The sequence below is a fragment of the Populus alba genome, chromosome 8, assembly GCF_005239225.2.
Source record: "Populus alba chromosome 8, ASM523922v2, whole genome shotgun sequence".
Taxonomy (NCBI): Eukaryota; Viridiplantae; Streptophyta; class Magnoliopsida; order Malpighiales; family Salicaceae; genus Populus; species Populus alba.
Window position 1 is genome coordinate 8,290,299 of NC_133291.1, and position 51,311 is coordinate 8,341,609.

The 51,311-nt window shown below is 35.2% G+C and overlaps 6 protein-coding genes and 2 long non-coding RNA genes across 10 annotated transcripts; 5 read left to right on the plus strand and 3 right to left on the minus strand.

Annotated features, from left to right (window-relative positions):
* Positions 1-3,388: 3,388 nt before the first annotated feature.
* On the plus strand, positions 3,389-7,975 carry LOC118039896 (uncharacterized). Its single transcript, XM_035046722.2, has 6 exons — positions 3,389-4,035; positions 4,141-4,352; positions 5,602-5,890; positions 6,004-6,089; positions 6,168-6,259; positions 7,179-7,975. Exons 1-6 carry the CDS (start codon positions 3,769-3,771, stop codon positions 7,409-7,411), a joined length of 1,179 nt encoding a protein of 392 aa, XP_034902613.1. The 5' UTR covers positions 3,389-3,768; the 3' UTR covers positions 7,412-7,975.
* A 1,891-nt stretch (positions 7,976-9,866) lies between these two features.
* Positions 9,867-11,573, plus strand: LOC118039895 (uncharacterized). The gene is made up of 3 exons (XM_035046721.2): positions 9,867-10,031; positions 10,115-10,323; positions 10,930-11,573. Exons 1-3 carry the CDS (start codon positions 9,939-9,941, stop codon positions 11,225-11,227), a joined length of 600 nt encoding a protein of 199 aa, XP_034902612.1. The 5' UTR covers positions 9,867-9,938; the 3' UTR covers positions 11,228-11,573.
* Positions 11,574-14,219: 2,646 nt separating this feature from the next.
* On the plus strand, positions 14,220-15,515 carry LOC118040039 (reticulon-like protein B14). The gene is made up of 5 exons (XM_035046905.1): positions 14,220-14,259; positions 14,355-14,535; positions 14,975-15,107; positions 15,214-15,283; positions 15,361-15,515. Exons 1-5 carry the CDS (start codon positions 14,220-14,222, stop codon positions 15,513-15,515), a joined length of 579 nt encoding a protein of 192 aa, XP_034902796.1.
* Positions 15,516-17,161: 1,646 nt separating this feature from the next.
* On the plus strand, positions 17,162-19,999 carry LOC118039894 (receptor protein kinase-like protein ZAR1). The gene is made up of 2 exons (XM_035046720.2): positions 17,162-19,018; positions 19,165-19,999. Exons 1-2 carry the CDS (start codon positions 17,518-17,520, stop codon positions 19,836-19,838), a joined length of 2,175 nt encoding a protein of 724 aa, XP_034902611.1. The 5' UTR covers positions 17,162-17,517; the 3' UTR covers positions 19,839-19,999.
* Positions 20,000-23,061: 3,062 nt separating this feature from the next.
* Positions 23,062-26,370, minus strand: LOC118039893 (uncharacterized). Its single transcript, XR_004685988.2, has 2 exons — positions 24,403-26,370; positions 23,062-23,382 (listed from the first exon to the last, which is right to left on the minus strand). It is a non-coding gene; the product is annotated as an uncharacterized lncRNA (long non-coding RNA).
* A 1,146-nt stretch (positions 26,371-27,516) lies between these two features.
* LOC118039891 (uncharacterized) lies at positions 27,517-33,524 on the minus strand. Of its 3 annotated transcripts, XM_035046718.2 has the most exons (9): positions 32,917-33,508; positions 32,736-32,813; positions 31,598-32,281; positions 31,334-31,436; positions 29,700-29,800; positions 29,404-29,578; positions 28,084-28,254; positions 27,898-27,998; positions 27,517-27,806 (listed from the first exon to the last, which is right to left on the minus strand). In XM_035046718.2, exons 1-9 carry the CDS (start codon positions 33,241-33,243, stop codon positions 27,747-27,749), a joined length of 1,800 nt encoding a protein of 599 aa, XP_034902609.1. In that variant the 5' UTR covers positions 33,244-33,508; the 3' UTR covers positions 27,517-27,746. The 3 variants fall into 3 exon arrangements, 2 of the variants coding, with proteins under 2 accessions (XP_034902609.1, XP_073267175.1); XR_012170597.1 differs by lacking the exons at positions 27,517-27,806; positions 27,898-27,998 and adding an exon at positions 28,343-28,502 and having other exon boundaries at positions 28,113-28,254; positions 32,917-33,524; XM_073411074.1 differs by lacking the exons at positions 27,517-27,806; positions 27,898-27,998 and having other exon boundaries at positions 28,111-28,502; positions 32,917-33,524.
* Positions 33,525-39,167: 5,643 nt separating this feature from the next.
* On the plus strand, positions 39,168-41,216 carry LOC140955863 (uncharacterized). The gene is made up of 3 exons (XR_012170532.1): positions 39,168-39,709; positions 39,797-40,783; positions 40,964-41,216. It is a non-coding gene; the product is annotated as an uncharacterized lncRNA (long non-coding RNA).
* A 3,402-nt stretch (positions 41,217-44,618) lies between these two features.
* LOC118039890 (uncharacterized) lies at positions 44,619-47,347 on the minus strand. Its single transcript, XM_035046717.2, has 2 exons — positions 45,996-47,347; positions 44,619-45,849 (listed from the first exon to the last, which is right to left on the minus strand). Exons 1-2 carry the CDS (start codon positions 47,237-47,239, stop codon positions 44,928-44,930), a joined length of 2,166 nt encoding a protein of 721 aa, XP_034902608.1. The 5' UTR covers positions 47,240-47,347; the 3' UTR covers positions 44,619-44,927.
* Between the last annotated feature and the right edge of the window lie 3,964 nt (positions 47,348-51,311).

Sequence of the window (51,311 nt, forward strand, 5' to 3'; positions counted from 1 at the left end):
ATCTCCGTGTCTGGATGGGCATACCTTCTTCATCAAGAATACCAAAGCTAGGATGACCACAGAGGTCAGTTCCATTCCCACGGATATAAAAAAGGATATCTTATTAAAGATAGGTCTTGTAGATGGGTTTACTTGTGTTTCTAAAATCTTTTAAAAAATAATTGAACTTTTTTATTTAATTTTTTTATATTATTAAATTGTTTTAATACATGATATTACAAAAAATAATAAAATATTATTTTAATATATTTTTAAATAAAAAATATTTTAAAAAATAATCATTACAACATTTTATAAAAATACCAATAAAAAATCTGGTCCCAACAGCATAGTTTTAAGACCCGGCCCGACCCGACAGGATGACCCGGCCGACCCAGGCTTAGGGCCAGGTCGGGTTTATGTAAAGACCAACCAAGGATTTGACATGTGGGAACCCGGTCGACACGGTGGGTCGACTCGGAACCCGAGTAGACCCAGCTGAGACTCGATCTCATACACACACATGACAGGACGTCGTTTTGGCTTTTATAGTTAAAAAGCCAAAACGATTAATGATGAAGAATTGAAAAGATAGAAATAAGAATTGAGAAAACCTAATTAAGGAAATCTTCAAGCCATTTCAGTCGGGAAGAAGAGCAAATAGCTGAACAAGCCCATCTAAGAGCCTAGCAGTAGCGCCTTTTATTACGACAGAGAGAGCTTCCAACAAGGAAAGCGTGATCCCATCTCGTGCCCTGTAAGAAGGAACGTCATCAGTTCCAAAGCCTATTCGATGTCATCTTCCTTGTCCTCTTCTGATTCAACCTCCTATTCCTCCAATTATGGCAGCCAAGAACGCAGCTTATTCCTCTTCATGTTTAGATGCTTCTTGCAGAAGACTCTTGATTACTATTTCTCCCAAATGACCACAGCTCACCAAGGTCATCAAGGAAAGCTTATGCTGAGGATAGCAGTGACAGAACAACTTATCATGTCTATGAAGAGGTAATAAATAAACTTCAATAATCATTTTTAGTAACGCCTGATTCTCTTAATAATTATTTAAGAGAATGCTAATAGGAGCATTGTTCAGAAGATAGCTCAGCCATTAAACTAGCGGCATTGGATTTTTTTTTTGGGTCAACTCGGGTTAACTTGGATCAACTCATCTAACTTGTGATCCAATTATTATACCGGGTCGATCACCGGTTCAATTTTAAAAACTATGCCCAACAGGCAATAGTACTTCGAAATTGAAAAAGTCATGTTGCCCCCATATCATGGATGCAATAAAGAAGCAGAGCTAAAAGAACCGGAGATGCAAAGGAAATTGAAGGAAATTCGGCCTCTTGACCTAAAACATTATCATAGTACTCCGGATGTTTCATCACTTGGTAACGGCCTTGTTTGGTATGCATTAATTAATTTGCAAAGCAAGCACGTGACTAGCTGTCTCCCAGAGTAGGCCGCCGTATGTATAAAAAAACAAGCGTTCAGAATCAATGGTCAGATATCATGCTGTGACTCCTCGTTACGGAAACTAGGTTTGCTGTAATTGAAGTTTTCAATCTCGAGCTGTGAGCTTTAAGAATCTAGATGCATATATGCATGTGTATATTATGTGCGCGTGCGTGTACTTATGATCAAGAAATCTCCCCCGGTTCTGTACTTCACAGAGCGGACTCGTAGTCCCCGATGCTTTTTTTAACTAGTTCTGGACAAAGACTACAGCCTGGTTGGGAGAAATGGCGCCATTCGGTATCATGATTCTGTGGAGATGAGAGGATAAACCAGAGAATTTTTTTTTTTTAAATATATATATATATATATATTTTTAATAATTTAAATTAAAAATAAAAAAATTCAATCAAAACCTTGTCACATTTTTTTATCTTGATGAAAAAAATATTTTTTTTATAAAAAATATTGCTTGTTAGCTAAGAATTTATAACAATATTATAAGTTTTAATAAAAAAAATATAATTCAATAATTTGAACATGATTGTAGAAAAAAGTAAATTAATTAATATGGACAAATTATATAAATAAATTTACATTAAAAAATAATAAAATAAATATTTTATCTAACAATTGTTTTACTAAATATAGCACACTAGAATCGTATACACTTATTCACAAAAATGATTGTTGATATCATTATTATAATCTTTTTTGAAAACAATACTACAATTAAATAATTTTTAAATATTAATTTAATAAGTTTATTTGCAATACATTTTGTTTTAAAATAAAAAAAAATAATTAAAGAAAAACATTAAAGGGACATTTATAATCTGTTGCTTAAAAGTATGGTTGTAGTTGTTTTTTAAAGTATTTTTTATTAAAAAATTATTAAAATAATATATATTTTTTATTTTTTTAAAATTATTTTTGATATCAGTATATCAAAATGATATAAAAATATTAATTTAAAATTAAAAATTAAAAAATTATTTTTTAAAATACTTCTAAAACACTAAAACAACCCAAGTTTTTTAAACGGTGCAGTTACCATGCCCATACAAACAGTACAGTTACCATGCCCATACGCTTGGTCCAAACTAAAAAAGCAAAGACTCTCATAAATCTGCTAGCCCTCGAGCTTAGCTTTCTTGATAAAATGGACCAAATAGTTTTTTTTTATTTTAATATGATGGATGACAAGTTGTCTTGCAATCTATCCTCAACATTTTTTTTTTATTAAGAATACTAACAAAAAAAACAGTAAAACTAACTAAAACCATTTCCACTTGTCCAAACATATTTTTAAAACGAAACTCCAAAAGCAAAAACAATAACAATGCAATAATATTTTCACTTTTTTTAATTTATTATCGCTGATAACTTGTATGCATTTAAGTGACTGGTTGGCAATGGAAATAGTAATACCAAATTTTTTATAAAAGTTTTGAATGATTTGGTTGGACGAAAGGAAATTAAAAAAACATATTAATTTTCTCGAGACATTCGAGACAAGAAAAGGACAGCATTCCCTTTTCTCTCCGAAACCCACCATACACGTGCCCTGCAATCTCCAATTTACACGTGTTAACACCTCCTTCGTACAACCCCGTTTAGTCCAGTTTACAATTAATTAATATAGAAAAACAATTAAAAAAAAAAAAGATATAAAATAAATTTATTTTTAATATAGAAATTGAGTGATTTGTTTTTTAATGGTGATTTTCTCTCCTTATTATCTTCCTGAATTTCTTTGGAAAATTAATCTAGTTAATAACTTTCTAATTATACTAAATCTCTCCAATTTCTTGCCTAAAAACCTAATAAGATTCACCCATTAATTTTACTCACAGTCAGAGAACATTAGATAGGGACAGATCTGTCCTCTTACCTATAAAAGTGTTCCATCTTGTCAAACATGGATCCCCTCAAATTATTATTTCTTTTTAAAAAGAAGTATAAAATAACTTAAACATAGTAGCAGGTTCTCACCTTTTCCCTTTCAGGTTCTACTACACCTCACCTTTTCCTCTTCTCTATTTCGTTTCATTTTTTCCCCACGACTCACATTACCGTTCTACCCCTTCCACCTCCTTCAGATCCATCATCAAACACTCGCAGTCTCCATTTTTAGGGTTTTAACATTACCACACACACTCTCCCCCTCTCTTTCCTTTCTCACTGATATAATTTTGCATCAACTCACAAAAATCGCTCAATACCTGCATACTCTCAACTCATTTCAATCCAGTCCTTCACAGGATTATTCCGTACATAAGAGAGGTTAGTAATTAGATTTTGGGAGGAGTTGTTTGCTACTAGGTAGAAATGTTGGGGACGGGATTGCAGTCAATGCGGAGGCGAGGAGGTGAGGATCGGTTTAATAATGATGTGAAAGCGCGCAGGGCTCACCCGACCGATCAGCTTCGTAGAGCACAAAGCGATGTTACCGATGATAAACCAGTTGAGAACTTGATCGGTGGCTTCGAGGATTTGACGAAACCGGAAAAGGTTTCTGTTCCGGCGTCTGAGAGTAATTTGGATCGGTTTTTGGAGTCGATCACACCTTCTGTTCCTGCTCAGCATCTCTCTATGGTTTGGTTATATTTGAATATTTATTTATTTTTAAAATAATAATTATCTGGATATAATTAATTATTTATTTATTAAATTAAGATTTTGAAATGAATTTGTTGGCAGTCGACAATGCGGGGATGGAGGACGTATGATGTGGAATTTGAGCCGTATTTTGTGCTGGGTGATTTATGGGAATCTTTTAAAGAATGGAGTGCTTATGGTGCAGGAGTGCCTTTAATTTTGAACGATAGCGACTGTGTTGTCCAATATTATGTTCCTTATCTTTCTGGTATCCAAATATATGCTGATTCTACGAAAATGCCTCCCAAGCCAAGGTAAAATAAAAATACTGTTGGTTATGATTTTGTTTCTGTTCTGGAATCTTTTGCCTCTTTATAGTTGGTTGTTTGGGTTCTGTCCTTCTTGTACAAAACATGCATTCATTATTTCTGGTTTGCATCTGCAAATGCCATGATTCATACTGCCGATTAGTTTTTTCCATAGGCTTGTATAGTTAATATAAGCGTGGTGTATGTTTAATCTTTACCTTTGAACTTGTATTTACTCGTATACTGTTAATCCTAGTGTGTAGTTTACCGATTGAAAATAAAAAAAGAATAATCTGGTTTTAGTGTATTTTTGAGCCAGCTTCTCGTCAGATTTGATCAAAAGCTTGATTGCTAAAAGGCAATTATGATATGTGGTTTTTTTTTTGCACTAAATGTCAAAGAATTTCATCAAGCATCTCTTAAAAAGGTATATGGAGTTACATTTGTTAATTTTGTTGCGTCACTTATTTTTTTTTTTGTGTGGTTGGTGTCGAGGTCATATGCTCCTGCTAAATGACAAAATGAGTCTTAAGTCTTCAAAGATGATTTTTATACATTTAAATTTGTACCACCAATATTCTGTTAGACAGGAAGTTTGCATTGGGCCTTCTCTTGGGTTTTGATGTGTTGGAATAAGATCTCATGCTGTTGGGCATTTGTTACTGGCTATTACCTTGTTTTTTGAGGCTATCAAAATTGTGGGTTATGGAATGGGTGTCAGAAAATGTTGCATTGCATTTTAACAACAAAGTTATTTCGTGTGTGAGTCCTTTTAAATATAGTCACTCTTAGCAAAACTGAACCCAGACCCAAGCCAATACAGCTCTGATTTCAACTTATCGTGATATTGCCATTAATGTTTTTTATCAAATGATATGATTTCAACTTATTATGAATTAACTCTAATCTAAAGTCATATTCTGGTATCCCCTACAACCTAATTCCTGATTATAAATTTCAAAATTGTTTTATGCCTCATCTTTCAATAACTGGGCTACACGTGTGCTGTTTCAGAATCAGTATCATGTTTGTGTCCTAGTGTTATTGTCACTAGGCAAAAATAGCTAGTACTCAACTTGTCTCATTTGCTTACCTAGCTTTAGAAATGGCTCACAGGCCAATGCAGACACAATCTATTTTACTGAACATATTACAGCTTATATTATCTTGTTCTCCTACATTTTTTTACATGTTCGTTTTTTTTTTTTTGGATTGGCTGATTGTATAGTAGAGCTGAAGTTTGTTCTCGTTGCAGACAATTGGGTGAGGATAGTGACAGTGATTTTAGAGATTCAAGTAGTGATGGAAGCAGTGATTATGAGCATGAAAGAGGACTGAAATGCTCAAGGGAACGATGGAATCATTCTCATGCAACTAACGACTTGCCTCCTAGAATGGATGGATTATCATTGAGAGATCAACGTGGTGCCCATCAAGAGGATTTCTTCAGTGATGAGGGTGAATATGTGAATTCTCAAGGTAGCTTGCTATTTGAGTATCTCGAACAAGACCCTCCCTACAGCCGGGAACCATTAGCTGATAAGGTTATCCAGTGTCCATTTTCAGATATAGAAATCCATGCATATTTTTATGAGTGTGGTTCCCTGTTTAGGTTCTCTCTTTTTACCTTATCCTGAACTCTTTTCCCCCCTCTCAGATATCAGATATTGCCTTCCGTTTCCCTGAGCTGAAGACTCGAAGAAGTTGTGATTTATTACCATCAAGTTGGATTTCTGTGGCCTGGTATTCAACATTTAGTGTTGCATTTGATTCGAATATTATCATCACACATGGCTTATAGTTCCTTGTGGACTTTTATAGGTACCCAATTTACAGAATACCAACAGGACCAACCTTAAAAGATCTGGATGCTTGCTTCCTGACATTCCATTCTCTCTATACCTCATTGGGAGGTAATGAAATATATTTGGCTGCTGATTTCTTCATGTTGCACTGTGTATTTGTAATTGTATTATTTTTTGGTGTCTTTAGTTTTTTATTCTGCTTGTTGATATTTTAAGTTTAGATCTTATGTGTGGACCTCTTACTCTTAGAGATGTTCCTAAATTAGAACTGTTTTAACTATATTGCAAACTTACCAACCCTTCCTCTAAAAGCGCTTCCATATGAAAAACCATCTTTTAGGATCTTGCATTTAATGCTTTGATTGCCATTTGATGTATAATAGAGCTTGGCTTTACCCTTGGATTGGTTTTTGGTATTAAAAAATTAAGATTACCATGTGGTTAACGTAAGAATACAGGATATTATATGAAATTGAACAATAACATTTCTTAAACTATTTGAGACGGGCATAAATTTTGAGACAAAAAAGGAAAGGAGGACCATAACTGTGGATGAAGGAGTACATAAATTAATGAATTAAAAGCATGCATTTTTGTTCTTTTTTTAATTTAACTTTCAGTAAGTATGCACCGCTTCTTTCCAAATTATAATTTTATTCTGCTGCCTGCAACACACCCTTTTTAGCATAGGCATTGTTACCCTAATCCTTTATAGACTGGACTTTTTTTTTTTATTTAATTTCTCAATGGAAGCCTAGAATACCTGCAATCGGGACAATGCTGATGATGCTTGTAAGACCAGTGGATTTGAATGAAATAGTGTGATGGTATTATGAAAGTCAAATCCATTGGTTTTATAGGCACCAGCATTTGTTGATACTGTCGTTGTAGCAACCCTGTTTCTCATTGTAACTATTTTGGACCTGAATACTTTTCAGCATGACAAATCTAAATGCTTAACATGTTTCTATCAAATAAAGTTTTTCTTCAACTTTAATGAGACTCATCATGCCAACTTCCTTGGCAGGTGGGCGAAGTGTGCAGGCCCCTGTAATGACGTATTCCAATGAAGTGGATGGTGTGTCAGAGATGTCCTTGCCTGTTTTTGGTCTCGCATCCTACAAGTTCAAGGGGTCCTTGTGGACATCCAATGGTGAATGTGACCATCTGTTGTCAAACTCACTATTTCAGGCTGCTGATAAATGGTTGAGATTGCGTCAGGTCAACCATCCAGATTTCCTATTTTTCTGCCGCAGTTGATACAGAGATATGACTTCTACCACACTACTCCAGCTATTATACAAGTGAAGCCCAGTTTTACATAGGTACATGCACACACCTGATATGTGAGTTAATTTATGGAGACCATCATGTTAAGTGGATTTGGGTGTCATATTCTAGTAGGTTTCCTGTTATCTTTAATAATTTATGAGAGGGGGGGGGGTGAAAAAAAATGCTGAGAATGCTTTAGAATGGAAGGGGTGCAATTGCAATAAGGCTTGGATAGAAAGAAAAAAAAATAGAGTTAGGATATGCTGCTGAAGGTCTGATGAGAAAAACCAGGGTAAAGAGGTGGTCTGGCTTTGCTGTCAGTGTAACCAAGTTACGTCTTGCTTGTTTTCAATGTTTTATATAATGAGGTATGTCATGATAAACCAGGCACTTTTTTTTGGCCTGATTATCCAGTGTTTAGGATGTAGTGTTTTATTCAACATCTGGAAGGGGATGTTGTCAGGTTGTGTTTTCAAGTGTGAGCCTACCTCACATATGTAATCTAACACTTTACTGTTGTGATGTCCATGAGGAGTGATGTGCTGAAATGGTTTTGTTATCTGTACATTATGATTAGGTGAAACGGTGGTCCCTGATATTTTTTTTTCCAACATCAGTTTGGTAGCTAATCAAAAAGTAGTGACGTTATAGAAACTGATTAATATATAATATTTGTATTATTTGACTTAATTTAACCCATTAAAATTGAATAACATGAATATTATAAAAGATGATGAATAAAAATAAATCTAATAAAGAAAATCATGGGTCAGGCATGAGTTTTTGAAATTTGCTCAACCTCACCTGCATAATTAACTTAATTTAAATAATCTAGTCCTTGAAATAATTAATATTTTTCCTTTCCTCTCTTTACTTTTTTTCTTCATAACTTCCACACTCGCAGTTTTCTCATGTTCTATTGATCTGTTTCCCTTCAATTCTCTACTTGAAACTTCAGGTACTTCCTTATTTATCACTATTTTATACTTTACATGTATAGCCCATGCTTTTGCAAACAATAAACTTGAAGTTTGTTTTAAAGTTTGACCAGGGGAGTGACAACTCGCATTTTGTAATTCAAGGTTTCTTTTTTTATAACCAAAAGACTATAACAAAATGAATGAAAATTTTAAGAATCGAGATTGAAGTTTATTTTCTTAGGTAAATCACAAATTTAAAAACATTTCATGGTCTCTTTTCATCTTTGATAAGATGTTTTATGATGATTTTTGTCTTGTTTTATTTTTAAATAGAAATTGTGACAACTTTGATAAGATATTAGAGGTTTTATCTAGTTTTAACAAATGGAATCTAATATTTTTTTAAGGATTGTTAAAGAATAAAAAAATTAATATGTATAATCTATGGATATTTATAATATTAAAAAAAATAAAAATTAGACTAACATGATATATTTAAACTGCTTGGATCTAAAAATATATATTAAATGAATATGGTTTATATTTTATAGAGTATCTAAAGTTATACCGGATAGTTTTACAGGTGAAAACAAGAATTCTTCTGTTAAAAAGAAAGTGACGTGCTATATCGGTATATCCGGTAAGTTAACCGGGAAATAGGCGTCCCAACAAGCCAACAGCGCTCCAGCTATTGACGAGGCACGCTAGTCAACAGAAGCCAGTAAAAGGTCCCATTCCGATCCAAACATTCTTACATACCCTCACACCGAAATACCCAGAATTTCAATTAAAACCCTCAATTACCTTATCTTTAGGCTATTTCCACCTCTAACCCGTGTTCTTGACCACACCAGATCAGAAACCTCCCATTAATTATAATCATAATTTACCTTTTAATTAAACTAAAAAATATCGGTTTATATCCAAAAAAGCATAGCAGGCCCCCCAAGCCAGAAAAGTCGTAAAAAAAAGGCAACACATTTATGCCATCATATATTTACTACCATTAAAAGCAGAGAAACAAAACGTAAACCATACACTTTTGCCCTTTATAAATTTAAGTGCACTCCACTTCTATCCAGTAGCTTATTATTTACCATTATTAAGAGTTTCCTTTTCACCATGTACTATTGAACAGAAAGCAGCCTTTTTTTCCATTTTTTATTTCATTTTCGTCTCATTTTCCCTCTCAATTCCAGATTATTATTTTTTCTGTAGAAGGCCAACACCTGTAGAGAGCCTCAAAAAGAAACAAACAAATTAGTCCCAATTGATCTTAGACATATGTCACGATATCTCACAAAAACACTTAAAAAATTCATTAAAAATCAAAGATTAAATTAAAAAGTAGGCTGTTTGTTTGTTAACGGTAATTGTAGGAATGATTTGCAGATCAAAAGGGTAACATCAGGAGATATTTAAACTACAGAAACAGAAATGAAACATGGAGGAATATTTAGGGGTAAGAATGAAATTGCACAAAAAAATCAAGCGAGATATGATTTTACAAGGTAGAGAAAAAACAGTGTGCATTTCACTATAACAGAGTGAGAGAGACACACACGGAGAGATTAGCAGGAAAAGGGACAACACTAATGGCGGTCTCAATCTCCATTTCTGCCATCATCACCTCTCTTCACCTCGTCGCCTTCGTCCTCGCCATCGGAGCTGAAAGCCGCCGCAGCACCGTAACTATCTCTCTCTTTCTCTCGATTTTTGAGTTTTTTTTATCTGTTCTGTTAAATTTATCTTGCGTGTTTTGTGTGAGAAGGCTAAGGTGGTGCCTGATCAGTACGATGAGAGGACTTACTGTGTGTATGATACGGACGCGTCTACGGTGTACGGATTAGCTGCGTTTGGGCTGCTACTTATTAGCCAAATGATTGTTAATGGCGTTACTAGGTGTCTCTGCTTTGGAAAAGGCCTTGTTACCGGAAGCTCCTCCACTACTTGTGCCATCACCTTCTTCATCTTTTCCTGGTAAAATAAATTTACCATTTTCTCCGTCCCCATCCCTTCAAATTCCCTGTCTTTAATTTCTCTGTTTATCATCATTTTTTTCAGTATTATTATTTTGAACGTTCTAGACCGGTCCTTTATATATATATGGTTGATTAATTGGGTCTATTGTTCCACCGACAAATGAAGCCAAAATCTTCGAATATTTGATTTCTGTGGTTTGAACTTGTGGGTCTCCAAGCGGCAACATGTGAACTAAGCAACAAAAATAGGAAATATATTAATCTTTAAGGTTTTTGGAATTAAGATTAGTATTTAGGAATCTTCATAAAAATTGATGTGGGTAAATTTGTTATTTCTTGTGAAACAGCATACTCTTTATTTCTCTACCTGAATGTTAAAGAGCTTGGTGCTTGCTGGTAGGACATTTCAGAGTTTAGGTAAAACCAACCTGAACAACATTTTTTCCAATTTATTTTAATGCCTGCTATCTTTAGCACACCTGAAGGGTACATGGATGAATGATACTGATCTCCCCCGAAACGACATACCTATTTGGCTGAATTTGCCAATCGTTTCGCTTTATCATCGGCGAGAAATCAAGAATTTTAACAAAGAAATCTTCAGGTTAAGCTTCTTGGGAGCCGAGGCATGCTTATTAGCTGGATCAGCAAGGAATGCATATCATACCAAATACCGAGGATTCTTTCTTCAGGGTGACTTCTCATGTGCCACACTCCGCAGAGGTGTCTTCGCTGCCGGTGCTGCTCTTACATTGTTATCACTGATAGGATCAATCCTTTACTATTGGGCTCACTCGAGAGCTGATACTGGTGGATGGGAGAAGCACCAGAATGAAGGCGTTGGGATGACCAGTGCAAGTTACCCCCAGCAGCAACAAACTGGTGAATTTGACAAGGCTTGATTATGTTTTGATTAGGTCAATGACTAAAGTTTTTGGGGCTTATCATCGGGGAAAGATGGATAGAGGAAACTGACATGGTGTTAGAGAGCTACAAGCACGCATGTATGATCTTATATCATGTCTGATGTGAAATAGTAAGTGTTTTCTCTGTGTATATTTGTTGTGCACTTCTTGGCACTGCCTCCAAGAATTATAGTTATCCCGGCTACTTGCAGTCCATGCGATGTCTTAGCATTATGGTTGTATTAATATCACATCTGCCTATCTCCTGCCATGGCGACAAAATAGTGTTATGCTTGTTACTTTGTTAATATTGTTTTGAAGAAAGAACTAGTAGTTCTTACAAGCTATGCTTGTCAAAAGTTTTCATTGGTGTGGTTCCTTCAAGGATGGCGAGAGATGGCAGAAGGCCGCTCCAAGTTGTGCAGCTCTGTTATCCAATGGGCCTTCTAATGAATCTAGAAATTATTGGGAATAGAGTAATTATAAATATTTTTTTATTTAAAAATATATTAAAATAATTTTATTTATTTTTTAAAATCAGTGTATTAAAATAATTTAAAAATATAAAAAAAAATTAAAAATTTTAAAAATAAGAGTTGGACTTTGTTTTCAAATGGATCAAACTGTCTTTTCTTGCCAGCGAAACTCATCCACCATGGGAGATTAAAATAAGCCAGCTCCTTGATTTCTTGCCAGTGAGCAATACCAAACTAGGGAAACCAATTTAATGTAAAATAAATGGTTTCTAAGCTTTCATTTTCAAGTTAAAAAGGAGAATACCGCTTTTACTTTCTATAGGAGTCAATTGAATCAACGAAAAAAAAAAAAAACATGGTATGAGCCTCCCGGTTACCTTCGATTTCACAATAATGTATTTATTCTTCAATCGGTATTGAAATAAAATTTTATATTAATTTCTAAAATATTTTTTCAAATATTGACCATTCTAGAAAGTTCCTTAACAAAACGTTCACTAACCTTAACTAATTTATATAAATAATCAGGGTTTCGTTTGACTCTCCTTTAAATTAATAAAAGAAAATAAGATTGCAAATAAATAAATAAAACAATGCCATCCCTTGATGTTTTCCAATTTTTTTAGAAAATTAAAAAATCACAAACAACTTTTGTTCTTAAGATAAACATATATTTATATATATATAAAAAATTTAATTAATAATACATTTTTTATAGGCTTAGTTTTCTTAAACAACAAGTTTTAAAAAATTCTAACAAAAAAATCTTTAGAAAGAATTCCTCAATACATAAATCAACATGCAATTCTCTCAAGGGATGGCACCAACTCTGATTGGTCGAGGGCAAAGATTTTAATATGACTACAAAAGTAACCCTCATTTTCTAGCATTCTTTATAAAGGCGAAGCCTTGTTGTTGTTGCTTCTTTCTCTCTCTCTTTCTTTTCCAATTGTTTTTCGGAAGGGGAATGTGGACAGCCGCTAGAAATACACGCCTTAAGGGGAAGCCTTGCATTTTATTTTTTATTTTTAAAAAATGTATTAAAAAATATTTTTTATATTTTAAAATTTATTTTTAACATATATTATAACAATTTAAAACTATAAAAAAATTAATTAAAAATATAAAAAATTAATTAAAAAAAATTCAAAAATACTTTAGTAAAACAACAAATTCACTATAAATTATAATTTAAAAGACATTTACAACTGCCCAATTGAAATCATCGAGCAATGGCTTACTTTCCACAGCGCAGTCTTCACTTTCTAAATGATTTAAGCATATTATCAAACACATGCGAGGTTCTTTAAAATGAAGCTTAAACTATTTGAAAACCGAAACCCTTGTTGAAAATGAAAGAAAACAGAGATCACAACTCAACAACGTCCAGTTCATCACAAATCAAAGTTGATAACTGATCCAAAAAAATTGAATTACATCCACTCACACCATCCCCTCCATTATTTTTTATCGCAAAACACGATCTGGATTATAATTCCTGGGACTGCCTTCTCATAATCGGAGAATATAATCCCCTCAAAATTATTAGAACACCACGTCACATGGAAACCAACTTTGACAGAGATCCTCAATGGCAGAAACCCAGTTGCAGGGATAAAATTAAAAACCAGTCTCAATATGGGCTTTCAATCGGTGTTTGTCCAAAAAGTAAAGTTGAGAATTGGCTTCATTTTAAAAGATGCTTTTCAAGTAGTAGAAAAGAGTTCAACTAGAGAATGGATTATACTTGTCGAATTACATAATCACTGGTAAACAAAAGGATAATGTATTGCAGAGAGGGAAAGTATAGAGGAAAGGAGATGAAAGAGGAGCGAGAGACGTCTATTAACAAATAATAGAAAAAAAATTAATTGAGTAATTAATTGCTACAAAAGAAAGAAAACCTAAATTGAACTTGAATGACTTCATGTCATCCACAAGTATCTTCATCCTAGCATGCTCCAAAAGGTCGAATTATATCGAAATTATGTATTTATATTGGAATGCAAAAGCGAATGGCTTAATTGAACGTGAATTCCATTATGTTTAAATTCTCACTTGATGCAGTAATAATAAATTAACTTAAATAATTAGCATAATCCGTGGAGAAATTTAATTTGATGGATCTCATCTTTACAGTTCAATCTCCATAATTTCTTCCTCCACGATCAAAAGCGATATTAAACTTTAAAATCTCCATCGACATTAATTCTTAATCTACTTGTCCGATCACTGCCGAGGACGTCGAAGATCTTCTGCGTGCATGGATCGATGAACTGATTAAATTAATTATTGAACTTTTCATGTGCGAAGGGCAATTACTTTCCTGGCCACGCTAAAGCCATGGTACTTCATTCAATCCCATCAACTGTTTCTATTCCAAGCTTAAATTTGATAGAATTAACGACGGCTTTTTTATAGAATGATAATTGATCGACGCACCTGATTGGCTGCATTGCCGGGATTTTTTCTTTTTGGTGAATTAGATTAAGGTAGTAGCATCCAACACAATCATGAGAAGTGACATGCATGCCGTCCTTGGACGGGGAAAGGGTAATATAATGCATGTACATATCTTCCCCTTAGTTTGTTCATGTGGTCTGAGATTCATTTCTCTAATGCTTCTGTGTATCTGGTTCCCTTTGTAGTTGCTGACATATTGTCGTGGAAGGACAAGACATTATCGGGAGGAATCCTAGGGGGTGTTACTGTTCTATGGGTTCTCTTTGAACTTACAGGGTACTCTTTAGCAACCTTCTTCTGTCACATTCTCATGCTTTTGATGATCACCCTCTTCACATGGTCCAAGAGTGCAGGACTCATCAAAAGGTAACAAGTTATTGTTAGCATATTCTAATGTAAAGCGCCTGTTTAAGAACCATTTATTTTTGTGATATATAATCCTATCTTGCCTCCTATAGTTGTAGTGGAAAGTCAATCTTTTTGTTTCACTTTTGGTCAATTTCCCCTAAATATTAATTATAATTGACAAAATACGAATCAAACCATGCCCATTGATCATAACGACTGTAGTAAAATTTCAGTTTCCACCATTTTCAGATGCATAAAATCGACAGTGATCAGAAGCAATCTTTGATTGGTCGGATTTAAGTCCATATATACCTTCTCAATTATATACGAGGGAAATTGACTAAAACTATAACATGGGGGAAACTAACTACAAAATAGAGCGAGCATTATACACTTTTATTCCTAGCAATGTTGTACTTCTGAAATTCTACATGTACTGATTTCTTCATCAATACAGGAATCCTCCTACTTCTAACGATATAAGGTTGCCAGAATCAGCATTCAGATTCTTCTTTGATCAAGTTAACGGGACTATACTTATATTTTACAAAACATCAATGGGCCAGAAAGGTTTAAAAGCCTTTTTTGTGGTATACAAATACAAGCCTCCATCTCCTGACCATCTCCATTAATTCTCTACATTATCTATTTGGATTATAGATTTAATTCCAAATTAATTATGCACTTGATTTTCAGACATTAGCTGGGCTTTACATCTTGTCATTTATTGGATCCCTAATCAGCACCATGACCTTTGCATACCTCGGTATGGCCATGGAGTTTTCTTTATCGATTTTTTTGTTCGAACCTGATTGGATTTGTGTTTTCATTTATTCCTTGTAGTCTTTGCCTGCTGTGCGACAATACCAACTTTCTATGAGCAAAATAAGATGCAGGTGCATGAGATTTTTGGGCAAAGCTACAGAGAAATAAACAACTCATTGAAAGATTTCAGGTCCAAACTCGTTGACAAGATTCCAAGAGGAAAAGATGACTAGCTAAGCTTCCCAGAATTTGCTAGCTCTCTAAATATCTACGGAATGCACAAAATCTCTCAAAACTTCTTATCATGCATGGTTTTAATTTGATATGACCTCCTGTAGTTGACATATGATGAAAAGATTCATAATATAATAATAGTAATCATAGCAATACTACTACTAATAAAGATTCATCAAATAGAGTACAGACTGACACTGTCTCAGACATGACATGCATTTCAGCCAAGCGTGTCCTTCCATGCCTCTGATTAAGTTTCTCTGTCTCTGTCTCTCCATAAAGCTCATCAATCTCCTGAAAGCAGACAAATTGATATGCAGTTTTTAATTTCTAATAAAAAGAATAAAATAATAGGAACATTAACACTGTAAGACTCTATCTACAGTTGCTATAAGTAATGTAGATCCCAAAAATCAAATAGAGGGATCCTGTTTTTCTTTTCCTACGTCCGTAGAGAATAACTTGCTTTTCAATACCAAGACACGGAGCATGCCGAAGACCAGGGGTGCAACGAGATGGGACTCTTGAAATTTAATAATTAATTCTTTCATATACGCTTCGCTATTTTCATATATACAGTGGCTCTTTAAAAATAAAACTTATTTTTATAGTTTATAATCTACAACTTTCATTTTCTTTTAGTTGGTGCATATGTGAATGTTGAGAGAGATAGACTCGATTACACGATCAAAGCAAATCGAAATAATCTAAGAAAACAAGAGTATTTCGAGGGGTGATACCGAGGGCTCTGATGCTGGAAATTAAGGTTATTGTTTCATCTTTTCTTACAAGTAGTGTCAGATATATGATAAATTACTATCAAGACGCAATGGTTAATTGTTTGCAGAAGCTTGGGAAACCCTATCTTTTTACAACGTCCACATGCAATTTGAAATAGCTTGAAATCACGAGAGAGCTCTGCAAAAAGAGAAATTACAAGCATGAAGACAAGACTGATATTATATCTTAGATTTTCAAGACGAAGGTTGGTGAAAACCCAAATGTTAATATATTACAATTGTTTTCCTGATTGTCTAGTTTCCCAACCGTTTGTGAAATTAAGTTAATGTTCTTGAATCAATATTCTCTAATTTTAATTAGATGTTCGTAATTTTATATTTGAAAAACGATGGTGGCCCCTCTCATTACCATCTCCTGGTCTAGCTTGGTTCAGGATTTAAATGTTGGACTATTGAAGATGTGAATTCAGATTTTATCCACTATAGACAGCTATGAATTATGCTGTCAAACACTATAGACACTATGAATTATGCTGTCAAACACTACAGACAACAGGTTTGTTATTGTGTCCGTAAGAATTAAGATTTAAACAAAATGTTTTCAAGAAATTAAAGAATGTCTAAAATCATAATTAAAATCTCTCAAAAATTATAAATTTGTCGATCATCTTAAAAATGTAATATCTGAAAATATATTAGGCTTAAGGAAAAAATATCCATCAGGCTTTGCAATATCTCCTGATATGATATAATTTATCATTATTTTCTTGGTACTTCATATCCTATAATCAGTGCCACTCATCATTACAAAAATTAAGATGAGAAAAATATGGAGGGAGCTGCCCATAAAGCAAAAAAGAGCATGCTCGTGATATTAATTATATGAAGTCGCTTTCCAAGATTGAAGAAAGATAACTGGACTGCCCCATAGATTAGATAATTAGGTTAATTTTCTATGTAATCTGGGTACTCTCAACCACTTTTACTTTTTCCCCATTTGTTTTTCATTTCTCACTAAAATTATCTATCTTCCCAAGGTGCAGTCCCTGGTACTAAAGAAAACCTTTACCATTCTTCCACGCTCTCTTGAGTTTTGCCTTCCACATTCGCACTCCATTCCATTCTCTCTCCTCCACACACACATGCCACAGCGAGAGAGAGACTTCATTGCTCCTGTCAAGCTTTCTTCTTTCTCATTTGGCTTTTTGCGTACTGAAAGGTAAGCTCTTTAAAGCCCCACTTTTGCATTTTGCACTCTCCAATGGTCACTTTTTCTGTAGACATGTTCACTTTGAGTTTGCTGGTTCTTGTTCTCTTGAACTCTTACAGTCTAGTGACTTCTTTGAATAGTGAAGGGTATGCACTTTTGTCGTTTAAGCAGTCTATTAACGAAGACCCAGAAGGGTCTTTGAGTAACTGGAACTCCTCTGATGACAACCCTTGTTCATGGAATGGGGTTACATGCAACGACCTTAAAGTCATGTCTCTCAGTATTCCAAAGAAGAAACTTTATGGGTTTCTTCCTTCTGCTCTTGGGTCACTCTCTGACCTTAGACATATAAATTTGAGGAATAATAGGTTCTTCGGCCCTTTGCCTGCTGAGCTCTTTCAAGCTCAAGGACTACAAAGTTTGGTCCTTTATGGGAATTCCTTTTCTGGGTCTTTGCCAAATCAGATTGGCAAGCTCAAGTACCTCCAAACCTTGGATTTATCCCAGAATTTCTTCAATGGGTCAATACCCACATCAATTGTTCAATGCAGGAGACATAGGGTCCTTGATCTTAGCCAAAACAATTTCACTGGTTCTTTGCCAGTTGGGTTTGGTACTAGTTTGGTTTCCCTTGAAAAACTTGATCTTTCGTTCAATAAATTCAATGGTTCAATTCCTAGTGATATGGGAAATCTGTCTAGCTTACAAGGGACAGCTGACTTGTCACACAATCTCTTTACTGGTTCAATCCCAGCTAGCCTTGGAAACCTTCCTGAGAAGGTTTATATTGATCTAACTTATAACAATTTGAGCGGTCCAATACCTCAAAATGGTGCTCTAATGAACAGAGGTCCTACAGCATTTATTGGAAATCCTGGTCTCTGTGGCCCTCCATTGAAAAATCCATGTCCTTCAGATACCGCCGGTGCAAGTGCACCTTCAGCAATCCCTTTTTTGCCTAATAACTCCCCCCCTCAAGATTCAGATAACAATGGCAGAAAGAATGAGAAAGGAAGAGGACTGAGTATGAGTGCAGTTGTTGCGATAATTGTGAGTGATGTCATTGGGATTTGCCTCGTTGGATTGTTGTTTTCGTATTGTTATTCTAGGGCTTGTCCATGCAGTAAGGATAAGGATGAAAATGATAACGGTTCTGAGAAGGGAGGGGAGAGAAGGAAAGGGTGCTTGCGTTTTAGAAAGGATGAGTCCGAGACTCTATCTGAGAACGTGGAGCAGTATGACCTTGTGCCACTGGATGCGCAGGTGGCTTTTGATTTGGATGAGCTGCTTAAAGCGTCTGCTTTTGTTTTAGGGAAGGGTGGAATTGGGATTGCTTACAAAGTTGTGCTTGAAGATGGGTATACTTTAGCTGTGAGAAGATTGGGCGAGGGAGGCTCTCAACGATTTAAGGAATTCCAAACGGAAGTGGAAGCAATTGGCAAGCTAAGGCATCCTAATATTGTGACTCTCAGAGCATATTACTGGTCTGTTGATGAGAACTTGCTTATCTATGATTACATACCGAATGGAAGTCTTGCCACTGCACTTCATGGTAAGTTTCAAAAACCATCTTGCCACCAGATTAAATTTTCTTTTGCCGCATTTCCCTTGATTTTTATTTTGTTTCCTCAAGTAGTATTTTTTTGTTCGTTTTATATTTTCATTATTTGAAAGTTTTGGTTCTCTAAATGTCAATAGGGAAGCCTGGAATGGTGTCATTTACCCCATTATCATGGTCTGTTCGGTTGAAAATCATAAAGGGAATTGCGAGAGGCTTGGTTTATCTTCATGAATTCAGCACTAAAAAGTATGTTCATGGAGATCTGAAGCCAAGTAATGTACTTCTTGGACAGAACATGGAACCACACATTTCTGATTTTGGACTTGGGCGACTTGCTACTATTGCTGGAGAGTCCCCAACACGGGAATCTAATCGATCTACCTCGGAAAAAGCACAAGAGAGGCAACAGAAGGGTGAGCCAAGCTCAGAAGTTGCCACAGTTTCATCTACAAACCTGGTATCTTATTACCAGGCTCCTGAAGCACTAAAAGTTCTAAAACCATCACAAAAATGGGATGTTTACTCTTGTGGAGTTATCTTACTAGAAATGATCACAGGAAGGTCGCCAGTGGTCTGTGTCGGTACCTCAGAGATGGATCTCGTTCACTGGATCCAGCTTTGCATTGAAGAGCAGAGACCACTTGTAGATGTCTTAGATCCGTACTTAGCTCCCGATGTGGATAAGGAAGAAGAAGAGATTGTTGCCGTTTTGAAGATTGCAATGGCTTGTGTTCATAGCAACCCTGAAAGGAGGCCTACGATGAGGCATGTCTCTGATGTTTTTAACAGATTGGTTATATCCTCTGCTTAAGAAATCTAACGGCATTGTCAATCCAATACTCTAGTGGTTTCGAAGGATTTCAAAGATGATTGTTTTTGGCCTCTTTCCGTGGAAACATGTACCTCTATCAAATTCATTGTGGCGGTGTGAAGAGTGATGATCACATCTGTGTAATTTCATGTCTTTGTTCATGTTAGGATTCTGTCCTTCGGTATTATTAAGTGGAAACTAGGTGAAATTAGGTATGCTATAAGACACAAGAGCATGCTTGCTACTGGGTTTGGTAATTGTTGGCATTGCGATTGTGGAAGCTGATGTTTATTTAAAATATTTTTATTTAAAAATATATTAAGATAATATAATTTTATTTTTTTTATATAAACACAATTGAGTTCCAATTATATATACCAAACCACGTGGCACGAATATTGGGAGTCGAGTATCCAATTACTTGAGAAAAGTTCTTAGCTGTACTGTGGATTTGATTGGCATAGATTTGTTCTTCTTTTTTTACTTTTTCTTTTTAACTTTAACATAGATTCTTGTTGGAATGTCTTCACTCAGTTCACTCCAGCTAAGCTAGTCTATTAGGTTTCTTGCCTAATTCAGGTTTTACCGATCACGGAGCTTCAATTTCTTGGCCTTGGTGGGTAAGCAAGAGAGCAGAGTTTGGTAGTGGTTGGAGCTGTGTTTTTATTTGTATTTTGTAAAATTTTGAATTTTTTTGTTTTTACTAAAATTGAATGTGGTTTGTACCTTTTAGATCGTTTTAATGTGTTGATATCAAAAATAATTTAAAAAAAAAAAAATCATTGGCATGTATTTCGACACGAAAAACTATTTGAAAAGCAACTGTTATCACACTGCCAAAATTTTTTCTGAAATAAATCTTACATGTGGTTCTATACCAGAATATTTATCTTATTTAGTCAAGATTTTATAGGATCTCCATCCATTATAAAGTGCTTCTCAAAAAAAAAAAAAAAAGGAAAGAAAGTGAGGAAGTGCATCTGCCCTAGTTACGTTGTCCAGGTTCAAATATTTTTATTTTTTATTAAAAACAATTACATATACAGATATTTTTAATGCATTGTAGCTAAAAACGTTTTTAATTGCATATCATAAAAATTATACATATATTTAATCAAATCAATAAAAAATTCTATTTATTAATAAATAAAAAACATTAATGATAACTAAAAATAAAATTAGAAAAATCAAGAAACGGGTGTAGTTCAAGATATTTAATGTTGCAAGACGAGGTATTTACCCGATTATATTTGCTAAATCTTATTAATCAAAATTATTTTTTTATCCAATCAAACAATAAATAGAAATAGATATACACATTAAATTACTTGAATAAAATAAAATGAAAAAAAATTATGCAAGGTTGCACATATTAAAAATATTATTTGAAAATAATTTTTTTATATTAAAAAATAAAGCTAATCTATACAAAAAGATTAAAAAAAAACATAGATGAATAAAAAAAAACCTCTTCAAAATTTAAATGCATAACCAATAAAATAATTGTCATATAAAAAAAGATCTCTAAACAAAATAAAAAAGAGAGGATCATTGATATTATGAAAAAAATACATAAAAAGAGATTGATTTAAAAAAGAATTATAAAAAAGACTAGATGTTACTAGGCGTGACAAGCCAGACCAGTCCGATTGGCTCATTTAATTACGGCCCACGCATTTAGTTCCTTATTTTTTTTATTGCATCCCATCATCTACCCCAAATGTTTTGTAAAAAAAAATTCAGGAGACATGTTGATTGATTTTGCTCAAATTCTGAAAACTATGGCGGCTGAAAAATCATGGCTTAAGGTTTTTTTAACTAAAGAACCTGTTTTTAAATCAATTTTGACCCAAGACATATAGAAAACATCTTAGAAACTATGATAAACATATCAATGACATAAAAAACAAACAAACCATCCTAAAAAAAAATCAACCCGAAATCAAAAAATTTACACGAGCTCAAATTTGTTTTTTTTTTTTTTTACAAACTTTAAAGGTAAAAAAAATACTTAATATTAACTATCCTCATCAAATGAAACCATTTGACACAAATATTGATAATTTTGATGGCTTAAATCGTTGTCAACAAAATTTCTCTCCATCGCTAGAATTCGGTGACCTTTCTCTCTTAAACCAACTAAAAAATAACTAAAATGAATTTTTGTATCAAAATTGAATTGAAAAAATATCAGAGTATTGAATATGTATAATTCTTAAAGTATGATGATTGAATTATACTTTTTGCATGAATTTTGAAACCATTACTCATTTGTGGTGTATTTTGTACTTTGATCCCCCGTCTTTTAATTTTATCTATAGTCAACAAATTCAACTCAATTGCCCTTGATTTTAGCCTAGAAAGGATGCAATCGCATAAAAAAATATAAAAATAAAATTGAAAAAAAATTATGAACAATAAATCCATATTAAAATGCAAAAGGATACACATTGTTAGTAGCTACAATGAAAAATCCATGCGTTTTAATTTCATATTTAATTGGAGTTAGAGGGTGTTTGGGATTGCAGTTGATCACGTTTAAAAACAAAATATATATATATATATATATATATTATTTTAGCTTTAAATTATTATTTTTTTTTGTATTTTTATAGATTGTTTTGACATTTTAATATCAAAAATAAATTTTAAAAAATAAAAAATATATTATTTTAATATATTTCTAAAAAAAAATACGTTTAAATTTTTTTTTTTACCACACTTCTAAATAACCAATTAACCAATCAATGGGAGGACTGTCAAGTTTTTTTAGGTCAATTGCTTCTCCCTTACCGTTCTCAGATTCTGGGATTAATAATACAAGTGTTCATTCATGATCGAACAGGAGAAAGACTGCAAGGACATTTTTTCCCACCCACCCTATAACTGTAATTACATGGAACCATGGAATTATGACCACACCGATATTGACAGCCTCCCTTCAAATTCCAAGCAGGAGTAGTCGGTTTTACTCGATGCATTAACATTTACCACCAGAATCTTTTGATTGGCAACTTCTAAACATAAACTACAAAATTATGAATTGTTGACATGAGTTGTTCGTAGCAAAATTCTAAAAGGAGAGATTCCGATTTCCCACCCACCCTTTCTGTTTTCGAAAATTCTCAGCCTTCACATTACCGTGATGGCACATGCTTGAAACAATGAAAGATAGACGATGATTTTTTTAAAATGCATCATCAAACTTGCTACACAGGATAACTACCACAAAATGTGCGATTCTGATAAAAAATTGAGCAATACCTTGTTCAATTGAAATCTCATTGGTAAAATGTATAGATAGAAGCAGCCAATCGGCCAAAAACTACTTGTCTGCAGACCACCTCTGCTGACTAGAAACAAAATTAAGGGCCAATTATTGCGCACTCATCCAACATGCAAAACTTAATCAAAAAATCGCCAAAATGTTCAACGAGACTCCACAATTTTTCTCTGAACTATAAGATCCCTCCCATATTCATCGCAGGCATTGAATTCATTCCATTTCTTTGACCTTCAAGTCACCTCATACCTTCTGCAGCACCTACACATACAACACATGAATTCAGAAGAGGTGGTCAATCTCATGAGTAAAGCAACACATACATGTTTGGGCTCAATTTTTTTATCAACATCAGTGTAAAGGGAAGGCTGAATAAACTAACGGAAGAAAGTGAGTGCATGTATACACACAACACAATAAACAACACTTTTGGTAAATATCATGGTCTTTAATCTGATTGCAACTAAATTTGGCTATGATATATGGGTTTCGAGTGGTAACATAAGAGACCATATAATGACAAGCTAACTTCGGTTGATTAAGCAGCACGTGCCCATCATTTTTTGATTGTCACATATAGTTACATGATCAAAACATAGGAAATGTGAACAATGATCAGATAGAAAGATGCCTGAGCTGTTCAGATGAAATAATCGATGCTATAACATTTCAGAGTTTGCTCTCTAGTTATGATTCTATCTTCGTCAGAATTTACATGAAGATCACACAATTACAAGGGGAAAAAGTGTTCTTCTTGAACTTGACTTATCTCTTCACGGATGAGAAGTATCTCACCAGGACACAGATAATTGAGATACAGAAGTGAGAATCTGTATCCCGCAATGCAACATGGTCTCGGTCATCAAACTTCAAAAAAAATTCAAGAGGCTAAAATAAAATAGAAAAAGATCCCCCATTAAACAGAATCAGATGTCATTGTCAAATCATCAATCTTAGTACATTAAACAAGTTATAGACAAAGAGCTCAAGATCGAAGGAGAAGTGTAGAGAATTAGCAGAGGTTGTTTTCTTTAAAATTCGACAAAAGCAGCCCCCAAAATAAACCCTTAAGAGTACTTAAACATGCAAATTTATCAGAAACAACCAACAACAACAATAAACCTTTGCCACTTTTATTACAGAATTTATTAACTGATTACTTTTTACCATATGTACAGGAGAACCTACAGCATGACCTAGAGCCAACACATCACCATTATGAAAAGGAAATAGTAGATTCTACCGTTCTTAAGGTGGAAAAATTGGGTAACAATAACTTACATGAGTTGTAGCTGCATAGCTGTTTTTAAAGAAAGACCACCACAGCACTGCTGAGCTGAAAAATATATTTCGATTGAAATTCCCATTTAGAGAATCTCCTCGTAGAAACACAGTGTAATTTTTCCATCTGATACCAGATCCAAACCTTTTTAATTGAGATCTAGCACAACACATGATGTGCAGTTTTTGAGAAGAAATCCTTTCAGAACAATGTTATAACATCTTAATCAATGGACTCTGTAAGAGTGGACTATCAGGAGTCGATGTTTTGCTTCATGGATCCTTCTACTCTTACAATGGCCATTGATCAGGATGTTATGACTATGAAAGTCAGAAGCGTAACCTTGGCTGACCATTGTATTTTAACTAAATTTTAACCTCATCCACTTGCCTTTGCAAAACAATATCCTTCCACCTGTCTTTGCAAATAATATCCATCCATGCATTATAATTGTAAATATCCAACATTTATTATGGCACCAGCAATTAGATTTCATACAAAGCAGTTAAATGCCAAGTTTGAACACCAAAACAGAAAAAAGCAAAATCAAGTTTCAGAGGCAGTTAATAGAGATGTTTAAAATATAAACATCATATGCCATTCCTCACAATAAATCTAATGCTAGGCGCAAGAGCATTGCAAGTTAGGGTATGAGAATTTGGAACTGGAAGATTGAACAGTAAAAATAAAAACAGGAGAGTTAGCAATACCCGATTGTTGTTAAAGGTAAAAAGCGGCCGCAGAAGCCCTAAAAAGGCTTTTAGCCAGATCATCTCATCTACAAAGGTCTCTCTCATTGTTTCTCTCCAGATCATTGCAATCTGCTCCATCTTTGGGTATATCGTTTTTAAACAGGAAAAGGATGCCCTCTCCATGGGCCCATGAGTTCATGACGAATCAAAACCCTAGAAGGCCCAAAAATGCTCTCAACTCTCAAGTTCACCAGCGTCCCAGATCAAACATGTTTTTGTCTTACATATCAGTACCAGAGCTATATGTTATTTCACGTGGGTCCCAGAATCTAAAAACTGGACAATTACCTTCTCTGCTAAAAGATCTGGGGTTTGTGATGGTGCTTCACTACCTCCCAGATCAAACAGGTGTCTTTTTTATTTTAATCCCCAAGATGAAACAGGTGATCTTTTGTTTTAGCCCCCCAGATCAGGCAATAAACCCGACAATATATCAAACTCAAAACTCAAAACTACTTATTAATAAAAGCATGAAACAGATTAAAACTTAATTAACCAAATCACCAAATAAGAAAAACCCAAAAATCAAACTAAACTAAAATCCCCAAATCTAGAAAGTGTCTTTTGTTTTAATCCCCAGATCAAGCAATAATCCCAACAATTTATCAAACTCGAAATCGAGACTACTTACTAATAAAAGCATGAAACAAATTACAACCTAATTAATCAAAGAGCCAAACAAGGAAAAACCGTGAATCAAATTAGATTGAAAGAAGATGCAAAATAAATATATAAATATTACCTCATACTCATATCCTATTATCTCATATACTCAAGAATTCCCATAGATTCAATCATTCGACAGACACCATTGACAAATTAAAAAGAGTCCAAGAGACTGACACTATCAAAACACACACCCAGCAAATAAGCTTAAAAAAAATCAGAATTACACGGCTAATAAAAATGTGGGTGTTATTGCAAATCCATTAGAGGAGCTTAGATCTTCTCCAAACTTTAAAAAAAGAGAGAGAGAGAGAGAGAGAGGAGAGATAGAAGATAGAAGATTTCGGTCTACTGGGTCTCTCTCTCAAAAACTAAAAGAAAAAAAGAAAAGAATGAGTTTTATATGTGGTGAGACAGGGAAAGATTGTGTTTTTATTTGTGCTAGAGAGGGAAATATGAAGAGAGAAGGGGATTGCGTTATCTTCACTTCTCTCTCTCCCGCTAAACTCATTATTATTTTTTTCAAAAAAGGGCTGATGAGGTGTCATTCCCGCCTTGAAAAACTGGGCGCCCAGCCTTCTTCTGCTTTCGGCAGTATATTTATTATATTGTTTTTTAAAATATTTTTTATTTAAAAATATACTAAAATAACATTTTTATAATTTTTAAAACATTATTTTTAATATCAGAATATAAAAATATAAAAAAACATTACCTTAAAGTAAAAAATAATTTTTTTTTAATTTTTTTAAAACACACTTTTAAAATACAGAAATAAATAAGATTTACCTAAACACGCCCTTTCAATTTTTTTATAATTAGTAGATAATATAATATAATTTTATTAGAATGCCAATTGTTTTTAATAATAATAATTAATTGATCATGAATACTTCATTAAATTCAAATTTTGGTTTTTTAAATATAATTTTATCATTTTTATTATTTTTTAACTTTTAATTACGTAATAAAATCTTGAAATATCTTTTTTATTTTAAGTAGTGATTACAGTTAAAAAAATACTTTCAATAATATAATCAAATGCTTTTCACTTGTTTTAAATCCCTTAATTCTTAATAAGTTTTTCTTTTAATCATTGCTGTCTTTTATTAGAAAATTCGGTTTCTATTAAATAAATAAATAAAAACAATGCTGTTATTTTTAAAAGATTTCAAAATTTTTATGACGAGGCCTCTAACCAAAACTCACTCCTATGCAGGAGATGGCGCAATGACATGACTGCTCCATCATATAGGAATTAGGATGAAGAAGGAAGTACTGGATATGGCAGAAAGGACTCCTCAGAGCAATTTTTTATTTAAAAGTATATTCATGACTCTTTTTATAAATTAAAAGTAATAAAAAAAAACTTAAATCAATTTGCAAGATTCATAGTAAACTGAAACTGACTTAAAGCTTGTCTAATGTAGATAAAAATATGCATGGATAACAACTGTTGATTATGAACCCTACTTCCAAGGGACATCATTAACGGTCCTCTCCAATTCTCATCCCTGACACTGTAAACAGGCAGGATTTCGACCATGTCTAGAACAACCTCAACAGATTGTCTTCCTGAAACAATGAAAGTTTAATCATGGTGTGCCTACTATCTCAAAGTTATTTGGTTAGTTCAACAGAATGTTTTTTGCATTGGATCTTATACATGGATAGTGGATGATAATATGATAGAGATTGTTTTTCAAAGTAGTTTTTATATAGTAATGTATTAAAATAATATCAACATATCAAAATAATTGGAAAAAAAATAATTTCAAAATTTTTATATGAATGTCTACTCTGCATTTGACATGGAGCTGGGCATGGGTTAGAATCCAAAAGGCGTATTTCAAGCCTGTAGGAAAATAATATATGCTGTTGCTGCTGCTGCTAACGTGGGTAATGAAGTTTCATTTGCTGGATACTCAAGTCAAGTCACATCGACTAAGAAATTCAATTATGCAAGGATAAACTTGGTCCACCGCCTGTGAGGAGAAAAGGGCACATTACAACACAGTACTGAAGACAAATTACGAAACAAGATATTAACAATTACTGCATTTATGAACCGCTTACCTTTCTCCCCCCCACTAAATCATAATGTGCATAATGAGGACCTCCAGGTTCTCCAAACACTTTGTAGGAGGCCAAATGCTCGGGGATGAGTCTAACAGTTTCTGATGCATTCAAATCATCATGAGAAAGAAGCAAAAGATTGGCATCTACCGAAGACGGATACACAAATTATTGTAGTTTACACACCTTCAACAGCTTCAGGTGGGCATATCAGATCTTGGTCCCCTGCTATGGCTAATACAGGTACATTGCTCTTATGTAGATGATCCTTGTAGAAAAATTTACCGCTCCTGTCACACAACCCACTTTTCTGAAAAGCTGTAGTGAGCTGTAATATAAGTTTGGCAGGTATGGTACCTGCCAGAAATAATCAAAACATTTGTTAGCAAAAGAGGACAATAAAGATCATGAAAAGGGGGAAACGAGTTAAGAACAGAGTAAGGACTTAAGATGCTCAAACAAGGGTTTCAATTTAGCAATGGAGAGTCCTCCATCCCATCCTCTAAGTGTGTCTAGCGGAGGGGGACAGTCTCAACAAATAAAGTTATGAAACCACTGGGAATAACTTCATGCCAGTTCTTGTGAGACAAGCTCAAGATTATCTCCTGCATGAACAGGGATATTATTTTGACAATCAAATGCAATCCAGAAATGGACAAGAGAAAGAATGAATTAAAGGAAAGATGAATGCGTTAAATCAACAATCATTCATTGTCGAAATTTCTCTTCAATAACACTCCGTTAAATCCGTTAATACCAGTTTTTCCCTTTCTCACCCTTCTTGATCAAGCATATGCACCAGGTCAGCAACAATAAATTGATACTTTTTTACTTGAAAATATTTTGACGCAGGTAAATGATAATCTTGAACAGAATCACACTCTTCCAGGGCCATGTCTGCATGTTTTTGTGTGTGTTTTAAATACAGTAAATGAAGTTTTCCTCATAAGAACAATACTGTTAACTTTCCTCTTTCCTTAAAATGCTGCCTTGTCTCATTTACTTACTTGAACAGATTTTTTCACAGATGAACAAATCACTCCTGCTAACTCTCTCATTTCCCATAGTTTTACACTCATCAGTCACCGTCGACACCATAACCTTTTCCATCTATCCAGGCTTGAGATCAGTTGTGCAATTATGGGACATTTCAACATGGCATAGAGTCGGGATTGCATCTATGTCCTGTATGTGTAACATATAAATTTAATTTTCTCGGGTCCATATTCCCGATGCACTTTTGCACTGTCATTATCATCAATGTACAGTGTCAATGGAAATATTTCTTGATTTCTAACAATTTCATGCTAATTCAGTAGTTGGCTGTTCTGTCTGACCCCCGTCTATTACATTTGAGAGGGCGTGTCATCACCTCATATGACAGAAAGAAGCGGCATAAATCCCAATTGATTAAATATCTAAACAGATCAAATATATTCACAGGTTGCTCCTAAATTGAACAGCTAAAAAGGTAACTTTTCGGCTCAATAGGAAAACTATACTCACAAAAGTTGTTCAAGACAAGCTTTTCCAACAACTCTGGATGCATCATGTCCCGTGCCGATATCAAATCATTAAGCCAAGACAAGACATAAGGAGGGCGAGTTGAGAGAGGATATGCTGCTGACAGCATTGCTCCCAAAGGAACAACAGGTACATTAAGAGCCTGAGCAGGGTCTGCCTGTATGACAATAGTCCCATTATTAGTATCTCAAACAAAGCTATTCCTCACAAAATTAACAAGTAGGCATCTGATCCAGACAAATAAAGAGATGATGAGCAGAATTTTGTTGTCAACTTACAAGGGGCAAAAGCAATTTGAGTCTTGAATTTGAAGGTGTGTAGTCAAGTGATGATGCCAGAGTAACAATGGCAGCCAATCCAGAATCTCTTCTATCCCAGCCTTGAATATGATAAACCAAACATAAAAATGATTAGTGACATTATGATACGTCTATTTCCTTTTGTAATTATCATAGAGAAAATGAAAGGAAAAAAAAAACTATGAGAATGGAAAGAAGACAACGTTAAAATTCTATTCCAGGTTGGTGAAACTTGCAATAAAGGCATGCTATGAATAGATATACTAATTAACCACATGTTTATTTAAGTAATCAATGCTCAATGAGAGCATGGGAAACACTAGAAACATATTTCGAACATAAAAGGTTTCGGACACTCCCATATGCTACCGTTCTCCATACTGCAGCCTAGTCTGAAAAATGTGGCCAAAGTCATGGGCAGAACATTCTAAATTATCCATGTTAAACATGCAATGTCAATGGTTTTACCTTCACATCAACTCCAGAGTTCAAAAAAGAGAAAGAACTGCCTTGAATTCTTTAATTAGTCTTACTCTTATGTGGACCCAACACAAGTCTTGAAGTAAAGGAAGAAAATTAATATGCAAATATCAGTGCCATACTACAAGAGTTCATCGGGTCCTCATGTTCAAATGTAACATCTACTGATGTAAATTATTTATGGACATAAACTCATAACAATCAGGCATTTGTAAATGCTGTGTGAAGCATCCAAAAGCTGGCATGAAACATTCAGCAAGGTTTTTTTCTTTCTCTTTTCTTGTTTTCTTCCATTGTATATTTCTTTGGTGACTTAATGCAGCTAAAACTGGTGACATGTGGACTCAGGCTTCCTGGAAGTCAGTGATCATCTCTAAACAAGCTAGCATTCAATTGTTTAAAATTTAGAAGCAGGATTAATGCCTACTAGAAAAGGAAAGGAATAGAAACTGCAGAATCACTCAAATATATATCATGAGAAGCAAATGATACTGCTAGAGACAGGAAAACACAATAATACTATATTCTGATCCATGATATCTGCTGTCTCCAGGGTCGAAGGTTTTAGGAAATCCTTGAGAAAGCTCTATGTTTTTTTCACCTTAAATTCTTACCACTACATCCAGGTTACAAAGAACTTGGATACTCAAAGATGATGACCTCCCCCACTGCACTCAGTTGCTTTCATTTAAAACTTGGATTGGCCTAGAACCTGGGTCAGAAGTGCTCCTTCTCCTTCTCCTTCTCCAATTCCATGGATATAAGAGAGAGAGTCTCATTCTCTCCGCCAGAAATACTCAATCATAGTTCAAACAAAAGATTCTAACCAGAAGTCTACTCCACATTTTTTTACATTTGTAAACACTAATTGCACATTGACACTTTAGATGAGCAGAAATAACTTTTATTGATTGTAGGAGATAAAAAGGTTATAAACTTAAAGCTTGAGGAAAATGACTAAACCCAGATTCCAACATATTAAGGGACCTGCATGAACAACTATAAAGAATATTTTTACATGTTGGGAAGGCACATCTACTAAACCCAACAGAGGGGAAACAAGCATGCTATGTCTATTGTGAGAAGGTGAGTTTACAATTATATGATGCACATAGCAAGTGATGGTATCTTACCGCTTCGAGACAGCATTGCATAGAGCAAGATGCCTCCCATGGAGTGTCCAATAGCAAGCAATTTACCATCCTTCGGCTTGGTTTGGACCCTTATATACTCCATCTTCAAGGATAAAGGTGAAGCTTATTAACATATGAGGAATATCCAAGAACTATTCCTACCCAAACTTCTATGATCATAGCAATAATATTGTGATTGAAAAAGTTAACTGCAGAGACAGAATAGTGCATATAGTGTCTCAGCAAGATAAAATGTCACCTCACCGCAGCAGGAACATCCTCTTCCAGGTAATTATCAAAGTCCCAGTCATACTTCACAATCAAGTCAAGCTGTTTCTGGAAATCTTCAATGATTGATGAAAGACGCTCCTGCAAGTCAAACAACTGCGGTGAAACAGATTTTTGACCTTCCTCAACAACATTAACAAGCCCTTGACTCAGATCCCTGAATTGACCAGCAATAGCTGAGTTTTGTCTTGCTTCCAACAAGCTCAAAAGCTTTCCCCTTATTTCATTCATTCGTTCAGATAATTGAGAATCTACTAAGAGTTTTGATATCTGATCGACCAACTCAGCAAACATAATCTTCAACTCACTTTCACTGAGAAAGCCAGAGAGTCTTTCGGACAAACGCATAAAGATTTCTGTCAACTTTGTCACCAATTTTGACTCATCCCACACGGATACAATCCCAGCTAGATGTGAGTCCTCTTCGACAAAAGAAACCCTAGAATCTAACGTGGGACTGGGAACATTACTTGGCTGCTGGTCCACAGACAGAGTTCCATTAGTCACACTCTTAGCTACAGCTTCCATCTCCTCAGAAACTTCATGGGCAGACTGATGAACATCTTTAGGAGTGGATCCCTGTATGCTCAAACCAGCACCCCGAACCTCAAGAATCCATGTTTCGAATCCCTGGCCGGACATGTACCGTGCAAACGAAGACTGCAACCATATAACAAGCATCAGTTAGAGGGTAAAGTGTAAAGTGTTGCACAGTCATAGAAAATACGCAGAATTGATTTTAAGATCCCCCGTGCTACAAAGGAGGACAGAACAAAATAATCACTGAGCATGTATTGGAACAGGAAACTCAAACTCAAGCTTAAAAGTTAAAATCTGATTTCACTGTATCAAGTATTTTGAAGCAGTAAAAAATTAAGCTAAACTTAAGTGAATTGGAGATATTTGGGAAGGTCATTCATAACTAGAACCAACCAGACATTTTTGATAAACTTCACATGACACACAACGTATATTACAAACCAAGAGTATGTCACGCCGTGCCTCCCCTTCCTAGATAATGTTTTGCCTAAAAAATCAAGTAATTACTGCAAGTAATTCACATGTATCTTGCTTGAAATGGCATTAAACATGACTTGCAAAGAAAGAGTATTACCCCAGGTGAGAGATCGTAACCAACAGCATTAGTCCCAACTCCAGACAATAGCAATAGCGGATGATTCCTTGGAGGTGCCTGTAATCAAATAACAAAAAAAAAAACTTGGAAAATAAATTATGATTAAGAAAAAAGATTTTAAATGAACTAGAACATAGAATGTAGAGTGAGCTGGACCGACCTGAGGAGAAGGATGGTAGCGCCAGAGAGCAAGACGCCAATCAGAATTGGACACGGAGACGTAGTGGAGCTCGTCTGCGGTACAAATCGGAGGCTTGTCTGGAACATTGACGACAGGTTCAGTTGACTCGGTGGAGAAAGCTCTCACTCGAAACGACTCGGGAGTTGAAATCCTATAGTGCGAGGATATTAGAGGTCGTGGAGAAAAAGACCAACGCGCAGAGGACGAGGTGGCGCGTGAGAGGATGAGACTGGGATTGGAGATGGTGATGTTGGTTGCGTGGAGAGCAGAACGGATATCCGATTGGACAGTTGATGTTGCTGCCATTTTTTCGCGTGTCTTTGTGTGTCTTGTCTTTGATTTTTAAGAAAGATAGAAAGAAAAGAACAGCTGTTGGAGCTGGTTATGTTGGTTTTGATTGGTGGCGGTAGTTGTTTTGCTTTTTCCGGGTGTAGAGAGAGCAAAAATGAGGACAGAAATTACGATGCGGCGGGGATGGGATGGGCCGGTGGGTTTTGTATTTCTTCGTCCTTTCTGCGTCTTCTCTCGATGGATCTCGTTCATTTGTTTTTCCCCAATTTTGACTTTAGGAGGGGGACAAAATAGGTCGATGTGGCACAAGAATCTTACGAATCCCATGACGCGCACCGCTCTGCAAACTTACACAAGATAAGATTCCTCTCTTCCGAATCCCATGCAGGCTATAAAAAAGTTTTTACAAACTGTGCGTTTTACCCTACCACTCTAGTTGTTTCATGGATTGTGTTCCTCTGTAACAAATTTTATGGATTTTGCCTTTAAATAACTATTTTTTAAAGTTTAGTCATTTTGTTTTAATTTTTCATTTCATCTTCTATTTATCTCTTTATATACGAAATGGAGTAATTACTCCTTCCTTGAATATATACCATATATTTTTTCTTATTTTGAAAGTAAATTCTAAGTATTTACTAATCCAGCATTATAAAAATTCTCAAAATTTAAGGTTTTTTTTTACTTTTTACCAAAAGAATCAAATTTTGTTAGAAAAATAGCTAGAATTTATTTAGAAAACTTAATAGATTTTGTAAGCATGAACGTAACAATTAATATGGTCTATCCAGTAGTAAAACTCTAAAAACACACCTAACTAATTCAATATACAACTCTGGTACTCTTCTTCTGATCTATACATAGTTACTAGGGCAATTATTTAATTCGGTCCTTCATACATACATACATACATCCATATCTTGTGTGTGATAATTCAGAGAGCAGCCGCCCTGTATTTCTCTTTTTCTTATTGAAAACAAAACGTTACAGAGAAGTTCTCTTATATAGAGAAACCCTTCCCAAGATAACCTACTAGGTAAGTTACGTTAATCCCATATATATCGGGAGATATACAATTATAGAATATTGAAATATAATTCCTATATTGGATTCTACAGCTCATGCTAACATTAATTCCTAAACTGTACAGCTCACGCTAACACTCCCCCTCAAGTTGGTGCGAAGATATCTTCGATGCCCAACTTGTTAAGTGAGTCACAAAAGTTTTTGTTGGAAACAACTTTTGTGAGCATATCAGCAAGTTGGTCTTCTGATCTGACAAAAGGAAAGCAAATCACTCCTTCTTCAAGATTCTGTTTAATGAAATGTCGGTCTATCTCGATATGCTTCGTCCGGTCATGCTGAATTGGATTTTGAGAAATGGCAATTGCAGCTTTATTATCGCAGTACAGGTTCATTCCTGACTTAGGAGTGAAACCAATTTCAGAGAGTAGTCTTCTAATCCAAAGAAGTTCGCAAAGGCCTTTAGCCATTCCTCTGAACTCAGCCTCAGCGCTCGACAAAGCTACTACTTTCTGCTTTTTACTCCTCCATGTAACCAAGTTACCACCAACGAAAGTGAAGTAGCCAGATGTAGATTTTCTATCAAACACATTTCCTGCCCAGTCAGCATCTGTGTAACCTTCAATACCCAAATGACTATTCTTCGAGAACATAAGTCCTCTTCCTGGAGCTGATTTTAGGTACTGAAGTATTCGACTAACTGCATCCATGTGATTCTTGCTAGGACAATGCATGAATTGGCTAACTAGGCTGACAGCATAAGAAATATCTGGACGAGTATAAGATAAGTAAATCAGTTTACCTACCAATCGTTGATACCTGTCTTTATCAGCTGGTTCCTGATCAGGATACACTCCAAGTTTTTGATTCTGAATGGTTGGAGTGTCTGCTGGTTTGCAGTCAAGCATTCCTACTTCAGTCAGTAGGTCCAATACATACTTTCTTTGTGATAGAAAAATTCCCCGCCTTGATCTCGCCACTTCAATCCCTAAGAAGTACTTAAGTCCACCTAAGTTCTTCATTTCAAATTCGGTAAATAGCTGCTCTTGCAATCTTTTAATTTCTTCTTCATCATCTCCTGTAATGATCATATCATCTACATAAATTATCAAGATAGTTACCTTTCCTCGTTGCTTCTTCAGGAAGAGGGTATGATCTGAGTTGCTTTGTTGAAAACCATACTTTCTCATAGCCATGCTAAATCGACCAAACCATGCACGTGGTGACTGCTTTAATCCATATAAAGCCCGTTGTAATCTGCAGACAGTTTCAGGTGTGGTTGAAATATATCCTGGTGGGATATCCATATACACTTCCTCCTCAAGGTCTCCATGAAGGAAGGCATTTTTCACGTCAAATTGGTGTAATGGCCAATCTAAATTTGCAGCCAAGGATAGCAAAACTCTGACTGTGTTCAATTTTGCTATTGGAGAAAACGTCTCCTGATAATCTATCCCATAAGTCTGTGTGTATCCCTTCGCTACCAATCTTGCCTTGTGTCGCTCAATGGATCCATCTGCTTTATATTTTGTGGAGAATACCCACTTACACCCAACAATTTTCTTCCCTGGTGGTAACGTGACAATGTCCCACGTTCTATTCTTTTCTAAGGCTGCCATTTCTTCTTGGATTGCTTGGGACCATTTGGGATCTGCTAATGCTTCATGAATTCCATAGGGGACAGGGCAGGAGGACAACTTGTATGCAAAGGCCTTGAGAGGCATAGGTAGTCTTTGTGTGGATACATAATTTGAGACGGGGTACTTTGATTGTTTTCCTGCAATATCTGGTGAGTATCGGGCTGGAGGCTTGCCTCTGTTCTGCCTGAAAGGTAAGTGATAGCTAGCGGAAGAATCCAAAATATTACTGGTGGATGGTGTAGGAGAAATTACCTCAGGAATATCCTCATGCAAAGGAGTGTCATTGTCGGGTACTTGAAGAGAGGGGGTTTTAATGCACTCTGTTACTGCAACATCTTCAGCTGGAGCTGGAACCGTGACCAATTTCTCAACATCTTCAGTCTCAGCTGGGGTTGAAACCGTGACCATATTCTCATCTGGAGTTGGAACCGTGACCATATTCTCATCTGGAGTTGGAACCATGACCATATTCTCAACAGCTTCAGTTGTCCACCACTTCTTCTCTTCATCCCATGTCTCCCCCTGGAGAGGAGAAGTTGATGCCGTGGGTGAGTAGAAATATTCAGACTCTAGAAAAGTAACATCCATTGTAGTATAGAGTCGTTTGGTTTTAGGATCATAGTAGCGGAATCCCTTCTTATTCAAGCCATACCCAAGAAACATACAGCGAACAACACATGGTTCAAGTTTTGTTCGTTGATGTTTATGTATGTGAACAAATGTCACGCAGCCGAACACACGTGGTGGAAGTAACAGTATAGATGGTAGAGTAACATGTCGTGACAAAACCTGTAGAGGAGTCTTGAAGTCCAAGGTTTTTGAAGGCATTCGATTCAATAAATAGACAGCAGTGGTAACACTATCATCCCAATGTCTACTAGGTATCTGTGCTCCAAATAATAATGCCCGTGCAGTTTCCAGAATATGTCGGTTTTTCCGTTCTGCCACTCCATTTTGTTGTGGAGTATGACTACATGATAATTCATGGAGAATACCGTTCCTGTGGAAAAATGCTGAAAAATTATTATTCACATATTCTCCCCCATTGTCCGATCGAAGAATCCGGATGTTGGCTGAAAATTGATTATGAACCATAGCGTGAAACATACGAAACACATCAAAAACTTCATCTTTGCGCTTCAGTAAATAGAGCCATGTCATCCTAGTGCAATCATCCACGAAAGTAACAAACCAACGTATGCCAGAGACAGTGGTAATGGGAGATGGTCCCCAAACATCAGAGTGAACCAAGGCAAAAGGAGTATCACTTTTATTCAAGCTAATCGGAAAGGATACACGATGACTCTTGGCAAGGATGCAAGTTTCACATTTAAAGTCTGAATAATTCAAATTCAAAAACAATTTCGGAAATAAATACTTCATGTAGCTAAAAGATGGATGTCCCAATCGATAATGCCATAGCCAAATCTGGTTTTCTTTTGTAAGCGAAGATCGACTCACGGTGTTGACTCTGCCAGAACTGAAGTCATCCATGTAGTATAACCCCTCTCTTTTAGTACCACGCCCAATGATCTCCTCCGTGAGAATATCCTGAAAAAGGCAAAATTTTGGATACATTAGTGCTACACAGTTTAGGTCTTCAGTAACTTGGCTCACAGATAACAATTTATTTGATAGAGAAGGCACTAATAAAGTATTGTTTAATGATATGGAGGGTGATATGTGCACTGTTCCAGCTCCTGTGACAGGGTAGACAACCCCATTGGCATTGGTTATACCGATTCGCCTTGGTTCTGTAGTATTCGCAAAGTCTCCTGAACAAAAAGTCATGTGATCCGTTGTACTAAAGTCCACTATCCAATCAGTTTTAGTTCCTGTATTACCTTGATCCTTAGGCATAATTATGGCATCGTCTCCAGATTCTACAAGTGGAGCTAATGATAAGTGTGCCTTAGTGTCTGCCAAAGATGCTTGTCCCATGTCTCCAGCACCAGCCTTTTGCTTCCGTGTTTTTAATTCATTCCACCATTCAGGATAGCCATGCAGTTTGAAGCAAGTGTCCCTTGTATGCTTCATGTTTCCACAATGAGAACAACCACTGCTTTCACTCTCCACCTGTCCTTTAGTCTTTGCTAGGTGATAGGTGTTGCGCCCTCCTGATGAAGACATCCCTGATCTGGTTATTTGGAGTGTTGGCTGTCGAGGTAAGTAGGCTTTCCCTCCTTTAGAAACCATTGTTGCAGCAGTAGAATTTCCATTACTGGTGAGCATAACTGTCTGTCTAATAGCTTCCCTTCGAACATATGCATAAGCTTGTTCAACCGTTGGGAAGGGTTTCAATTGGAGTACATCACTGCGTATATTGTCCAGCCTATCATCTAGTCCATCCAAAAAAGTATACACTCGATCCTCTTGAAGCAAAGCATTATACTTTTGGATATCAACAGCACATTCCATAGGATTTGGTCTACGGAAATCAATTTCCCTCCACAAACCTTGGAGGCAATTGTAGTATGTTTCAATGGACTCTCCTGATTGTTTCATTCGTGTTACTCGTCGCTTCAAATCATACACCTGAGAAGTATCGGATCCATCAAAGTAAGTAGTGGCAATCGAGTCCCATACCTGTTTGGCCGTGGAAAATCGGATAAAGTTTCATATAAGAGACGGCTCCATTGAGTTAATAAGCCATCCCTTCACAATAGAGTTTTATGTTCTCCATTTTCTGAAGTGGGGATCATTCGGTTCTGGTTGTGAAAGGTCACCGTTTATGTATCCCAACTTATTTTTTCCTGAGATAAACATCTCCACAATTTGGGACCATAATGCATAGTTGGTACCATCAAGTTTGATACCAATCGGTACAACACCAGTATCGTAGATTACTGATGGGGTCTGGGTCTGGTTCTGGGTTACAATTTGAGTCATCCTCGTCGTGAGGTTGTCAAGATCAGTTGTAGCTGTATTCGGCTGCTCTCGTTCAATCAAGTCGATTGGTGTGTCCATGCTTTATTCTCCTTAGGCTGTTTGTCAGATCTTCAAGAAACAAAGAACGGAACGTTGCTCTGATACCATGATAATTCAGAGAGCAGCCGCCCTGTATTTCTCTTTTTCTTATTGAAAACAAAACGTTACAGAGAAGTTCTCTTATATAGAGAAACCCTTCCCAAGATAACCTACTAGGTAAGTTACGTTAATCCCATATATATCGGGAGATATACAATTATAGAATATTGAAATATAATTCCTATATTGGATTCTACAGCTCATGCTAACATTAATTCCTAAACTGTACAGCTCACGCTAACAGTGTGATCCAACACAACGTTAGAATCTTTAGATATTTCTCCTGTAGATATCTTTAGAATCTCTCAAAATTGGACATGAAGATTGGGTGTATTCAGTGGAGTGACAGCTCCCTTCAACTGCATCTGTAGAAGGGACTACCTACCACATCAGCTTCAATGGACAAGACAATGATGATCTGGCAACCTGAAAGGAAAAGTGGTATCTGGATGAATGCGGTCACTGTTGGGGAGTTCAAGTAATTCTGCTCTGGGATTTTATGGGGGCACTGGAGCCCAGATGGAAATGCGATTCCAGCACTGGATATGGCGAGGCTGCTTTCCATCTGTGGAAGAATGTTGGTGTTGATGTGGATAATTGGCAACTGCAGAAAGTTCCATCTCGGCACCTTGCTGCAGTGACGGATATTGCATGGGTGAGGTCTGGTGTTATATTTAAGGAGGAGAAATCATTTTATCCTTTTGAAGTTGTTGTTAAACAAAAGAACCAAAATAGTTATGGGAGGAGCTTTGAAGAACCATCCTTGAAGACATTCATGTTGTCAATTTCCTGTAAGTGTTATCTTGTATCATTGCGTAGTACTAAAAAAATGATATTGTGAGCAGCATACATCAGAATTTTGCATGTCACTTTGACAGAGCATCTCAGACAACTCATATTTTTGCTCTATGGAAAAGCAATGCTTCTCTCGTGGATAAGGAATCTTGACATGAAATTGCTCGTCCTGAAATCCATGGTCATGACATCAATTGTGTGGCCATCATCCAAGGAAAGGGAAGCCATCGTTTCTTTGGCGGAGCTGATGAGAAAGTTGCCAGTGTGTTTGAAGCTCCTTTTTCTTTTTTGAAGACACTGAATTGTTTCTTCATGGAAAAAACAAAAGGGGAGGACTTGCATCAAATTCTTCCTTAATTGGAGGACCTAGCTTTGTTGGGACCATAATTAGATAAAGGCTCTTCTTTTTTAGTAATTATAACAAAAAAGTTAATGGCACGTCAGTTTTTTTAAACTGATGATGTTTTCCTATTTGTTTTTCATAAGAGAAGACCAAGATTTATTGTAACTAGCAGCAAGTTCAAGTTTCCAAGACTAAAAGCATTTAACTGATGTTTTGGCTGAGCAGCGCTGTGCAGGAGATCCCAGAAAGGAATGGGAATGATTTTATCTAAAGCTGAAGTGATTCAGTAGGGAATCGGGAGGGCTGCACATTCGAATACATCAAAAAAATTATTTTAAACTGGTGATATATATTATACACACAAACTTGTATAAGTTACCAGCTGTGGCACTCTTTGCAACTTGCACAAGTGATGAGAGGCATTCTTTCCAATACATGCATGGATTTTCTATGATTGCTCTAATTTCTTCCCCCCTGCAAACATGCAGGATGGTTTTGGTGGTTATAAATCTTTTGTTAGATATATTATGTTTTACAGGCCCGGTACTCTGCAATGGTAGCAGAAATATGGCTATTAGCAAGTGGGTTCCTGGAGGCTGGAAGGCATTTGGTCGTTTGCAGCCACGTAGCTTAACAGTGACACAAATGGAATTCTCTCGTGATGACATTATGCTTTTGGCCGTGTCAAGAGATGGGCTGTTCTCCGTTTTTACAATCAAAAGAACAGGTACACCTCCTCATGCATTTATTTGCTGGTCCTTGAGGCCATGCATTTCCAATTGGCACGTTGTTTGTGTGAAGCACATCGAAGAATTTCATCTTCTTGATAAGAACAAAAGGAAATTGATAAATAAATAAATGGAGATCCGTTATAATGGATAGTTGATTGATGTATTCTGTTTTGCAGGATTGGTTAATTTGGATGCACTTGGACTGGTGAGCGTACAGTGAAATAGGATCTACCAATTCTAGCAGAACTTATCTCTAAAATACCCTATACCAGATACCTAAAATGAACAGTGGAGCTGCAATTTGGTGAACTGTTGTATTCTTTTATTGGGTTTATCTTTTTATTTTCATAATTAGATGGTGAGATATTAATTCAAGGAGTTATATACCATCACTAACTTCAGGGTAAAGCATGTTTTATATGGAAATTTGTATTTCTCGTTGTGTGATTAGCAGAGAGTTGCTTGAAAGTGAAATATTTGTATATATATATATATATATATATATTTTATTTTATTTTTTTATTTTTTTTTCTGTTGAAGATTTCTGGATGAAGGTTGCCAAAAATTTAGCTTTAGGCTCGTCCAGAATAGTATTGATTTTTTTTTGTTATAGTGATTTGCTATGAAAAAATTAATTTAAAAAAAATAATTAATTTAAAAAAAAAAACATAGCCATACTGTAAAAAACAAGTTCTCTTTTTAAATATGTGTTTGGTTCTCACTTGAAATACATAAAAATAGATTTAGATTTTTATATTTTTATATTATGATATCCAAATTATTAAACAATACTAAAAATATATTAATTTAATATTAATTTCATATCAAATGCAATTTTAAAATATATCCCAACACAATTTTAAACACAAAAATAATTTATATTTAAAATTTTTAATTTATATATTTCAATTTAATTTTTTAATTTTTTAAAATTTTACATTATTTTAATACGGTGATATCAATCTTCTTTGTGGTCCCTTTGGTAGGCAGGCTGCTAAAGCATTTTCGAAAGTTCATTCCAAGAACTGACCTATGAGAAGACAGGCAGCCATTGATAGAGAGTCCGAGACAGAGGAGGAAGCCCTCACCTCACCTGCCAATGTGAAAAGCTTCGACGATCTGTTTTATATGCTTAAACATGCATTAAAAACAAAAGGATATCTCTCTAATCTCCTCGCTTTCCAGCGTGACATGAGAATTTTAGGCGCAGCATTTTTTTTCATAGCTTTCTCAACAAGCACGCCTGGGGTTGGATATGACCCAGTCAGGTCTTTAACATTGAATGTTAGATTGTCAAAGATCCCCATCTATTAATTAGCCCCCCCAAATCCCTCTTAAAAGATGCTTAGCCACTAGAAATAATTTGTCGTTCTCAAGTGCTCAACACTCCCGCCAGTGATGGACACAGCATTATTGTTCTTCTTCTTATTATTATAATATTTGGCAACAGAGAGACTTGAATCGAGCTAAAACGAGAATATCAACGCCATAATTATTTATGCGTATTAATCTATGATAAAATGCAATATATTCAGAGTCTAAAACCTACACAACCTAAACTAATTAAAAGTTGACGGTATCCCTTCTCTTACTTTGTAAATATTGCCCGCTATTCACTTTGCCAGGAATAATGGCTGGGAGGACAAATGAGAGGGGTTGGGTGTGATGATTTCCTCACTTGACACGCTAAATAAAAAGCCTGGGAAAGAAAAGAAGTAACCCACCCTACCAGCCTATACCAGCATACAATTTGGACAGATTAATCCCATCTTTCTTTTCTTTGCGTAATTAGATTGAAAAAAAATATTAATTAATAGATGAAGATCCATCCTTTCACTTTTCAAACTCGTACTCTATCATATTCCTCCTCCTCCTCCTCCTCCTCCTCCTCCTCCCCCTCTTCTTTTTTAATAAATAGAGCCATGTTAGGAGAGGGAATGGACGAAAGTGTTAGAGAATAATATAAATAATCTTTTAAGATATCACCTAATAATTTAAATTTTTGGGTTAAGATGATTCTTTGACATGGTATCAGAGTCTTGATAACTTAGTGGTCACGAATTCAAATCTCACCATCCCCATTTATTTTCCTTTTGTTAGTCAAATTAGATAGATGGATTATAATCAGTCCTTTCTCCTCCACACCGCCCATTTTTACCCTTTCTTAAGAACACGACCTGAAATTTGATGAAGGAATGTGGTGGCGTGAAGTGGAATCAGCAGCAAGTCCTTGCTTATTCTAAAGACAAGGCTGATTCTACAAGAAGCAGGCAGCAGCTGCTTTAATTTGTTGCGACAGTTGAAAGTTAGCTACAACACGTGCCTGGCTTAATAATCGCAGACACAAGCAGCTTAATCTCTCCCATCTCGAAAAACAAAACACAAAACCTCGTACGCTAATTACATAGTTTAACTACTAACCACACAGTGTAGGCATAATAAAACAGAGAATCTAATGCGCTGTGACAGTGCAGTCACATGAGAAATCAGTGGCTCGTAGTGAGCACACAATAATGTTGTTTCTCCCCCGTGTTTGGACTTATTACCAGCAGGTTGATCTGATTTTATGAGATTGCAAGTATCTCTAATGATAAAATACATTAAAAAGAGTAAGATTGTTGATATGGTTTTTTAATAATATAAATATGATTTTTTATACGTGCACTCTAATAAAAAAATTATTTTAACAAACTATTTATATTTTAATACATTTAATATCCATACTTTTAGTTTCTTAAAAAAAGTTACTGAGAAAACTTTAGTTGATATAAGAAAGAATTTTAAAATAATTTATTTTAATGTTTTGACTATTTTATAGATATATAAGAATGATTTTTCAACAACAAAAAAACATTTTAGCTTTTCCATTGAAACTGCAAGATTAAAAAGAAAAAAATTTATTTTGTTTCTCTTTTTACCTCTGGTTAGAGATGCTCTGAGAGAGTAAAAAAAACACGGGGGCGATCATTATTCAATTTCAATCCATGGTGAGTGTTGATAAAAAGTAGTTTCCTTTTCAAAGAATCAAATAATGGCTACTTTAAGCGAGGCCATGCCTCTGTGTCTTATTTTGTCCTGAAATAATCTACTTGAACGCAACTTGACGCCTACATTTCTTAGTTATGAAGTTTGGCAAGAGATGATGGAAAAGAAGATGCCTACGTAAGCTTAGGAAAGATGATTGAACAAGAGTCGGGAACAATGAGAGCGATTGAAAGAAATTAACAAGTGAAGGCCGAAATCTAGATATGCATTACACCTTTGTTATAACGTGACATTAATGTACTGAAAGAATGAAAAGGACTGGCTTCACCTATTCTCATAGCATCGAGTTCTGGTCATTTTACCCAAATAGCTCTAAAATTAAAAGGTAAAATCAGGGCATCGAGATCAAGCAGAGAAAAGTTCCCTCTCACCATAATTTGCTCGAAAAACAGTTTAAATTGCAAGATGCGAGCAGAACTGGAACATGGGGTTAAAGAGAATTAAGCTTTGTTTCTTTTTGAAAGTATACCAGTTAGAAGAGATGATTCCCCACTTGAAAGAGGCAAAGAACCGGAAAACCAAATGAGATCTTTTTTATACATAGTTGAAGCTGCCGCGTCACACAACTAAAATGCAGTTCCGAACAGAGCACAAAGGTGATGCAGGAAGAACACCACGGCAAATATGAGGCAGATTAGCCAAGTACTTATCTGGTTTCATTTTGTCTTCACATTTGCCAATTTATTCTGCAGGTTATCTTTAAAGTAACAAAGATATGTACACAAAAGACAAAAATGCAGACCTTCAGCATTCAATATCTCAAGAGCCAAACGCCTAAAACATGGATTTAATTAATTCAAAGCTCTCACCACTTGTGTAAATATTTATTCAACAACTGATATATGAACTGCACAGCCACACAATATATGTAGTTTGAGCTTTTACAGTATAATCCCAGGCCACTTTCATTTCCTATGAAAGTAACAATATGGCATACAAGAAAGAGTAAAGACGAGCAGAGTTCCTTATTATCTACCACAAATACATAAACACAAACCAAAACCATTCCAAGATGGACGCTAAACAGAAATGTCAAATATATAAACCACAGAACCTTCTTTCAAAATTGTGTCTTCTTTCCCCTTTGAAGTTGACTTACATTGGCTGTGAACTTCTGATCTGCTGCTTCATGTTGTCACTGGAAAGTTGCCCTGAAGAATCTGGCATCATGGTTTGGTACTGAGGCATTGCGGGTGCCATAGGCTGCGCATAGTATATCTGAGCATGAGTAGGATCAGCAAACTCATAACCATAATTAGCAGTACCAGTAGAAGCAGGGGCAACAGACTGAGATGGATGATGAACTTGAGAGTAACCAATGTATTGCTGTTGATGTTGGCTGGACGGGACCTGAACTAACTGTGGTGCACCTGGAGTTGCTGTTCTATAAGCAGCCAATTCAGGTTTCACAATGGGAGCATTTCTCATGGGATTGAAAGTGGTTGGAGGCGCCATGTTGGGATTGGGAGGTGTTTGATTTCGGCTAGAAGGGATGGTAGTTGTCGATTCACTAATACTAGGTTGTTGCACAGGCAAATTGTAAGCTTGGGGTTGCCTTGTCTGCACATAATACACAGGGTATTGCGAATCCATGTGAGGCTGAAGCTGGTGATTGTGCTGATGTTGCTGCTGGGGAGAGTATACAGGATAATATGCCGACATGGGCACTGCTCCTGTGGGATGATGTTGAATATAATGAGCACCAGCATGTATAAATTGCTGTTGTTGTTGCGGTTGTTGTTGCTGTTGCTGTTGCTGTTGCTGATGTTGTTGCTGTTGTTGCTGATGCTGTTGTTGCTGATGCTGTTGCTGTTGATCAAATTGGTGTTGCAGTACATAACCAGAATCCTGAACCTGTTGATGAATCTGAACTCTAGTGTTTGGATCAGAGAAAGCATTGATCTTTGAATCAACAGGGTTAGCAGCAACCCTGTTCGCTCCAGATGGGATTTGCATAATTTGGTCTTGATAAATCACGGGTTTTTGTCGATTTATAGCATTGTTTAGACTACTATCACTGAAACATCAAAACAAATACCAGCAAAACCCAATTCAAAATCTAATATTTTCTTCCCATTTAAACTAACAATCTAATCGGATCATTCAGATTTATTTATTAAATAAAGCTTAAAATAATATAAAAAAGAGTAGCAAATTAAGTACCTTGAAACTGAATCTGGAGAAGGTATATCAATAGCGGCGCCGCCGCCGCCGCTGCCTGACCTCTGTTGATTCTGGGAGGTCAAAGTCTGCATCTGCGTCTGAGGCTGTGGCTGCGGCGGCTTTCTATAACAACCAGGAACCCCGTGGTCGGATCTTTCATCATCAGAGAAAACCCGATTCTGATACTCACCAACAACCACTTGACCGCCAACAGGCACACTCGACACCGCAATTGAAACAGGCATCGGTGGCGGCGATGACAGAGCCGCAAATCCCTCATCCTGCCTCTGCCCGACACGGCCACCACCAACAATCATTTGAGCAAGTTGATCCTCGATCCCCACCACTTTCTGATCTCTAGCCCCACCACCATCCTCCACGTGAACCCTTATCGGAGGCAAATTCGCAAGCGAAGGCGAAGAAGAAGTCGAACCAAACGACGACGTAGTCTCCAGCATAGGAGAATCCGGAACTGAATGAACATCTTGCTTTACAACTCCCTTATTCGACCCCTCCCCGTCTCTACCACCACCACCAACAACAACTAAATCAGCGTTACTGTTATTATTACTATTGCTTTCATTATTTAAACCATCACTGCTATCATTATAATCAAGACCCAACAAACAATTAACCGAAGCAGAATCCGAAAACCCTCTGTTCAACAACCCAGCAGCCGCCGCCGCGGCAGCTCCATTCAAAGCGTTCAAGAACCAATCTTCTGATTTCACACTGTTTTCAAGAATTGGCCCAATCGATTGAGACGACTCCGGCTTCAAAGGGAACAAAAAGAGCCGCAGTCGCGATGGTTTCGGACCGTTGCTGCTGTTCGTCCGGTCATACTCATCAATCATGTTCTCTAAATCTTCATCTGTAGTGACGGAAATCAGGGAATCCAAGTCTTCGCTTGGAAGTTGATATTTTAAAATGAAGGGTCGGGCGTTAAGGAGAGTGTTGGAGAGGCGAGATGAGAGTGAGGAGAGAGTTGAGTGGCGGTCGACGACAACGATGCGGGTATCGCCTCCTACGTAACACAACGACTTGTCGTGTGGGCGAGGGACTATGTGGCCGCCATAAGAGCACATGAGGCGGAGTTTTGAAGAGAGAGGGAGTGGTGGGTCGTCGAAGTAGTTGGAGTCGGTGTTGCGGGAGCGAGGGGAAGATTCGACGGATTCCGGGTAGATAGTAGGGATGGCGGCGGTGGTGGACGGTGGGGGAGGTTGAGGAAGTGGTGGTGGGTCCATGGCGGATGGTGGCGAGATGGAAACAGAAGAGAGAGGAGGTAAAGGGGGATGGGGTAGTGGGAATTGAGGCTCTTATAGGTACTCCACACCTGGTCTGGCGTCTAGGTGGGTCTTCTACTCCAGCTGTTCTTTTTTCTTTTTTCTTTTTCTTTTTCAAATGTTTAATTATTTCATTTAATTTTAACAGTATTTATTTATTTAGTATTTTTGTTTTTAAAAAACTTTTCTGGGAGGGGGTGAAAATCAGTGGGGACTGATGAGAGGGAAAAGGAGAGAAGAAGTTGAGATAAAAACTGAGATGGGGTTGACAGCTAGCTTTTTGCTTAGATATATATTACAAAAATTCATTTATTTTTTTTGATATTTTTCCATAAAAATTATAAAAAAATATTAATTTAATTTAATATTTTTTAAAACAGATATATTTTTAATTTTTTTTTTAAATATATAAAAACTCAATACCAAACAACAACTATATTAGTTTTTTGACTCAAAACTTGGATTGACACGCTGGAAATGTTGATAACTGTGTATTTGTGGGAAAAAAATAATATTTTTATATTTTTTAAAAATTATTTTTGATATAAGTACATCAAAATAATTAAAAATATTAAAAATATATTAACTTAAAATAAATAAATAAAAATTTAAAAATACTTTTAAAACATAAAATTAAACAGACTCATGTTCATAGAAAAAAAAAAAGAAAAAAAAAAAAAAAAAGGAGGAGGAGGAGACCCGCAGGAGTCCATGAACCACCCATGATTCAGTGAAATCAGAAATGTCTAATAAAACAGACCAGTACTGAACAGCTTCAAATGGAGGCCATTCCAGTAATTAATAAAGATAAGATTATTGTAGAAAATGAAGGCATAGTCACGGATGCTGTGATAATTTTCTCAGGCAATCTAAGGGCATCTTTAATCGCAGTAGCTATCTGAAAGAATCAAATTATCAATGTAGTATTTTGAATAATATATTTTTATGTTTTTTTATCGGTACTTGAATGGAAAGGACATTTTAACTATGTATTTTATATTTTACCAGAGTTTAAAGAGAAAAAATAGTTCAATTTTTTCCTTAATTTTACATGTACGAGATAAAAAGAGATTCTAGCATCTCACATGGGCATTCCCTTGTAAATCCAAAACTAACAAGTAAAAAGCCATTTTAATAGGGTTTTTTCCTCTCCGTATAGCTATTCCATGAAGATATCCTAATAAATTTAATAATCATAATCTCAAAATACAAAACTTATTAAATAATTATCTCAACTTAATAACTTAAATTGTTAGATGAGATTTTAAAATATAATTTATATTATTATTTAATACATTCTTTCGAGTTGAAGCCCTTTGGGCTGGGTTTGAAATTTACACAAACTAACATTACTTTATGCTTAATTTTTATTAAATAAATAGAGGATTGTGAGATTCGAACTTGTGACCGCTTAGTCATCAAGGTTCTGATATCATATCAGATAACCATCTCAACCCAATAACTTAAGTTGTTAGGTAAAATTTTAAAATATAATATAGTTATTAAAACTCTGATATTGTATCAAAGAATTATTTCAATCCAATAACTTAAAATATTAGATAAGATTTTAAAATATAATTTATATTATTTTTTAACAGCTCGAGTTTATTTTTTATGAACCCATAAATACAAAACTAACAAATAAAAAGCATGATTTTTACGTGAGCCGATCAAAACATGACGCAAGGGGAGTGAAAAGCTTTTAATTTATTCATATGTATACACTAAAAATACAGGCAGGCAATTGTTAGACGATCGTAGTTTGATATCGGCTACAGTGACAGGTGATACTGAAATAGATCGAAAAGTCTTGAATGATTGTGTAATTATAACCAAGCTTATAGCATAATAAAGTTATAAATAAGTAAATTCAGCACGAACTCATATCGCGAGTATTATAAAAGACATCTACGATGCAATGACGTGTTCACTAGTAATTGCCTGTAACAAGATCTTCCAACTTTGCTTAGCTTGTCATGGATAAATATTTTCTGTCCATACACTTGAAACAATAAATGAGCTCATGTAAAAATACAAATAGAAAAAGATCTTAGATAGATATATTTTTATTATTTTTAATGAGTCTAAATTTTATTTTCTATCTCCTTCTTATATGTATTTTTTTTTCTTAAAAGTGAATTTCAGAAAATAAATAATAGAATTTGAATAATTACTTATAAAATAAGATTTTTGTGTTTATTCACTAGGATTTAATATTGTAATTAAAAACAAGGAGAATTTACAAATACTATCATTATTCTATTTTTTTAAAAAAAAAACCTTGTTATTAAAACATCTGTTAGATGAAGATAACTAGTAAATACTTGGATTTTATTTGAATAATTATAATCCCATTTATGAACATAAAAAAATTTATTTGGAATTCTAATTGTTATCATCTTTTAAATTATTTTTTATTTAAAAATATAAAAAATATTTATTTTTAAAATACAAAAATAAATACAACCAAAATCATCCTAAAAAAACGCGTTTTTTCTTTTAAAAAAAAAATCGAGGAAATTAAATTGTAGGGTACCATTTGCCTACAGAGACTTTACACTCTGGCCGAGCACGGTCTTGTTACATGCCGCCGCAACTTTAGCGATGCGAAACACACACCACAGGTGACGCGATCATTCTGCAAGCTTTTCAGTTGTTATTTGTTTTTTTAAGAAGCTGTCAGTGTTAATTAAAAATGATGCCACAATAACACAAAGTTTAAGAAAAAAAAAATATAGTCTTTATCTATCACTATTAAAAATATATATTTTTATAATTTATAGTTAAAAATAACAATATTCCTTAAAAAATATTAAATAAGCATAAAAAAATGAGAGAGAAAAAACCCTAAACACTAGAGTTAATATTTAAACACCAAAAAATCTCACTAAAATAAATCAAATAACAAAAAAAAAAATTATAAATAGTAAATCAAGTAGGTCACTTTTACTTTTACCATATAAATATGAAGAATAGCCCATTGTCTTTGATGATAAGTGTGACATTTTCAAGTTATTTTTGGTAACATTTCTTCATGTAATTTAAATTTTTTGTCTAAGATTTTTATGAAAGTATCAATGGTATTGTAATCAAAATTTCAATATATTTTTGAGATATTTTTCTAATATTTCTTTAAACTATATCTCTATTATGAATAGTAACAAATTATAAAAATCATGTTTTCTGTAAACTGTATTATTTTGTAATCAGAAAAATCAACTGTTTATTTCACTAATATTTTTTTTAGAAAAAAAACTTGCCAGGAAAAAAAAAATAGCCGACTTTTCGACTAAAAAATCATAGCCTGACCCACGTGCGACGCGACACGAACACGGTGATATTAGCTGGCTGCCAGATGAAAATTTCGAGTAGTGATGCTATTGGCGCGTGTAAGGATGGAGAGTGGGGGATAATGACAGGCGGCGTCCATGTAGATGCTGTGCTGTAAAGCACAGTAACGGTAGAATTGCCCTGGCCACGTTTCGTTTCACCACTGAACAACAAAAATATAAAAGTTAAAATCCAAAAAATCAGGTGCTTCTGGTCGAGCATATTTTTGTGCTTATGGACTCTGGTATCCACTCGGCGTTTGGGATGGCGGTAAACAAGATGGTTTTGCTCGAATTAGATAAATATTCATTTAAATTCACATTAATAGATTGAATATTTAGTTTTTTTTTGGTTGAAAATCAAAATTTAAAACCCGAAAAAAAAACTATATTAAACAAGAAACAATAGATTCAATAAATCATAGTACAAGGTGAAAACAACTTTCGCGGTGGATTTGAATAATCCAATTTTCTTTATTGTATATTTAGTGAATTATTATTATTTGGATCGGGTTTAGATAAAATCTAATATGATAAATTTAATAAATACTACTCTATCTAATTCAAGACTTGACTCGTCTCCAGTTCAAAATTCATTTATATATATACTGTGCATGTTTATATTTATAAAGTTTATAAAATCTTTATTACTGCCATTAATTTTATTATATGTGTATCTATTATCATCCCGGATTGCGACCGAA

Excerpts from the sequence above, each read along its gene's own strand:
- LOC118039896 (XM_035046722.2), top strand. The coding sequence starts at position 3,769 with ATGTTGGGGACGGGATTGCAGTCAATGCGGAGGCGAGGAGGTGAGGAT. Across the intron at positions 6,090-6,167 it reads AGTTGGATTTCTGTGGCCTG|GTACCCAATTTACAGAATAC; the intron begins GTATTCAACATT and ends GGACTTTTATAG. Across the intron at positions 6,260-7,178 it reads TCTCTATACCTCATTGGGAG|GTGGGCGAAGTGTGCAGGCC; the intron begins GTAATGAAATAT and ends CTTCCTTGGCAG.
- LOC118039895 (XM_035046721.2), top strand. The coding sequence starts at position 9,939 with ATGGCGGTCTCAATCTCCATTTCTGCCATCATCACCTCTCTTCACCTC. Across the intron at positions 10,032-10,114 it reads CTGAAAGCCGCCGCAGCACC|GCTAAGGTGGTGCCTGATCA; the intron begins GTAACTATCTCT and ends TTGTGTGAGAAG. Across the intron at positions 10,324-10,929 it reads ACCTTCTTCATCTTTTCCTG|GTTAAGCTTCTTGGGAGCCG; the intron begins GTAAAATAAATT and ends AGAAATCTTCAG.
- LOC118040039 (XM_035046905.1), top strand. The coding sequence starts at position 14,220 with ATGAGAAGTGACATGCATGCCGTCCTTGGACGGGGAAAGG. Across the intron at positions 14,260-14,354 it reads CGTCCTTGGACGGGGAAAGG|TTGCTGACATATTGTCGTGG; the intron begins GTAATATAATGC and ends TTCCCTTTGTAG. Across the intron at positions 14,536-14,974 it reads AGTGCAGGACTCATCAAAAG|GAATCCTCCTACTTCTAACG; the intron begins GTAACAAGTTAT and ends TCATCAATACAG.
- LOC118039894 (XM_035046720.2), top strand. The coding sequence starts at position 17,518 with ATGGTCACTTTTTCTGTAGACATGTTCACTTTGAGTTTGCTGGTTCTT. Across the intron at positions 19,019-19,164 it reads TCTTGCCACTGCACTTCATG|GGAAGCCTGGAATGGTGTCA; the intron begins GTAAGTTTCAAA and ends AAATGTCAATAG.
- LOC118039891 (XM_035046718.2), bottom strand. The coding sequence starts at position 33,243 with ATGGCAGCAACATCAACTGTCCAATCGGATATCCGTTCTGCTCTCCAC. Across the intron at positions 28,255-29,403 it reads GCTTGTCTTGAACAACTTTT|GTACCATACCTGCCAAACTT; the intron begins GTGAGTATAGTT and ends TATTTCTGGCAG. Across the intron at positions 27,807-27,897 it reads ATTTAGTGGGGGGGAGAAAG|GCGGTGGACCAAGTTTATCC; the intron begins GTAAGCGGTTCA and ends TTCTCCTCACAG.
- LOC118039890 (XM_035046717.2), bottom strand. The coding sequence starts at position 47,239 with ATGGACCCACCACCACTTCCTCAACCTCCCCCACCGTCCACCACCGCC. Across the intron at positions 45,850-45,995 it reads TCTCCAGATTCAGTTTCAAG|TGATAGTAGTCTAAACAATG; the intron begins GTACTTAATTTG and ends TTGATGTTTCAG.